The following is a 72,089-nucleotide window of genomic DNA, read 5'->3' on the forward strand; positions in this document are numbered from 1 at the left end:
GTGGAACAACAAAAAACCCAATGTTATATATTTTAAAGTTTTTGGGTATAAGTGTTTTATCTTGAATGAAAAAGATACATTAGGAAAATTTAATGTAAAATCCGATGAAGGGATTTTTCTTGGCTATTCTTTAGCTTCTAAAGCATTTCGTATCTTTAACAAAAGAACTTTGATTATAGAAGAATCTATTCATATTATTTTTAATGAAGTTTTCAAAGTTAAGAAAAATGATTTTGATGATGATGTTAATTTTGATGCTTTGAATTTAAATGAAACCCTTTCTCCATCAAGCAATTTGGATGCATCTTCTTCCGAAATATCCTCACCTAAAGATTGGAAGTATGTAGATGCTAATCCTAAGGAGCTAATCATAGGAGACAAATCAAAAGGGGTTCAAACTCGTTCTTCTCTTAAGAATTTTTGTGTCAGTGTCACTTTTCTCTCCCAAATTGAACCAAAATGCATTGATGAAACCTTGAAAGATGATTCATGGGTTATCTCAATGCAAGAAGATTTGAATCAATTTGAGAGAAATTGGGTGTGGAAGCTTGTTCCTAGACCAAATGACCATTTAGCCACAAATCTAGGATTATAGTACTCCAAATCCGAGAACTTTGAACTAATTACTTAAGCTAATGTAGATTTTACTAGATGTAGATTGGATAGAAAAAGTACATTCGGAATATATCAATTTTTAGGACACGCACTTGTTTCTTGGTCTTCCAAGAAACAAAACTCGGTTGCACTATCTACAACCGAAGCTAAGTACATTACAGCTAGTACATATTGTGCACAAGTTGTGTGGATGAAAAACACTTTAGAGGATTATAAGATTCATCTTAAAAATATTCCCATAAAATGTGATAACACAAGTACAATATGTTTGACAAAAATTTTCATTCAACATTCTAGAACTAAACATATTGATATTAGACATCACTTTATATGAGATCATATCAATAATCATGATGTAATCTTAGAGTTTATTGATACGAAAAATTAATTAGATGACATCTATACAAAATCTTTAAGTGAAGAACAATTTGATTTCATTAGAAGAGAAATAGGCATGTTAAAATGTCTGAATGTATGAGTTGTTATATATTTTTTTTTCGGACTATCTTTATGTACTTCATGTATGGAGCTTTCATGAATTTATTATGTTTATTTGATACCCTTGCTCCATCATGTAATGATGTTTGATACACTTAGTCCATTCACCCATTGAACATATTGACAAATGCATCTCTCATGGGTTTATCTCTTGTGAATTTTTAATGAGAAATAGATTTGACTAATGAATTTCTTTTTCATATGACACTCTTCTTTGATCATCACTTGCAAAAATGGGGATTTGATTGTGTATGATTCTTTTCATGAATATCTTTTCTATAATTAAAGCATGTTTTAACGAAAAAATTTTCAAGTCATTTCATAAATATGGTTCTTGATGGATTCCCTCTTTACTTTCCTTCTTCATATAAAGTTTTGATAACAAAAGGGAAAAGTAGATGGAATCTCGCTTTAATGTTGATAACATTTAACAATGAGAACTTTTGATTGTGAAACTTGTTTGAATTATTTTACCATACTTGCATTGTTGAATTGTTCTCCTTTTTGTTGATGACAAAGGGGGAGAAATAATACCAAAATGTGGTAAATTGATGGCAAATGAATGTAATATATTTCATCATATATACTTGAAATATTTGCTTGATAAATTTTTTTCATTATGATAAGATATCCAAAACTTAACTTGCTATTTTGAAATTGATATCTTGCTATAGAATGGTGAATAGCTATCTTTGTCATCCTTCATATTTGAAATATCAAAACTTCAAAATGGATGTCATGCCTTACATCATTTTGAGAATATTAGATCATGATAGGAATCATGATGTGCATGTTGATAAGTTTAGTGAACTTAACTTATCGGGTTGATACTTGAATTTAAAAATATCTTTTCTCAAGTATGACATATAGATAGGGACAGTTAATGTTAACTCCGTCATCAATTGATTGTCATCATCAAAAAAGGGGAGATTGTTAAATCTCAAATTTTGATGATGAAGTCAATTGTGTATCATTTGATCTAATCTATATGTTGAGAAAAGTGTGCAAGATTAACTACGATAGCAGTAAAACATAAAGCAAGTATTATGCCGGAGTCACGATCAAGATCTTGTTGGGAGTTCAAGAGTTCATTAGAAGTTTGGACGTTCGTCGAAAGTTCTGCCAGAACCAACCGAGAAGTCTAGAAGCTTGCCAAAGAAGCTTGTCAGAACTCACCAAGAAGATCGTCGTAAAGTCCATGAGGTTGCTAGGAGTCCACCGGAACATTACAAAGAGTTCGTCGGATGTTCGTCGGGAGTTCGTCGGAAGCTTGCCGGAAGAGCAATTGAAACACCAGAATAAGAAGTGCTATGATTATGTTTTAGTTATTGTAGTTAGCACATAGTTTAAGTTAGAATTGGGAGGTAATCCCACTAACTTAATTAGGAGCCAATTAGACCCTTAATAGGGTTGAAATGGGTCGGATTGAGTAGCCCGTTCAACACTTGAAAGCCTAGCCGGCAGTGGCATCGCCAGGGAGACTCGATCTCCCAGGTGGTATAGGTGGTGGTACCACCCAGTGCTAGGTGGTTTAGGCGGTGGTACCACCAGTACCCCAAAATCTGGGGATGGGACACTTTTAGGCTCCAATTTTAAATCCATTGGAGCCTATAAAAACCCCACCATTTTCTACATAAAAGGGCATGAAAGTATTAAGATAATCTTGAGTAATTGGGGTGTAAAAGTGTTGTAAACAAAGTGCTAGAGTCCTCCTCCTCCCTTCCTAAGTTTTGAAATCATTCAAGAGAGGTGTGAAACTTGTAAGGGTTCTCTCCTAAACCTGAGAAAAGGAGAAGCGCTATAAAGAGGTGGTTGGATTTCGCTTATTAAAGGAAGGTCTTTAGTAGATGCCGGTGATCTCGTCGGAGGAGGAATCCGAAAGTGGATATAGGTCATATTAATCGAACTACTCTAAAACTCAGTTTGCATTTACTTTGAGTGATTTACTTTTATAGCAAACTGCCTCTCCTCCTTACTGTGCTTTTACTATGCCTATGTCTCACATACGCTTTAAGTAAACACCTTTCAAGATTGGTTTTAATCGTACAAAGATTTTATGAAACTAACACTTTTCATTTTTGCAATTTACATTTCTACAAATCTCCTTAATCTTCTCTTATACTTTTACAAAAAGCTTTCAAGTCCAAATTCTCTCCGAAATGGATAGAATCAAAACCATTTTCATCGAAATTGGTTTTAATCGAAATAAAGACTTTCAAAATCGGAAAGTTTTCCACTGCACTAATTCAGCCCCCCTCTTAGTGCCGCTTTTGATCCTAACATATTGTATTGAATCTCAAATTTTAATGATGAAACCAATTGATAAGCATTTATTATTTGATCTATGTTTTGAGTGACGTATGATGCTTCAATCAGGATGAGACAATTAAAGCTGGAAGAATCATGTTGGGCCGGTGGAACATGTCAGAAGATTGGACGTCGAGTTGGAGGATCGGTCGGCGTATCGATAGAAGGCTTCGGGCTATGGATCCGGGCATCGGTCCAAGAAGAGTGGATATTGCGCCAAGGATATCGGAGTTATAGGGTCAACTGGCCGATTGGGCAATAAGCCGCAAGAGAGGACGATGCACCGAAGAATCGGACGAAGCGTCGATGGACCAATGACATGTTGGATAATATGATTCAAGCTTAGCAATAATTGTCTAGATCAAAGTGTGTTTTTACATATGCAGGATTAACTATAATAGTAAAGCATAAAGCAAAATGAAGTCCTGGAGTCAAGAACGCAATTTCATTGGGAGTTCGAGAGTTCGTCGGAAGTTCTACCAGAACCAATCGAGAAGTCCAGGAGCTTGCCAAAGAAGCTTGTCAGAACTCGCCAAGAAGATCATCGTGAAGTCCAAGAGCATGCCAGGAGTCCACTGGAACATTACCGAGAGATCATCGGAAGTTTGTCGGAAGATCGTCGGAAGCTCACCGGAAGAAACTAGACTTACGGACTTGTTTAACTTAGGAAATGTCTTAGAATTCGTAGTTAGCACATAATTGGGATTGAAAATTGGCCAACCCAATTATGGGCCAATTGGGCCCATGTAAGAATTGTGTTGGGCCCAATAAAAAGACCCAAATAGTGACCCAAGAAGTGGCACCATCGTGGCACAGTCTTCGAGACTATGTCAAGCGATGGTACCGCCCAGTGCAGTATCAGTGTCAAACTGACACAAGTGGTGGTACCGCCCGAATCTAGGTAACATGAAATAAAATATTTTTAGGCTCCAAGTTTGAATCAACTTGAGGCCTATAAATACCCCTCTCATCCCTAGTTAATATACACAAGACTTGAGAGTAAAAATAGAAAGAAACATTGTTGCAATCTTGTATGAACTCCTCTCAAAAGTTCTAAGTGTTAGAATAGTTTGAGAGAGGAGTAAGTGGGGGATGTAAGAGTTATCTCCTAAACCCGGTAAAAGGAGAATCGAGTTGTAAAATGTGGTTAGTCTTCACCTATTGAAGGAAGACCAATAGTGGATGCTGGTGGCCTCGATGGAAGAGGAATCGGCAGAGTGGATGTAGGTCACGACGACCGAACCACTAGAAAATTGGCGTGTCCTCTGGTTTGCATTTCTATTGTTATCATTTACTTTACTGCAAACCATTTACTTGCTTACTACCTTCAATACATTTACGAACATGTGTTTCAATTTAAGTTTTTGAAATCGGTTTTTATTGTATAAAAGAATTTTCCAAAACTAACGTATTTTACCGCTGCACTAATTCACCCCCCCTCTTAGTGCTGGCTCTTTTCCTAACAATTGGTATCAGAGCCTCGTTTTCTTATTTGGTTTAACACCCAACGAGAAATGGCTCTTTTCGGCTTTCAAGAGGATCACTCTCTCATTCGTCCTCCTTTATTCAATGGGACGGACTACACTTATTGGAAAACTTGAATGAGAGTTTTCTTGCTTTCATTGGATTTAAATTTATAGAATATTATTGAAAACAGTTTTGAAAGGTCTTCTCTTCCAATGAACCATTGGAATGATTTAGAGAAGAAGACTTTTTCCTTAAATGCTAGAGCTATGAATGCTCTATTTTGCGCTTTAGATAAAAATGAGTTTAATCTAATTTCTATGTGCGAAATGGCTTTTGACATATGGCACACTCTCAAAATCACACATGAAGGCACTAATAGAGTTAAAGATTCAAAAATTAATTTTTTAATGCATGATTTCAAGCTATTTCAAATAAAGTCGAGCGAAACTATTGTTGATATGTACACCCATTTTATGGATGTCGTCAATAGTTTAAAAGCTTTTGGCAAATGTTTTTTGAATCTTGAACTTATGAATAAAGTTTTACACTCACTTTCTAAAACTTGGGATTCGAAAATAACAACTATTCAAGAATCAAAAAATATGAATACTTTTTTTATCGAAGAACTTATCAGGTCTCTAATGACCTATGAAATGACGTGCAATACACGTGAAGAACTTGAGAACCACCTTCCAAAGAACAAGAAGAATTTCGGACTTAGAATACATGAAGACTACTCGAGCATAAGCTCAAGTGATGGTGAACTTGAACTACTCATGAAATTTAAAAAGTTAATGAAATAAAAATTAAAGAACAAAAAGAACACAACTGCATAACTATGAACGTAAGAAGAAGGAAGCAATCTTAGACGAATCAAGCTCATCCGAAGATGAGGAGAAAATCAACAAAGGCAAGGTGGCAAACTATGCCTTAATGGCTTTCGACGATGAGGTAATTAAAATACCTTTAATTTATTTCGAAATTACATGATGCTTTTCATTAGTTACTTTTAATTTAGTTTAGAATAATCATTTTTCTTAAAAATTACATGTTTAAAAATAAAAAAAAATTATGATCATGCCAATAATTTTGAAAATGATAATGAAAATTACATGTTTTATAATAAAGAAATAAAATATTAAATTTAAATCTAATGATAATCCTATGTATATTTTTAAGAAGCATTAATGTGTATCATGTTGATTTCCGTATTGTTTCTTGATTTTGATTAAAGATGCTCAATGATTAATAATATCATACCCAAAGTAATGATGCATAATGATCATGCTTAATAAGTTTATATTTCAAAACTATGCTTAATGATTTTTATGATTTATGGCTTACCGGTTTGTACCGTAATGAAAGTTACTTTTTCTGTTTTAAAAATGATGCATGTTTTGATTTGACATAAATGAAAAAGTGATGCTCATATGAAATAGTGTAAGTGTTGACAATTGTATATTTAATGATTCATAATGATGTAATAAAATATTAAATGTTTTGATACCATGATGATTTTATGTATGAGATTTTAAAAGTTATACATGATGATTTTTGTGATTTATTGATCTTGATGATTTTTATGATAAATCTTGTACATTCATTTTAAAAGATGATATATATTTTGATTTGGCATAAAAAAGACAAAGGCATGTTTGTATGAAACAAACTGAAAAGAGGAAAGCTTTCTCCTTGAAAAATTTCTTTACTTTATCAACTTTTCAAAAAGAAGAGACTAATGAACCTATTTTTATGAATCTCATAGACCATGAAAATGATTTTGATGAGTTAAATTTGAATGACTTTTTATCCAAATTTTTCACATATTCTTGAGATTTATGAATCAAAATTTTATATCTTCTATGCTTCTTTTTGTCATTTACAAAAGAGAAAAATTATCCAAATGAATCATGAATGTTCTTTCAGTATTCATGAATTGATTATAACTTGAAAGATTTATTATGAATCAAGATTTTTTATTAATCGTTCTCCTATGATTCTACTTGTTATCTTTTTAAGAGGAGATTTTCTAAATGAATCTTGATTTTTCTTGTGAGTTCTTGGATTTATTACTTGAGATTTTTTTTTTTCAAGATCTCTTCTTTGTACACCTATGATTTTTATTTTTGGTATTTTATTTAAAGATGAGATTTACTATATGAATCATGTATTTTAGTATTCAAGTTGTATTATCTTTCATGACATGATTTCTTTGTATTTATAGCTTGTATGCCTTGAAATGATTTGGGATGATGCATGCAACACTATGACTTTTCCCTTAGATAAAAATGCATGCAGCACTATGATTTTTCCCATAGATAAAAATGCATGCAACACTATGATTTTTTTTTAATGATGTCAAAATTAATATTTATCATTTTCTGAAATGATACTCTAGAATGATGATTTGGAATCATGCATGTAATGATGATTTTATATTTTATATACATGATGATTTGGTATTATGTATGTAATACTTCAACTTATGATAATGATGTATGCAATGATGAAATATTCATGATGAAAAATTGTTTTGATATTCATGACTTGATTTTTCATCTTTGCTATTTATCTTTGTCATGATTTGAAAATTATTGTAAAGAGAAAAAGAGATACAAAATTGTATTCTTTCCTTCTTTTTGATAATGACAAAAGGGGAGATAGCTAACTTGCTAACTAGCTTACACAAGTCAAGAAGAAGCAAGAAGATTGCTCATCTCAAAATATGCAAAAATCTTGCCAACTTTCATGTGTGTAAAATTTGCTAGCTCACAAATTGTAAGGAGAAAAAAAACTTGCTAGTTTGCTTGCACATCTAAAGAGAAGCAAAAATTACAAACATATATATCACAAAGAGAGGCAAAACTTATTAGTTTTCTCATCTCAAAAGCAAGAAATGCTATCTTGCAACATCAAGCAAAAGTGCTATCTTGCCTATCTCAAGAAGCAAAACTTGCAACTTGCACATTGCAAAAGGAAGCAAAAATAGCTAACTTGCATATTCTAAAATTTTGTAAAATTTTTGCTAGCTTACATGATGATAAAACTGGAGATTTATGATGTAATGTATTGAACTTGTATCTCAAACAAATGAAAGTTACACTTCTCCTTTTTGTTGATGACAAAGGGGGAGAAGTATGATCATGTTATGCATGATGACGTGTTGCAAATATTCATGATGAAATTTGCAATGACTTGAATTCAGCTTGAATTCAAGGTTCTATCAATATGGCATATTGATAGGGGGAGTTAAGGTTAACTCCGTCATCAATTGGTTATCATCATCAAAAAGGGGGAGATTGTTGAATCTCAGATTTTGATGATGAAACCAATTGATAAGTGTTTATTATTTGATCTGTGTTTTGAGTGATGCAGGATGCTTCAATCAGGATGAGACAATCAAAGCAGGAAGAATCATGTTGGGCCGGTGGAACATGTCAGAAGATTGGATGTCGAGCCGGAGGATTGGTCAACGTATCGACAGAAGGCTTCGGGCCATGGATTCGAGCATCGGGCCAAGAAAAGCGGATATTGCGCCAAAGATATGAGAGTTACGGAGTCAACTGGTTGATTGGGCAATAGGACGCAAGAGAGGACGATGCGCCGAAGAATCGGACGAAGCATCGACGGACCAATGACATGCTGGACAACATGATTCAAGCTTAGTAATAATTGTCTAGATCAAAGTGTGTTTTTACATGTGCAGGATTTGTTGAATCTCGGATTTTGATGATGAAGTCAATTGTCATTTGTTATCTAATCTATGTGTTGAGATAAGTGTGCAGGATTAACTACGATGAGAGTAAGACAAGCAGTAGGAGTTGCGCCGGAGTCAAGATCATGATCACGTTGGGAGTTCGAGAGTTCGACGGAAGTTCGGACGGTCGTCGGAGGTTCAGAGAGAACAGATCCGAGAAGTCCAGAAGCTTGCCAAGCGAAGCTCGTCGGAACTCGCCAAGTGGATCGTCGCAAAGTCCAAGAGTATGCCGGATGTCCGCAGAAGGATCACCGAGGGTCATCGGTTGATCGACGGAAGTTGGCCGGAAACTCGCCGGAAGAAGCGATTGACGCATCGGAGCAAAGCTGCAGAAGTTGTCTTAGAGTTAATCGTAGTTAGCATGATGATTAAGCATGAAAATGGGAGGTGATCCCATTAGCTTAATCTTGGGGCAATTGGGCCCCTGAAAAGATTCAAAGTGGGTCGAATGGAGTGAACCATTCGGACCCTGATTGCACCAGGAGGTGCAACCGCCCCAGCCAGGAGGTGCAACCGCCTGGGCTGTGGGGTTGAGAGGTGCAACCGCCCCAGCCAGGAGGTGCAACCGCCTGGGCTGTGGGGTTGAGAGGTGCAACCGCCCCAGCCAGGAGGTGCAACCGCCTGGGCTGCGAGGCTGGGAGGTGCAACCGCCCCAGCCAAGAGGTTGCACCGCCAGAGCTCAAGTTCCGAGCTCTGCCAGGCGATGCAACCACCGAGCTCAGTCTTCGAGCTCTAGCAGAGAGGTGCATCAGCCTGAGCTCAGTCTCGAGCTCTGCCAGGTGATGCATTCACCAAGCTCAGTCTTCGAGCTTTGGCAGAGAGGTGGATCAGCCTGAGCTCAGCTTGGAGCTCTGCCAGGTGATGCAACCACCGAGCTCAGTTTCGAGCTCTGCCAGGTGATGCATTCACCAAGCTCAGTCTTCGAGCTCTGCCAGGTGATGCAACCATCGAGCTCAGTCTTCGAGCTCTGGCAGAGAGAAGCAATCGGCAGAGCTCAGTCTTCGAGCTCTGCCAGGCGGTGCCACCTCTCCAGTCGAGAGGTGCAACCGCCTGATCCCAGAATTCTGGGATTTGATCGATTTGATCGTTTTGAGCTCGAATTTTGAATTGGTTTGGGGCCTATAAATACCCCACCCATTCAGCACTGAAAAGATACAGACCCATACCGAAATTGTGATCTTTTCTGTGATTCTAAAGAGCTCAAAAGTGTTGTAAAGCCTTTAAGTCTCCTCCTTCTGTTCTTCAAGTTTTCAATTGTAAAGTGAGGAGAGAAAGGTCTGTAAAGGTTGTCTCCTAAGCCTGCCAAAAGGAGAGAAATTGTAAGAGGGAAGTTTGGCCTTCGCCCATTGAAGGAAGGCACCTAGTTGACGTCGGCAACCTCATCGGTGGAGGAAGCCAAAAGTGGAGTAGGTCAAGGCTGACCGAACCACTCTAAATCTCTGGTTTGCGTTTATTTTCGAGCACTTTATCATTACTGCAAACCTCCCTCATCACTACTGCTCTCTGCGCTTTCACGAACAAGATCTAAGTGCTGTTCTTCCAAATCTGCATTCAGACGTAAACTCGTATTTTCATACATTACAGTTTACGTTTACGTTTGATTCTGCAGAACTGTTTTCCGTGCTTTTACGAACGAGCTTCCTTGCAGTTTACGCTTACATTTTAATCCTATTAATAACTGCAATCTGTCCTCTACGATTTTACGAACGAGTTTCAACATTTAGACGTAAAACTGCATTCAGACGTAAATCGGCTTTCTTCGCTCAATCATCAGATTTCAGTTCACGTTTACGTCTTAGTTTCAACTGCATACTGCCTTCTGCGAGTATACAAACGAGTTTCAAAGTTTAGACGTAAATCTGCGTCTAACTGCGTTTAGACGTAAATCTACGTTTAGACGTAAAACTGCGTTTAGACGTAAAACTACGTTTAGACGTAAATCTGCGTTTAGACGTAAAACTACGTTTAGACGTAAAACTGCGTTTAGACGTAAATCTGCGTTTAGATGTAAATCTGCATTTAGACGTAAATCTGAGTTTAGACGCAAAACTGCGCTTAGACGCAAAACTGCGCTTAAACGCAATCTGCGCTTAGACGAAAACTGCACTTAGATACAAACTGAGAATTTGCTTTTGCATCATAATAGTTTTTGAACAAACGCAGCTTTTGGTTTTTAAATCGTTATAAGATTTCCGCTGCACTAATTCACCCCCCCCTCTTAGTGCTCTTGATCCTAACAGGATTAACTATGATAGCAAGGCATAAAGCAAAATAAAGTCCCAGAGTCAAGAACATAATTTCATTGGGAGTTCGAAAGTTCGTCGAAAGTCTAGATGTTTGTCGGAAGTTATGCCGGAACCAACCGAGAAGTCTAGGAGCTTGCCAAAGAAGCTTGTCGGAACTCACCAAGAAGATCGTCGTGAAGTCCAGGAGCTTGTCGGAAGTCCGCCAGAACATTGCCGAGAGATCGTCAGAAGTTCACCGGAAGATCGTTAGAAGCTTGCCGGAAGAAACTAGACTTACGGACTTGTTTAGCTTAGGAAATATCTTAGAATTCGTAGTTAGCACATAATTGGGATTGGAATTGGGCCAACCCAATTAGGGGCCCATGTAAGAACTATGTTGGGCCCAATGAAAAGGACCAAACAGTGACACAAGAAGTGGCACCGTCATGGCACAATCTTCGAGATTATGTCAAGCGGTGGTACCACCAGTCTGGGCAGTGGTATTGCCCCTAGCATGGTGCCAGGCGGTGGTACCGCCCAATGGCCCAGTGTCGGGTGGTGGTACCACTAGACTAGGCGGTGGTACCGCCCGGTGCAGTGTCAGTGTCATACTGATACTAGCGGTGGTACCGCACGAACTCAGGAAACCTGAGATGAGATATTTTTAGGCTCTAAGTTTGAATTAACTTGTGACCTATAAATACCTCTCTTATCCCTGGTTAATATACATAATACTTCATAGTAAAAATAAAAAGAAACGCTACTGCAATCTTATGTTGACTCCTCTCAAAAGTTCTAAGTGCTAGAATAGTTTGAGAGAGGAGTGAGTGGGGAATGTAAGGGTTATCTACTAAACCCGGTAAAAGGAGAATCGAGTTATAAAAGGTGGTTGGTCTTCACCTATTGAAGAAAGACCGATAGTGGATATCGGTGGCCTATAAATACCCCTCTCATCCCTGGTTAACACACACAAGCACAGAGAATTTAAAAAGGGAAAAATGATGTAGAAATCTCTTGTGAGAATCCTTCTCTAGTCTAAGTGTTAGAATTCTGTTTAGAGAGGAGTGTGTGTGCTTGTAAGGGTTGTCTCCTAAACCCGGTAAAAAGAGAAGAGGAGTGTAAGAAGGAGGTTGATCTTCGCCTATTAAAGGAAGATCGACAGTGGATGCCGGTGGCCTCGACGGAAGAGGAATCGACGGAGTGGATGTAGGTCACAACGGCCGAACCACTATAAAATTGGTGTGTTCTCTGGTTTGCATTTCTATTGTTGTCATTTACTTTACTGCAAACTATTTTACTTGCTTACTACCTTCAATACATTTACGAACATGTATTTTAAGTTAAGTTTCTGAAATCGATTTTTATCGTACGAAAGAATTTTTTGAAACCAACGTATTTTATCGCTACGCTAGTTCACCCCCCCTCTTAGTACTGACTCTTTTCCTAACATATTAAACATTAATCAGCAAAAGAAATAACTCATATGATAATCATGATAATATATAAATCATGGTTTCATGTGAAAGATAAACATTATTTCATAATTTCAAATATATACATGTGAATAACTAAATGAATATTCAAGAACAATAATTGGATTTTATTTACCACATGTTAAAATATAATTAATAAGTCATATGATAAAACTATAAAAGTAAACCATAATTTATAGTTTTTTAATTAAAATTAAATCTAATCAAATAATCAAAATATAATCATGATTAAATTCAATCATAATTATAATAAATCATATTTATTAATTTTATAATTGATAATATAAATTAGAAATTCTCAATTTCATAAGGGTAAAACTATAAATATTTGATAGGATATAAACTGGAATTATGAGATTTGTAAAGGGTATAACTATAAAAAAAATAAAAGATATTAATAAAATATAAAAGGGCAAAGTTATAATTTGACTAAAGGGCAACCCTGGGGCAAAACTATAATTTTTGCCAAAACCTTACTACTTGCGTCGCCGCTGCTTGTGCGTGTGGCGTTGCCACAGCCAGCTACCTCTGCCCGCGTGCGGCCACTATGGCGGTTCCTGCCCGCGCATGACCGCTACCGTCGCGGGGCTGCCTTTGCCCACACGCGGCCACTACGACGGTTCTTACCCATGCATGTGGTTGTTGCTTGTGTGCCTGCCATCGCCTACGCACGACTAGTCGCGGTTACTGCCAGCACGCGACCACCGCTTGGGCACGACCTACCCATGCACGATCACCGTCGATGTTGTATGCCTTCGTGCGGTCGTCGCATGGACGCGAGCTATGCTCGCGTGCGGCCGTCGCATGTGCACGGTGATGCCCACATACGTGTGCCGCCTATTGCGCTGCGACGCGCATGCTGCCCAGTGCAGCCTCTGCCGCTAGCAGATTCGCTAGCTATATGTAGCAAGGTCGTCGACGACCATTGCTGCTCCACGATCATTAGAAAATATGGATCATTCATGCATCGTAAATAAAAATAACAGATTTAATATATTTGATCTCAAGAAAATAGGCTCTCTTACCAATTGTTAGCATAAAATATATAATCATGCTATCTGTAATACGAAAAAACTCTTATGCCAGGATTGAAATCAAATAAAATTAGATCTAACAATATTACGATGCCTACCTTTGTTGTTGTTCATAAGAATAAACATTATCTGATCTACAAGCGCACCATCGTTGGATCTGAGATATCAATCTGCAAAGAGAACTAGACATTTCATTTCCTCTCTTCCTATCTTTTCATAGGACCACTTAGATTGATGGATTAGGGAGATTGAGAGAAAAATTTTAATCTCTCAATTGAGATGAGATGTGTCTTATTTAACCCCTAGATATCCTGTTTATTTATAGGCGAGAGTAGAGGGTCTAGGATAAATTATTAGGAGAGCTCCTCCCATCGAAGGACATCCCCTAAGTAATTCTATTATAACATAAACTTATTTTCTAGTGATCAATAACCATAATTAGAATCTAATCATATCGATAATATATCTTATCTAATTAAATAGATCATATGATCTAATAAACTATTCGGGACAATGATAAACACTCCCACATCGAAGAACTACATCACCGACTACAGTAGCCCTGAAGAGTTGTGCGAATACCCACCTCTGCGCATTCATCAATCTGCTACAAACGAACAGCTATGGAAACCCTAAAATCTGGTCTTTATGTTTGTGATATATGTAGACCTCAAACCACATTTTAGCAACAACAGCATTTCCAAGTTCATGAATGCAGAAAGATCTTTATCAGCTAGACAAGACTAATTGGCACCCATTCGAATTTTTCTTATTTTCTTTCGCAGTCAACCTATTTGAATTTTGAATTTTTTTTATCTTTTAGTCATCAAAATTCATGCATAACAAAACAACATTTCATAATTATATCTTTCATATTTTTTAGATATATGTTTTATAAAAATATTTTTTTATCTCTTTTTATATCGACCAGCGCGACCGAGAAACCAGTCAACCGAGATTTGACCGGATCAATAGTAATTCCTAGATATTACTAAACCACAAATATATGTAGTTTTGTAGGTATATAAATCTTATTACAACGGAACCTCAAATGATCGATGACCCCCACCCATACTCTAAACATTAATCGTCAGTCACAGTGGAGCCCAAGGAGTCATACCGGGGGCCGTGCCCAAAACGTAAGCTCCGAGAGGAGTCCGCGGGCCACAGCATCGGTTTACCGTCGGCCCACCATCCGACGGTCGAGAATAATCAGTACCTTAACATGTTCGCTTTCGGTGTTGCATCAGGTGGGGTCTCGATCTGTATACGAAGAAAAAGAAGCGATCTTTCGCACCCGTCACTGTCGGTAAAAACACGAATCTTCCTTGCTCCCCCCTTTCGGTGTACCGTCTGCTTCCTCTCCGTTCTTTTTCTGTCCACCTCCTCAGTTTCTCTTCTGTAATCCCTACAAAGGGAAGAGAAAGGAGTCGCATGTGAGCCGATCCCTCGTCTGTCCAAATGGCCTTTCTCCGATCCTACGTGAGTTCTTCTTCTCTTCATTTTCTGTTCTCGATCAAGATTTTCTCTTTGCTTTTGTATTTTATTGGCAGATTGAGGAGATCGGATTTTTTTATCTCTTGTAATTTCATTTTGAGGCCCGATCGATGTGCAGTCTTCGATTTTTTTCGGAATTTTCTATTTTTCTTGTTCAATTTTGGGGTTTTCAGGGAATTTGGATTTGATCGGTTCAGTTTGTGGCGCTTTTTGATGTTGATGTCTTTCTATTTAGATTTCAGTTGACTGCTCCGTCGATCGAGTGAGTTGTTGGTCGATCGGGTTTACTATTTGTGGTGTGTTGAAGGCAACGAAATTATGTTTCCGTCTACACTGTTTTAGGCGTTTTGGTTGTTCATGGAATTTCTTTTTTTTATATGCGTTAGGGGTTTATGTTCATATCAACTCTGAATTGAGATTCAGATGTGTAGTCATTTATGTGAAAATATCGATTTTGATGCCCAAGTCTGTGGTCTGCGTTTTGTTGTTTTCGTTTTCTTGCTGTTCCAAGCTTTGGAATCGTTGAAAAGTAGTGTGAAGACCATCACTGGACGGTATAGCTGCATCATCAGGGATTCATTCTCCTACAACTAAGACTTCAGAATGCTTGTGTTAATTGTTCATAATTTTTCCTGAGCATATTTACCTGGCATTGACGTTGGAGCGATGTATATATCGTACAGCAGCTGTGTAGTTTGCACCTTGTAATCTTGGATATTATGATCTTGTACATATCACTTGATGTAGAAGGAGATGTGGTCACTGGTTCTTCTCTTATTGTGTCGTTGAATGTTGTAAGTTCTAGTCGAGGCCCAAGCACTAGAGGACTTTAGAACCTAGGCTCGAAACTGAAGGCTAATGCCTTAACAAAGCTATTCATGCTTCATGATACTTGTTTGAATGATAATTTTCTAGATGAAAGAGATTAACAATCAAGATGCACTCTTGCCCAAAAATATCCAAATTGTGTCAATCCTTTGTTCTTTGAGGACCATAAATATTCTTCCTTTTCTTTCATATTACCTCTTCCTCCATTTTAGTGATGCTCTCTTTATCTTCCTATGCTTTTCTCCTTCAATATCAAATTATTTCTTGAGCCACAAGGCTTTTAACTTTTTCTTTAAATTGACCATCTTTCTTTTCAATTTGATAATCCTTTCGTTCTGTAGGAGTTCATTTATCAATGCTTTTATTTCTCTCTGAGTTCAGTAGAGCCTTAGTTCATTTAACCAATTCCTTGACCAACAAACTCTTGCAACCTTCTACTGAGGAATTTTCTTGTTTTACAGCTTACTTTTGATGTTTCAGCCTCATGAATCTTCTTTTCTTGTTATGTAGGTTGGCACCCTTAGGTACAATTTTCTTCTATGAGGTGCATTTTTTTATTTTAAAACTAAAGCTTGAAAATACGCATTATTTGCACCACATTATTCAGATGCACAATTAGTTTCTTTATGCTTTTTTGCCTCCTAAACAATGTGGTTTATCACCTCTGGTTACCCATCTGTTTTAGCATTAAATTAATGCCATCTTGTTGAAGCGATGATTCATCACTTAAATGGAACTTATCTCATCTGGCTTATCCTATATCATCACGACAAAGCTTTAAAATCGATCAACTGCATAGTAATTCATTGTAGCACCATAAATCTTGGGCAATTCAACTATATATATGTCAACCTTAACACATTTTGCATTTTCCTTTATTTTTTAGCTGACTCTGATTTTAAAGTTATTTTTTATTATTTTGAAGCTGTTGAATTAGATGGTTTTTTTATTAGTCTAAGGTCCCTAATAATCGTTTTCCACTTTATCTTGACTGCAGATGTGTATGAAACTTATAGAGTATAGGCTTCTTCTTAAGCCTTGTCTCAGATTTTTTATTTTTTTAATCAAATAAAGTTATTATTTCATGTCTTTCTTCTTTATGTGTATTACTGTTACATCTACATTTTAAATCAAAAGTGCATTTGTAAAACTACCAATACAGTATGGGCAGTGTTGGCTTTGGTCCATGATGGTCATAAAACTGTTAAGCTCTTCAGCAGGCAATTATGCACATTAAAAAATTCATAAAATTAAAAACACTTCTAAGACAAGATATGGTCTTAGCTTTGATAGATCTGTTTTGTAACTGTTTGTTGTGGTTGCTTCATGGATTACTAGTGTCATAAGAAGTCACTTCTGTGTTCATATGTTTATAAAACATGTACCCTGCTGGACCAGCTTGATAACCCACTCTCTCATCTGGCTGCCATGAGCCAGGGCCTTGTAATGCTTCTTCTAAAAACAGTGTATTCAGATATATTGATTTTCTTGCCTGTCAATGTAAAGGACCATCATCTCTTGTTTGGGTGATTCACTATTTTCTTTATTGCTGAATGAATTGTGTTTTTAAAATTTATATTTTCTTTAATAATTCATTGAATTTTAAATGTCGCAATCCTAAGAACAATCATTAATGACGTCTGAATTTTATCTTCAAATGTTTTCAGTCGAATGCATCCTCTGGAATGGGTGTTGCTGAGGATTGCAGAGACACCTTCGTAGAGCTTCAAAGGAAGAAGACCCATCGATATGTGATATTCAAAATTGATGAGAAACGAAAGCAGGTTATTGTGGAGAAGACTGGAGATGCAACTGAAAGCTATGATGATTTCATGGCATCTCTGCCTGAGAATGATTGTCGTTATGCTGTCTATGATTTTGACTTTGTCACTGAAGAGAATTGTCAAAAAAGCAAGATCTTTTTCATTGCCTGGTGAGACTTTTGATGCTAGAATTTTCTCCTCTTAGTGGCTATTCTGGTGTTAATATTAGTGAGATTTGGTTAGGTAATATACTGATACAAGTGGTATATATCAGTATATCAGTATGCCTACCGTACCATGTGTTGGTACGTTGGCATAGCTTGGTATGTACCATACCGATGGCCGGTCAGTACACCGGTATGAATTGGAAAGGCGAATCATGCAAAATAGATTCATACTACTAGGATTCTTTTGCTAACAGCTGCAGAATGCATGCTCTCATACTTCTTTAACCTCTATTTAAAATTTATGAACTTATTGTCGGAAGAAATTAGCTTAACTAACAACAAAATCTTTACCCTTGACACCGTGAATGTTACAAAACCCAACAATGGAATATAAGGATCACTAAGAGGTGAGGACTTGGTAGACTTAAAAATTGTGAAGCCAAGCAATTTCAATTGAATATGTATAAAATGTATATATTGTTATTATAATTGTCACTGCCCTCTGATAAATTAGCTTAAACCTTGCAATTTATTTTGCTTTGGGTATAGTACAATCAAAAGTTGATTGAGGTCCTTGAAGGAGATATATGCATCTTTTATCTGTCCTAGAGTGGGGATGTGGCAAATGGTTGTCTCTGGACTTTTTGACTTTGTTGCTTTAGGTTGACACTCTTTATAATTCGAGTATCTTTCATTGACCAGTAATCGAAGACCATGATACAAGAAAACATCTCTCTCGAGTTTAATTAAGATACATCATTTGGTAAAATTTTAATAAAGCTAACCTTGTATCACTGCACATAGTTGTTTTTACAGATCTTAATAGTAAAAGCAGAAATCACTAGTTATATAGCTGATTACTTAATTTACAATAGATAATTATCCCATCATATAAGTTTCAGTTATAATGATGTCTTTCTAAGATATATTTAGTCTTGAGATTCCCTATTGATTAATCACCCATGCAATGAGAGGATTGAACTGAAATATCTTCATCATTTGGATTAAATTCAAATGAGAACCATGAAGCTATTGTTGCCATTAATCTATTGTGATATTTATTTTTGCATTTCCCAGAATTGGACTTTTCTTGTTAACATGATTACCAGTTGCCAGAAAAACTGATTGTGAGTCTGTACCACTGTTAGAAGTATAATTATTGTTCTTGCTTTATGCATCTTTGCAGGCATATGAAGTATCATTATTGTGCCTAGGAAATTGCACTATGCTAACTTGATTCTTTTAATGTTATGATGTTGCTTCCTTATCATATCTTCTTCTGCTGCTGAAGCAGTTGCTTCATTTATCTGAAATTTTAGTACTTCTATCTTGTGTTACATTTGCTATTGTTATTTTCCATTCCTGTACATCTTCTTGCACTTCAATTAAAGGGTATAATTGTTGTCTTTTCTCTTGTTATTCCTGCCATCAGGTCCCCTTCTGTGTCCCGAATCCGAGCTAAAATGTTGTATGCAACTTCTAAAGATCGGTTCAGGAGGGAGATGGATGGAGTTCACTATGAGATTCAGGCTACTGATCCTTCAGAGCTGGACCTTGAAATTCTCAGAGATCGAGCACATTAATACCAGAGACTTTCTATGTCATGAAACTTCTGCAGACATATGAATTAGCTATTTATGCCTTCTGGATAATCGGGTTGGAGATCTTCAGACTCTAATGCTCGACGTGATTGGGTTATGCTGCTTGAATATATTTATCAAGTGTTGTTCGAAAATGTTGTTAAATGGTTGAATCACTGTTGTTGGTTGGTGTTGCTGTTTATATTCTTGATTCTGTGTCACAGGCTTGTCAAATTTACTACTTCAGATTGTGAGATTAATTGGTCCTCACGAAGTGCATGTTTTCTAGTTTCTAAAACAAAGCTTACCTCTTCCTACATGCACAATGGAGAGTGCCATTGATCAGGAAAACCCTAAAAGATGCTTTATGTAGGATTGTACTGGAAATCAGAGTGCAAGAGAGCCAGATCATTATCATATTCCTCCCCACCAAATCTTCATCACATTGGTCAACTACTAGTGTTTCATCAAATTGATGTGCCTCTGGATCAGCTGCCTGCCAGGTCTTTGATCATCTTGAGGGTTAATCCAAAACCTCATGCTTCCTTTATTTAAATTCTTGATCTTTGTTTCAATCTCATTGACCTTAATATTAATAGAAGCAACCAAGGTATCTGCTTTCCTAAAAAATACATCTTCGAGATCAAACACCACATCTGTGATTGATTGGCCTATGGCTCATCTTGATCTTTAATCATTGCAGTCTTCTTCTGGCTTTCAAGATCAGTTGGTGGATAGAGCTATCAATGAAAGGTCCACTGCTCTGGAAGGAAATGCTCAAAAGATTCAAGCCGACACTTGCCAAATTGTTAAATGGCTATAATCATATTGTAATATTCACCACTATAATTTTATATATATATATATATATATAATGGATTGACTTGACTCCATTTCACAATAAATGAGAAAATAAAGGCTATCAAATCGTCAGACACTTTGACCATTCAACTACACGTACGGATTACACAGATCCGAATTGTTCTTTCCTTTCTCAACCATGTTGGAGATTAGAAACTTGATGAATGGCCCTTTTTCTTATTTTTATTTTTCCTCTTAAGAAACTTGGTCAACAAGTAATTTGGAACGTAGACAGTGTTCCTCACTCATGCAGTACAGAGTTTATGTCATCATCTTTAGCATTATAATTCCGTAATCCTTCGAAAGGAAACTAAAAGATATGTTCTTTCAGCATGCTAATCCAAAATAAAATTCTTTTAGCCTAATGGGGTGCCAAATAATTAAATGTTGCATGTTACTTAAACAAATAAATACTTTTGCCACGATAAAAGAAAGTCAAAGTTTGAGGCTTCACTCAGATTGGCTTCAAATCGATAATGGAGGCAAAATATTTAGAAATTATATTAACTGATATTATTAGATAAATGAATGTACAAATTTCCAATTTATGTATACAAATTTTTATCTGCAATTGGTGTTCTTCATCATGGCATCTTGAAAAAAATAAGGCTTCATCACTGTTACTCACCATCACCTTTGAGAACTCATGCCCACCAGATTTCCACTTCATACTCTGCTAAAAATCATCCAAAAGTATTTATTTAGGAAAGTGCTACGCATTTGGTCTGAGCAATACAGGAAGATGAACTGCATCTTCAACAGACAAAAGATTGCTTCTTTCATGCAAATCTCGGATAATATTTGAGCACATCCACAAGCAATTAACAATTCCAAGCATGTTGCTGGGTAGTCAAGCAGATTGCTTTCCGAGGAATTGATGCAGCTTCCATGAATAATGATGCAAGCTCCATTGCTGTCAAAGGATGCTTGGTGATGCTTTAGATCTCCAAATGTCAAAGCATGTTAAGAATTAAAGATGAGCAGGTATCTGCCACCTACATCATCAGACCTTCTTCCTGGTGTTTGATAGACCCTTGTAATTCTCAATATCTTCCTATTTGTAGAGATAAGGCTGTGAATATTGATTATTGTGAATTGGATTATCTTTTTGTGTGTGTGTGTATGTGTTTCTAGGTTAATTTATAAATGTTTTAATACTGTGAATCATATATGTCACTTCATAATCTCGACTCTTGTATAAGATAAAAGTAGTAGGTACTTAGAAAATACATAGACACTAACGTTAATTTGTTTCTTTGAGTCCAGTTGCTGTCATTGCATGCATCAGAGATAGCTGTTGAAGCATAGATCTACGCCAAATTCCACAGTCCAAGAACAAATGAATCACCATTTAATTTATTATTATTATTTTTTGTGTTTCAGTGATGAGGTCTGGAAGTCATTGGTTGAATTCACCAGGACTGGCAGACACAAATGTCTATAAAACAATACAACCCTCTTGAAGTAGGTCTTGAGAGAAAAGTCAAGCAAGCTTCTCCCACAGAGAAATTTTTCTAAGCTTGTCACTTTTATTTTCACATCATATAGTCCTGGTAGGAAATGTCCATGTTTATTTGATTTGATGTGTTACCTGCAATGACAAAATTATTCAAAGTGGACAATATGGAGAAGTAAAATAAATAGTATAAAAAAAAGAGGCCCATGGATGGAGTTGGATTGAAAATGAAAAAGGATCAACCTTGGAGATTAAGCATCAGACTTGATTTGAATGATTCTGACTGGTAAAATTTTCTCAGCAAACACTTAATTTGCAGTAAAAGGATTTTTATGAGAGGAAGAAGTGCGCGCTTGAAGTTTAGGAGCATAAACAATCTCCACACTAGGTGGAGTAGCCAATTGTGAACAGAGCATGCGAAAAGTCTACAAAGAACAGCCACGTTTTAGTTTTTCCTGTCAAACATGTCCCATGCGATCCCACCTCCACACCTTTAAATTGTGGGGAAAGCCACCGCCATTGTTACAGACCACTCCGGAGCTTCAGAAATCTTGAAACCCTTGCGCCATATCAGAGATGTTGCAGCCAAAGAATCCATCCAAGTTTGATTCGGTAGCTCTTGTGATCTGCTTCCTACCATGCCTGTTCCTCGCTTTCGGAAGATCCGGAGCTCAAGCTACTACTCCTCTATCTGAAGGCATGCCGTTGTCTCACTATAATCTTTTTTTCTTCTGCTTGCTCCATATCTTCTCCTCTTTTTCTTTGATAAGGCACTCAAACCTTATCTTTTATCTTCTGCAAGTTTCCATGGTTTTTGTTCTTCTTCTCCTCCTCCTCTCCTCCTAGTATTCATATCTTTCTTCGACAAACACACACAATTCAGTATAACCTTTTTTTGTCTCATGATTGTTTCCATGCTTTGTTCTTCTTTCTTCGATATAGTTCTCAAATTTGTTTCTTTCCATATTTGTTTCTTCTCCCGAGTTTTTGCAAGTTCTTTTATTTATTTGATAAAAAAGCACTCAAACAGTTCACTGAAGCCATCAAAGTCCATAAAATCCACTTAAAACCATAAGAAAAAACACCAACACAACCTATAAAATAGTTAGAAAGAGCTCATATAGATATGATGGTGATTTGAGGTCCTCATATCATATATCCTGGTTACACTGTTTGGATGTAGGTACCAAAAAAAAAAAAAAGAAGAAGATTTTCTGCTACTTGAGACTCGTTTTTATTTAATTATTGTAGAAATATTTCTTATTACTTGACTTTTCATAGTTATCAAAGAGGTTTTGAATTCATACAAGTTTAGATGATATAGGACTTTTAGAACATCATTAGATGATATAGGTTTTGAATTCACACCGGATTGCATCTTAGGCCACAATTTTCCTAAGTTGTTTGTGGCAATCCGTGAATCTATTGTTCATCATTTTTACTCATCAAATCAGCTATGGATTATTTCAATCTTTTATTTTCTTATTTATGTCATTTTCCCAATACATCCGTTCTATGTTTGCCTTACTTTTTAATTTCGAACAACATGTCCATCTTAAACAATTTTCGAGATCCTTTTTTCTCAATTGATGGGAAATTTTAATTTTTTTCACATTAAAAATCAAATAGAAATATCTTTTGGTAAAAATAAAAAGAGACTTTTATTTTAATATCTAAATTATACCTTATCAATTATTTGAATTACTAATTTAAAAGAGAATATATAATATTTTTTTTAAGGATATTAATGCTACTCGAATTTTCACTATTGCTATACTTGGCGACGATCGATGGTATAGAGATTAACGACGATGATATATGTGTGTTATTGAATTTTGTAAGGGATACGACTAATCTTATAGGACATTCAATTTTGTCAAGTCAAAGACTAAATCATTCAAAGATGCTGACTTGCCGGTTTCTCACGGTCAAACCACACGAACTCATTCATACATGCATGCATTAGGTTGGTAGCGTGTGATATGATGATGGTGATAACATGGTAGCATTTGATCGAGGAGTTCGTTGTTGACGTGAACACCATGTGCTGTTTCTGGCGTTGCAGTGGCGGCACTGAACGTGATCCTGGGGCGGTGGGGGAGGACGGCTTCGGCGACGTCGTCGCCGGCGTGGAACATCAGCGGCGAGCCCTGCAGCGGCGCCGCCATCGACTCCACCAGTTTCGATAGCACCGCCTTCAATCCTGCCGTCAAATGCGATTGCTCCTACGACAACGCCACAACCTGCCACATCACTCAGTTGTGCGCTCTCTCTCTCTCTCTCTCTCTAAATACACACTCACTCTCATACTATGCAGTTGGGTTCTTCTCCTACATCATCATCTTTTTCTTACTTTTCTTGGAGTTCATAAATAATTTAGAACACACAGACTCTCTCTCTCTCTCTCTCTCTCTCTCTCTCTCTCTCACTTTCTCTAAATACGCACTCTCAAACTATGCAGTTGAGTTCTCCTCATCATCATTTTCTTGCTTTCTTGGAGTTCATAATCATTTAGGGCACAGACTCTCTCTCAAATGCACACACTCACTCTCATGCTATGCAGTTGGGTTCTTCTCCTTCATCATCATCTTTTTCTTGCTTTTCTTGGAGTTCATGTCTATTCAAACACACAGACTTTCTCTCTCTTTCTCTCTCTCTCTCTCTCTCTCTCTCTCTCTCTCTCTCTCTCTCTCTCTCTCTCTCTATATATATATATATATATGTATATATATATATATATGTATATATACATGTATATATGTATATCTTGGTATGAAGTTTTGGCTTGCTCATATATATGCAGGAAAGTGTACGCCCTCGATGTGGTGGGCAGAATCCCGGCCGAGCTGCAAAATTTGACGTACCTCACCAACTTGTATGCCCTCTTCCATCTCCGTCTCATCTCTACCTCCATCTATTTCCTACTACTTCTAAAGCATGCATGCAAGACAAGCATGAGATAAGAACTCACCATATCAAAAAGCACCTCCAAATGCAGATAACGAACATATAGACAACCAAATAAGTAAGAGCACTAATTATCGATCCTATGGTCCCTAATATGCACAATACTTACATCATTTTACAATATATTAGTGACTTAATTTCCTATCAACATCATTGTGAGCAATTGAAGTTACTATGTCAAGCAAGCTTTACATCAACAGGCATTTGGCTCAAAACTATTTGACGGGTCCCTTTCCTGCATTCATTGGGAACTTGACCGGCCTACAATACTTGTAAGTCCACTTACATTCTAACCTAACCTATGATGTCAACAAGTTTGTTCTTGATTGGATGCAACTTTGCAGGTCAGTGGGTACTAATGCACTATCAGGAGGCATACCAAAGGAACTCGGCAAGCTCACCAACCTTCTCTCCCTGTAAGAAATCATTCTTTTTGATGCCCCATTTCTCAGCCAAAAATCCTCCACATGATTTCATGAACTGCAAGAAGTAATTATAAAAGTATCATGAATTTTCTTGATAGCTATCCGATCAAGGTTGTGGAAGATACAGATCAGCCTCAAGCCAATGTGGATTTGGATTTGACTCAATGCCACCAAATTGAAACACATATATCTAATATTTTTGTATTTGTCCTTCTAATTGTAAATTTAGAGAATATATATATATATATCAATAATTTTTAAAAATAATTATGTTGCTAAAAGGTTTTGGGATGATATATAAATATGATATGAAGTGGTAATTATGTTATTTCTGAACTTTTTAAGGCTATATATGTAAAATGATCTAACAAAACGAATCGGGCGTCATATCGGATTCGGATCTTTCTTGATGAACCGACTCCTTTTCTTTCACTTCCCCCGGCCCCTCAGGCATTTGCTTCGTCACGGCGCCAACGACGGCCATCTACAGACAGTCTGGCTGTCGCGTGCCGCCATGTGTTCTCCTTACTCACGGCCACGCATCCGCCGGAAGACAACCCCCGAGGAGGGAGAGAGAGGTGGAGGCGAATGATCGCCTGATAAGATCTTTACAGGCTCTGCTTTTTCGCATGGCCAATGGTTGGTCGGCCGGGGTAGTCGACCAATTTGGTGCATTGCTGTGTCCATAGTTTCCTAATGGCATCAACCAAAAGATGCCAAAGCGATGGGTATGCATTTCGTGCATCCTTTCGAGTCAAAAGGCTGCTGTGAAGGTACATTACATCCCGCCCTCCTTCAAATTGGCGCCCTCCCTTTGAAGGTCGTCGATTCAATCAAAATCAAAAGTATTACATAATATGCAAAATTCTTTGGCTTATCAGTCTTACATTTAATTTGAGGTAGAAAATTCTTGCTTCTTAACGATGAACTTGATTTCTTGAAGTGGATTTTTTGTTGTTATTAAGCTGTCTTTGGAAAGGAAAAGAACAAGGGGAAAAAAGTTTGTGAGCGATCTTTGTTTTATGTATAATGAACACTTACATTTTGTTGATTCACATGTACTGCAATTCCTCCCTTATTGACATGTATTGCAATCCCATGGCATAATTTTCTTCAGATGATGTGAAAGAAACATGAATAATTCGATTGGTTTTATTTTGCAGGAGTATTGCTACAAATAACTTCAGTGGCCCGCTCCCTCTTGAGCTTGGCAACCTGACTAAATTGCAGCAATTGTTAGATAACTTTGACAGCCTTATTTGTGTTTTAGTGCTTCTAAACACTAGAAGTTTTTTAGTTGGTATTTTGTGCTTACATACAATAATTATTTGGTAGGTATGTGAGTAGCTGTGGGGCAAGTGGTGAGTTCCCATCAACTATATCAGGACTAAAAAATTTGAAGACCTTGTAAGTCATCTTTTTCATTTATTTATTTTTGCATATCAATTGCGCAGACATAGATGTTGCTCACCACTTTTTTTTCTGTATCAGGTGGCTAATTAACAATAATTTCACTGGCAAAATACCAGACTTCAGCAGGACTAATATAACCTCATTGTAAGTATTGAGAGGAATAACTTTTATGTAATATCTGATATCTAGAATTTTATTTTAGTTATGTATCATATTTTCCTGCAATCTGTGTATCTATCACAGCAAAATGTTCGAGCAGCAGTTAAATTTGTTTATGTGTTAAAGCAAAAGGATACCTAGCAGATTTCTGGTCAACTTTCCATCAAATCTGGGCCAAGAGTTTCTTTATTTTGTAACGTAGCCTTTATGAAACATAAGCACATGCTTTATTTTGTTAATTTACAAGGTTATATTATCCACAATTTCATATGTTCATGAGCAACTGGAGTTTTTTGAATCTCTTTATTGCCATCCATATGATTTTAGTTTCCAGTAGCCAATTCTTACACAATTTTTTTTAAATTATAAATACTATTAGAAAATTAAGTGCAGCAGCAAATACAAAGAGATCTAGGCCATCCTTATGGTTTTGATGCTCATAGATTTCTTTTGTGTAATTTTTTGGAAGGATATTTTTAATAGAGTGTGGTATGACTCACATTAAAGCAATAGTCTTTGTTAGAAACACTAACAACAATATCCTTAATCTGCTTTTAGTAATGGACATCACACAATACATTCTGAACTAGAATTTTTATCTTAGTATTATGCCACTATGGTTATAGAACTCTATGGTTAAATGCAGTTGATGGCATGTCATGTGCTTCTTTAAAGTATTTAAAAACAAGGTATCATCTTACGGATAAGGCAGTTCTGTTCACTTTAATTCTCAGTTTAATAGTTTGTGCAATCAGCACTTTGTAGGTGCCTCTAGCTTCTGTTATCTATTTGAAAATTATCTTAATTGCCTCCTGAAGCAGTTGCTCAGCTATCTGATTGCTGAATGCTAGTAGTTTTATGTCTTATCATGACTATCAACTTGCCCAATGACCACCATGGTGCAGATGTACGGATGTCACCAAAAGGCTCAATAGTTGTGCATGACAAAAGAATCTATAGGTGGGAATATTTGTGCAAGGTTGCTTCCTTAAAAACTCAATCTCACATTGTCAGTCCTGTGGTCAAAATAATTATTACTGCTACTAGCTTGTCATGCACAATTGAACTTATTTTGTTGAGTCAAGATTGTTGAAATGACTTGAAATCAATGAAAAGTTTTCTGCAGGGGTATTCTTTTTCTATTCGTACTTTTTCATTGTTCCAAGCTCCAGCCTCATGAAGTTGTATCAACTTTTGCTTTTAAACATGCCCATATAAGAATATTGATCTTCTTTTAGTTATACTAATTTTTAGATTGCTTCGCCAGGAGAATGCAAGGAAACTCTTTCGAGGGGCCAATCCCATCAGGTCTTTCCAGGATGACCAATATGGTAGACTTGTAAGGCTCATCTGTTCCTAGTTATCTTAATTGTATGTGTGTTACACACTATTTAATTGTCTCACGGTGTATCTGCTGGTCTACTGTCCTTGTAATACATTACTGTAGTCTTTGTTTTGATTTATACTTACCAACGCATCACCATATACCATTTCTTAATATCATTATATGCATAATGAATGCCTTTAATCATTACAGTTCAATTCATTTAAGTCTCTTTTTGCTTTTTTTTTTGTCATGCAGAAGGATAAGTGACATACAAAAGGGGAGCTCATCGTTAGCTTTTATTAGTAATCTGACATCATTAAGCACCTTGTGAGAAAAAGACTCAACAATCTATTTTGTCTCATGCCTCTTATCCTGCAGTAACAGTTAAATAAGTCATGTATCATCTATTCCTTACAGGATCTTAAGGAATTGCAAGATATCAGATATTATTCCCTCAAACTTTTCAAAATACACCAGTTTGCAGAAACTGTAAGCCTGATTCAGATGAATGTTATTGATGATGTTGCTTGTCATGAATGACAATTTTCTGGCACCACTATTTTGATTTTTACCACCCTTTAGTCTGTAAGAAATTGGTATTCTAATTTAGTGAGAGATGCTATTGTCTCACAGGGATTTGAGCTTCAACAATCTTACGGGACAACTTCCTCAGTCTCTCTTCAATTTGAACTTGCTTAGTCACTTGTAAGAAAAATCCTTATAAAAGAGTTATTTGTAAGATAAGTTTGTGGTGTGAATTCATTTTGTAAGCATCCTAATAGGATGTTAGTTAAATTTGGTTACTATCATACTTATTTTGAATTTTATTTTCCTCCTATTGCAGATTCCTTGGAAATAATAATCTATCTGGTAGCTTGCCCGCTAACAAGAGCGTGACACTTCTTAACATGTATGTTCTTCAGATTCAGTTTCTTGGAAGCTAATTTGTGGTGTAGTCTTTCAATTTTTTGTTAACTGCTTTTTATTTGGAATTAGGAGAACTTTATCTGTCTATCTCATTCAGGGTTTTAACACTTACACTGTTGCCTGTGTTTTGGTCAACAGACATTAGTAAAATCTTCTCAGCAAGTGATAATTATTGTGTCATTTTTTTTTAATAGCTATTCTCTAATACTGCTCTGATGGACCTGCTTCTTGTTTATACAATATTTGAGTGTTTGATTCTGGTTTATGTCTTTCCTGCAGAGATCTATCTTATAATCAACTGGCAGGAAGTTTTCCTTCTTGGGCTAGCCAACAAAATCTGAAACTGTATGTTTATTTAAAGAGAGATTCTTCATTGTACTATATTAGCCATGTCAAATACTTGGTAGTTCAAATGTTTCTCATCACTCTTTAACTACATCATTAAAGCAGATATTTAGAAGATACGGGAACACTGTAGTATAACTTATTACTATATCTAATGAATTCCTTCAAAAACGTATGGTTGCATTTTGGAACCATCTTGCATAAAAATTGGTCGACTTCCCCATTAAGTCAATTTTACTTCATTTAAAGAAAACAGGAACCTTATTTTGCTCCATGAACAAGAGATGGCCTATGGTGATTAAACAAGACATACCAAGCTGATTCATAACTTTGTGATGACACATGTAATTTTTTTGGCATTACAACTAAAGTTTTGTTCCCTTGTATTGTTTATACACTATGTAATACTTAGGCCCCCTTGCCTTCCATTCTCCAGTGATTCATATTTGGTAGACCATAAGAACTACCAATTGTGACACTCATTGCTGTAATTATTACAGGAACTTGGTGGCCAACAACTTTGTAATTGGAAGTTCTAACAGCAGGTGCTTCTGATCTATAACAATGATTTTACATCGTTAATATTTTTTTCATCTGGAGTGACATAACTAAAGTGTTATGTACAGTGTTTTGCCTTCAGGATTGAATTGTCTCCAACGAGATATACCGTGCAATCGTGGGGCACCAATTTGTATGTCGTAATTTCGGTTATTTATCATTGTCTTTCCAATGTTAATATATGAATGATTTAGTTTTTGATGCTTGCAGATTCTTCATTTGCAGTAAAGTGTGGTGGTAATAAAACTATAACAGCTTCCGATGGAACTTTGTATGAAATTGACAACCAGATTCTAACTACTGCTTCTTATTATGTGACTGAGACAAACAAGTGGGCAGTTAGTACTGTTGGAAGCTTTTCAGATGCCTCAAATGCTGACTATATTCTATACAGTTCATCCCAATTCACAAATACTCTAGAATCAGAGTTATATCAGACTGCAAGGATATCTCCCTCATCACTGAGATACTATGGGCTCGGGCTTCAGAATGGAAATTATACTGTTAAGTTGCATTTTGCTGAGACACAGATACTTGATCCACCTACTTGGAAAAGTAATGGAAGAAGAATTTTTGATATTTATATTCAGGTAAGCAAATGAAGATGTGTGTTTTGGTTTTATCAGAAAAAAAAAGTGGGATGTGTTTTGGAGTGTTTGCTAAGAGTATTGTAGAAGAGAAAAATCATACAAGTAGTGTAACACCCAAATTAGTTCCACATCGAAAGTGAGCAAGATTAAGATTGACTTATAAAGGTCTGATGAGTGTATTATTTTAAACTTCAACCTAAGTATTACTAGTGATCTGGGTCAAATGAAGTTGATAAGATAGTTAGCCCATCAAACTCGAGTTCTGACAAGTAGGCTTTAATATATATAAGAAACGTAAAAAATGATATATGCTTTTAGTTAACATGGTAAAAATGTAAAATGAATCATTGACTTCGAAAATTCATAGGAATAACAATCATTTTCTAAAAGAGAATCATGAATATATCTCTTTTGATTTTTTTAACTTACATCTTTAACGAACTATTGTGGAAAATTGACCATAACTTTTTATCTCTTGGTTCTTTTCTTTGAAGCGTGACTGATAGTACAAGAGAATTTTTAGTCTAGCTGAAACATTGTTGGAAAGAGCAAAATTATTACTTTGAATAATAAGTTAGATATTTGTAACAGAAATAGCTTGACTATCAATGGTCTATTCTAAAATAAGAATAAATCTAGAAGTGTTTAAGCTGAGAAATGGTACAAATCAATATATGGTATCTTCACCTCTGATTCTTTCTGAATTAATGAACCATTGTGGTAAACTCTTGTGGAAAAATGACCGTAACTTTTATCTCTTGTTTCTTTTCTTTGAAGCTTGACTGATTGTACAGGAGAATTTTTAGTCAAGCTGAAACATTGTTGGAAAGAGCAAAATTATTACTTTGAATAATAAGTTAGATATTTGCAACAGAAATAGCTTTACTATCAACAGTAAACACCAATATTTTAATATTTATAAATATCTATTCTAAAATAAGAATAAATCTAGAAGTGTTTAAGCTGAGCAATGGTACAAATCAATATTTGGTATCTTCACCTCTGATTCTTTCTGAATTATTTTTACTTCGTTGAAATTTGCCAAGCTTATCTATTTTTTTTCAGGGAAATCTTAGAGAGAAGGATTTTGATATAAGAAAGGAAGCCGGAGAGAAATCCCTTACAGCTGTCATCAAGGAGTATGTAGCTCCAGTAACAGAGAACTTCCTTGAAATTCATTTCTTTTGGGCTGGAAAGGGTACTTGCTGTGTGCCTACTCAAGGTTATTATGGAGGATCCATTTCAGCCATTAGTGTAGATCCTTATGGTAAAGCAACACTAAGTGAATATCTTGCTTTTTGTTTAGCATGTTATTGTACCAGCATCTTATTTTCTTTTCTATTCTTCAGATTTCACTCCAACTGTTAGTAATAAGCCACCATCTACTACGTCAACAAGTAAGAAGAAGACAAGTATTATTGCAGGCACAACAGCTGGTGTTGTAGCTTTAGGTCTACTCTTAATATTTGGGATTTTGATATATTGGCACAAGAAAAGACTCAACAAGGAGGATGATGATGGTACACCTTTCCACTAAACATCTTTAAAAATCTACAGTCCATCAGAAGTTAACAAGTGTTTCTGTTCTTTTTTACATGTTCAAATCATTTAATGCAGAATTGATAGAAATGAGTGCTAGGCCAGACACTTTCATGTACTCTGAACTGAAAACTGCCACTGAAGACTTTAACTCTGCCAATAAGCTAGGAGAGGGAGGATTTGGTCCTGTATATAAGGTGAGAATCTGTGCAAGTTCCTAGATGTATGTAAACAGAATTATCATGTGACTTACCAAATAAGTTTGTCTACAATGCTTGCAGACTACTTAAATATGTTTTACCTGGTGCCAATTTGCATATTAGCCACCTTAAAGACAGAGTTTATGTTAAATAATCTGCTGTTCATCTTTCATTATCTGGTTTGTTAGGATCAAAATCCATCAGTTTGAAATGTTTGTTTTGTAGCCATTAATTATTGGTGTTCTATGGATTATCCGGATAAAAATATTTTCCTCAATAGATGTGTCTTTTATTTGTTCTTTAATTATCTTCTAGTGGGTTCTTTGTAATGATAATAAATTCAATCCCCAATCTATTAATCCATGTGGCATAGACAGTTCATTGAATATAGAATATTGATGCATGCTCCTCATGCATTTTTTACCTTTTTGTGCAAAGAAAGCAACATTTTATTCAAATAAAATAAAGTGTTGTACATAAAAATGGTTTAAAAAACTCGCTCTCCTGCCAATGCGGAATCTGGAAAGAATCTTTTACGTACTCTTACCCTACAAATAGAGAAATTATTTCCATATCTTGAACCTTAGTGACCCAAATCATAAATGAGCAACTGTACCGATGTATCAGGCCTCATCCTCTTCTATTTTAATTAATTAAATCTATTTATTTTTTAAATACAATTCTTCGTTGGACTAAGCTAATAAGAATTTTCTGTTCTTTTCTTAATTTTACAACTTGCTTGCCATCAGTTTGTTTTGCCTTTGCTGGAAGAATTGATGCATCTTGTTTCACTTATCGTCTTTCATTTTTTGGAAAAAGAAAAATAGGCAATTCACCTATTCCATCATGTAAACTTAAAACAAGAAGAAACCATTAAGAAACTGGTTATAAGTTTGCAAACAAAACCAACTGAATACTGACCTAGAAAATAATAAATATCCAGAGAGAAACATACTGACATTGCAAACCAACCTACCAAGTATCCCAGAATGACCAATGCTTACCACCCATCCTCACCTGGAACACATGTCAAACTCAAACAAAGCATATGGATGCTGAAGCTAGCCACAGTGCCACACTGAGAACTAATCAAAATCCGCTGATCTTATTTGTCACATTAACCTGCAAAGGATGCAATAATGCAATGAAGCTTTTTCTAGGTTTCCAGTGGGCATATTTTACTTTGTTATGTAAGGTGTATATTAATATTAACATCAATTTTGTGTTTTGTTATTTTTATACATAGGGTAAACTTTTTGATGGAAGGACTGTGGCCGTGAAGCAACTTTCAGTAGCATCCAATCAGGGAAAGCGTCAGTTCATGACAGAAATTGCAATTATATCTGCTGTTCAGCATAAAAATCTGGTGAAACTATATGGTTGTTGTGTTGAGGGAGGGAAGCGACTTGTGGTCTACGAGTACCTGGAAAACAAGAGCCTCGATCAGGCAATCTTTGGTATCATTTAATACCATCTCAAAAAAGAAAGAAAACATCAATAGGAGCTTTCATTTTTTTAATTATGTATCCTACATGTTTTGCAAATTTTATGAACAGCATCTTTAAACTTAATTGTGCATATGACTATGTATAATTCATTGCAGGCAAGAACAATTTGCACCTTGATTGGCCCATTCGCTTTGAGATATGTTTGGGGATTGCAAGAGCTCTAGCGTATCTTCATGAGGAATCAAGAGTGCGAATCGTACACAGAGATGTCAAAGCTAGCAACATTCTCCTTGATGCCAATTTAAACCCTAAAATATCAGATTTCGGGCTGGCGAAGCTTTATGATGATAATAAAACACACATCAGCACTAGAGTTGCTGGTACAATGTAAGAAGGGCCAACACCATTTTTCCTTGCATTCTTTATTCTATCAGGCTTTACCCATGATATCAGTTTGTTGCTTTCTTCAATTGCACCAATAGGGTTTGTTGGTTTGTGTACTTTATTGGGATATAACAATAATTTTACTGTACTTTCCCAGAGGATATCTTGCACCGGAATATGCCATGAGAGGGCATCTCACAGAAAAAGCTGATGTTTTTGCATTTGGAGTTGTAGCTCTGGAGGTTCTTTCTGGAAGGTCCAATGCAGATCAGACCCTTAAAAATGAGAAAGTTTATCTTCTTGAATGGGTAGGTTCTCTAGTTTATCAGATATTGGCTTAGAAAACATGTCAGTTTTGTAGGGTTTAATAACATCCATTTGAAGGCAATTTCTTGCTTGGCCCTTTCACAATGTAAATACCATGATACGCTGATGAATATATCAGATAATGGTAAGTTGATGATATGTCGATTAACTCTGTATGCATCCATGAAATAATTTACAAGACCATGAGAAATTGCCTCTCACACTCACTTTGTCAAACACCTAGTCAAATGCCTATCATTTGTGTGATTGAATACACTCTCTATTTCAATTCATTCCCTTTGATGTAATTATATTGTATTCCCATCACAATCCCATCAATTATGTCTGAAAAAATATATCACTCTATGACCACATTTTTTGTTGAATGTACTGGAACTTGACAAAGTGGATGTGGATCCACTGTTCAATGGAAAGATTAGGACAATCATTGAATCCATCTTTCTTTGTCAAATAAAAAGGTAAAACATTCCCATTATCAATTGGCACTATAATGTTACATATTCTGATTCGTTTTGGTGTTCATTTTCTGTAGGCCTGGAATCTACGCGAGAAACAGTGTGAACTGGAATTGGTGGACCCAAAATTATTAACATTTGATGAAGCACAAGCAATCCGCGTTATCAATGTAGCTTTGTTGTGCACTCAAGCCTCACCAATGTTACGCCCATCGATGTCGAGAATTGTGGCCATGTTAACGGGGGATATTGAGGTAAGTGAAGTGAAGTCAAGACCTGGTTACCTGACGGATTGGCAATACAACGACTTGAGCAGCAACTTCGCCAGTTGTGGACCTTCTGAACCCATCATCTCAGGATCTGAGAATGAGAGGTTCAGCACAGTATCAAGCACAAGCATGGTGCATAACATAGGAAGCTCAGCTTCACCCACACTACCGATGCTAGAAGTTATTGGTGATGGAAGGTAGCCATTGCTTCACATCACTTTTCACTTTGCTGCCTAATTGCTATGGGCAATTTAGACCTTTTCAACAGTTAAAGCACGAGTTATTATGCAAGCAACAAGAGTTTGCCATTTTGAATTGATTCAACACCATGCTGAAATATCTCTGGTATGAAAAATGGTTTTGTGATTAAAGGAATTTTGAAGGTGTGAATATTTGGTCCTACAGATAATCAGTGAAATTGAAAATGTTCTAAATTTGAAACTTAGCACTCTTCTAGTTTGCAAGAATAAATAAAATGTGTTTCTGGTTGTTTGTATAATACAGAATTATCTTATCAAGATGGAACTTGTGGAAAATTGTTGTTGACTGTCAAAAGATTATGTAAGCATATACTGATGTTATGGAAACAAATGTAAAGATTTATCATACTTCTAGCAAGAAGAAAAGAGAAATTGGAAAATTATGAAAAGACCTGACTCCTACCATAATGTTGAACTTTTGGTTGTCAAAGATTAGAATTAGCTGAACCTAAATTTGGATGGAAACTCTAAGTCTAGGCACCCTTTTTTTCCTCTAATTTTCAGCCGTATAACTGATATGCAAGGAGCAAACATTTTGTAGGATACCTAACATCATTGATATGGAATGCATTGATAAATTGAACAAGGAATAATGCTTACTATCTTTGGCCCAAAATTCCTTACTCTCGACAAGGGAGATAATTAATATACATTTAGAAGCTGAAGTGTGTGAAACAAAATTGTCATGTTCTGGCTACATGTTTTATTGTTTAAGCCGATCATTATTTAAGTCTACTTCATTTCTGAATCAAAACAACTTAAGAACACTCTGAGCTTAGTCTTTTACTTAAGTTTTAATAGCCCAACTAAAAAACAGATCTGCAGCAACGAATTAACTACCACCCGGTGGTAATGCGTTATAAGATTGTGATTAGATGAATATTAATTCAAATGGAAATGGAAATATGCGAGGACTCTTGAATCGCTTAAAATGCAAAGATTTCAAGAGGCTTATCCCTTGATTCATATCAGTGAAGCATGGACTGATCCATCCAAACCAATGCATGAACAGAAAAAGGAAAAATTGAATTATTCTACTAGATGGTTGATTATTAGGAAAAAAATAAAAATCGTCTAAAAGTAAAGATTTCAAAAGGCTGCTCCGTTGATTATCAGGATTTTAAAAAATTGAAAATCCTAAATCTTTTAAGATTCTTAAGAAAAAAACACCACCAAAAGTCCCAAATGTAAAGATTTCAAGATGCTGGTTGTTAGAGGAAAGTATTATTATCATTTTGGTTAGCCCAATGTGATCCAGACTTTATATAGAAGAATGTTTGAGGTATTTCCGAGGTAAAAATATTGTGCTCTTGAGGTAGAAGTATTGTGCTCCCAAGGTGGAATGATGTGCTCTTGAGGTGGAACATCGTGCTCCTAAGGTGCCACCTGTATGAAGATTGAAATTGGAAGAGGTTTTCCAACCTGATCTCTTTGATACTCAAGTTACTAATATGAGATCTACAAATGTGGATTTGGGTAGTTCAAAAAAAATCTCTTGTATTAGGTTTAAGAAGTCTTTTTATATCCTAGAGGATGAGAAGAAAGTTTATTATTATCTTCCTCATCATAATGGATAAGAAGAAAGCATATGGTTGTCCTTCTTGACGTAATTACTTTACTTTTTTGAGAAGGAAGCTTATGTTTTCCTACTTTGAATCTTCATCCATATAGGCAAATGAGTGAAGGGTGACTTGGATCTCACATGGCAACAACGTGTCAGCTGATAATAGATTCCGTATCATTTGCCCCCCCCCCAAGGCATGCTTTAGGTCTCTTGTGAGAGGGGTTCGAAGCTCATTATTTAGTTTGTCCGACTTAGGGATGTTCAAAATCTCATCTTACGAGTCGCGTTCTCTTGGCACGAGTTGGGTTTTCGTAGCTCATACATCTTGGGTACATTTGACCTTGCACCTCTACTGTAGTGGATCTCTTCACATGGGTTAGGTTTTCTAGACTCATGCATCTCGAGCGCATTTGACCTTGTGCCTCCACCATAGCGGATTTATCTTAGTGTCAATCGGATTTTTCTGACTCATGTGTCTCGGGCATATTTGGCTTTGCGCCATCATCATTACAGATTTTTCTTCATGCAGGCAAGGTTTTGCTGACTTACGCATCATGAGCACATTTTGCCTTGCGCTTCCACCATAGCGGACTCATCTTGGCATTAGTCAAGTTTTTCGGATTCACACATCTCGGGTGCATTTGCCTTGTGCCTCTACCGTAGTGGATTTTGCTAGTTAGAGGTGCCCTACAAACCAATTACATGAGTGATGACACATGTGATATTCTGCGTAATCATTTTGCTTATTATTATTTATTGATATTTTCTCATTTTATGTTGTATGTTGTATATATTGTGATGTCCATGGATCTGTGCAATGAGAATCGGATTATGATAAAATCACGATAATGAGATAGATTCACCTTTAAACACAGACCCTAAATAATCCTGGTCATAAGTTGCTTGAGAGAGACATCGAGATAACCGGGCATACTAGTGCGTTGTATACCCATTCATATGATGGAAGCGACTGGTTTTATAACTGCTCATACGGGGACACAAGAGATACAATGCAGGTGCTCATTGGAGAATGAGTTTATTGATTAATCTGCTCATTAAATGTTGAATGGTTAATGATATCTCATTGTAAGATAATGATTCTATGGTCTCAGTTGTGTATCTAGTCCTTAGACTTGAGATACCAAGGATGTAATGTATGAGTACTCCGCTCTTTGATGCCAGACTTATAGGTTTGGAGGTTCCAGATCTAGCACAATCGATTATCAGGAGTAGTAGTCAATCTTACCAGAGCAATTGAGTGTCGATAGAGAATCATCTGATCTTGATGTCATGAGAAAAATATCCTATGTATTCTTGTTTAGGCAAATCCTTGGCCAAAGTCATTCGGATTGAGAGAGAAAGAGTTCTTTGGGAGAATTCGATTAGAGCGAGACTCGAGTAGATTCTGTATGGGTTTGATAACACCATGTTCGATATATGGTCTTTGAGATATTATATGGATAAGAGACTATATATACACAATAATTAAGGACAAACATGTCCAATGGATTGGATTCCCCTATATTATTTAGGGACTACAGCGCGGTGGCCTAGTACATTCGTAATCAATGAGTTGAGTGAATTATTATAAGAGATGATAATTCACTGAGTTAGAAAGAGTTCTGATAGGTATGACTCATGGCCAGCTCGATATTGGGCCTAGAGAGGCACACATATATGGTAAGTGTTGCGACGAGTAGAGGTTCAAATATAAAAGATCTACTATAGCTCTTAACTTATTGGATATCAAATAAATTCTTGAATTATTGGATCTTATGGATAAAATCTAATAAGAGCTAATGAGATATTATTGGGTAGAGATCCATTAATCCAAGAGACTTAAGTAGTTCGATTAAGATCTAGTACCTAATAGGGTAGGATCCATTAGGGTTAAGTTGATAGAGACCTATATAAATAGGAGGGAACCGAAGGAGTATAAGCTAGACCCTTTTTGGCTGCTACATCATATTCTCCTTCCTCCCTCTCCTTCTTAACTAATAGCCCTAGTTTGAGGCATGTGGATTGCAAGAAGGGTTGGCCCCTTCTTGATCACGTGGTGCGCATGGAGAGGAAGATTGTGTAGCGATTTGAGGAGCGTCTTCGTCGTATCTACCGTGTAGATCACCGCTAGAGAGGATGAAACTCTTTCCACTACTACATCACCATGGGCCACGATATCTCTAATAAAATGGAACCTTCTCAATGCTAATCAAAGGTGCCCTGCAAGCCATAGGTGCCCTGCAAGCCAATCACATGAGTGATGGCATATGTGACACAATACTGTTAGAACCCTTGCAGATTCTAAACTTAGGGTTGATCTCTTTAGGGGAGCGGCCTCCTTGGAACTCTATAGGGGTTCCTCCCTCCAAGTTGCTGCTCAAAGGCTGCGGAAAAGATTTATCTTTTGCTTGTCAAAAGAGGAGGAATACATGGCTATTTATAGGGTTTCTAAACCATAACTCCTAATAGGACTCCTACTCAAGACTCCTACTTCTAACCAACTCCTAATAGGACTTCTACTCAAGACTCATATTCCTTTACAACTCCTAATTCTTCTCTAAGAAACAACCTCTTAACCCTAGCCGGCCTCTTCACCTCTTTAATAGGGGTTGGCTTAGGTAGGTTTTACATGAATGTCCCTCTCAGTTAGGACTCTCCTAGCTAGAGTCCTAACAGACCCGCCCTCTTCAAATTAGCCTTGTCCTCGAGGCTGACAATTCATGAATTTTAAGAATTTGATCTTCAAGTCATCATAGTTCTCCCAAGTGGCATCTTCTGTTGGTAGGTTCACTCACTGTATTAGTACTTTAGTAGTGGGTCGTCATAATCGAGTCACGATCAGTCGATCAATAATGACACTTGGTTGGGTCTGGAGTTCTCCTTGGATAGTCATATTTGGTGAGTGGCTTTAGGCTGTCTCCAAGCAACTATTTACAACTTTTGTTTGGTCATTGATTTGTGGGTGATATACCATACATCTTTTCAATTTAGTACATTGCATATGGAATAACTTTATCCAAAATCTGCTCGTGAAGATGCAAGTAGAATTTATCATAAGCACAATGCGTCCCTTATAGTATAATTCTTTTGAGTCCCAATTGTAATGAGCCACGGAGCTTGGTGCTTCCTCCAATTTTTTTTAAATCTTACTAGTCTCTGAATCTTCCTGCCATTCCATCTTAATATCCTCAAGGAAGTCGCTGGTCGGAAGTGAAACGATCGAAACTTCAGCTTGCTCGGGTAGCATCTGCAAGAACATTCTCTTTCCCCTTTTTGTAGGTTATTTCATAATTAAATCTAAGAAGCTTTGTTACCCATTTTTTCTGCTCAGGGGATGTTATCTTTCGCTTCAAAAAGTACTTGAGGCTTTTATGGTCGGTTTTAATTTGAAATCGTCGACCAATCAAGTAGGGTCTCCACCTCGTTGTTGCACGCATAATGGCGAGCATCTCCTTATCATATGTTGACTTATTTTGATGGGAGGGAGATAATGCCTTGCTAGTGTATGCGAGTGGTCGACCATCTTGCATGAGAATGGCTCTAATTCCGACTCCAGATGCGTCAGCCTCAATAATGAAGGGTCGGTTGAAATCTAGTAGTGTTAGCATCGGCGTCGTCGTCATGGCTGCCTTAAGTTTGTCGAAGGCAACGGAGGCTCTGTCCAACCATTGGGAGACATATTTTTCTAGTAAAGAAGTAAGTGGTGCACTGATCTTTCCATAGTTTTTCACGAACTTAAGGTAGTAGCCTGTTAAACCCAGAAAGCCATGTAGCAATTTTATGTTCCTCGGGGTAGGCCAGTTTTACATTGCTCCAATTTTAAAGGGGTCCACCATCACACCTTCCTCTGATATGATATGCCCAAGATATTCCACCTTTTGTTGAAGAAAGCAAAAATTCGTAGTGGCCGTTGTGTATTTGAAAGGCGATTTTCGGTATGACTTCCTCGTACACTCGTATTTGATGATACCCGGATCAAAGGTCCAACTTTGTGAAGATTTATGCTCCCTTTCATCTAGCAATTCATCTACTAATGGAGTAGGGTATTTATCCTTGATGGTTATGCCTTTGAGAGCTCGGTAATCAACGCATATTCGCCATGTTCTGTCCTTCTTGCGTACAAGTAGCACTGGTGAAGAGTAGAGGTTGCAACTTGGTCGAATAACTCTTATTTCGAGCATCTCTTTTATAATCCTTTCTATTTCATCCTTCTGGAGATGTAGATACTGATATGGCCAAGTATTTGCTGGAGGTTTGCCTGAAAGAATTGTTCTATAATAATCACGTCGACGGGTAAGATGTAGGTTGTGTTGGTTCGTCAAATATATCTGAAAATTCAGCAAGCAAAGGAAGTAGGTTTGGATCTTCAAATTCTATTGGCTCTCTCTTAGTTTGCTGCTCAAGTTGTACCAAAAATCTGCTACATGCTTTATGCAAAACCTTCTCCATTTGTTGTGTGCAAATCGTCGTTACGTTGCCCCCACGTTTCCCGTTCAGTATCACCCGTTTCTCCTTACTGTAAAATTTCATAATTAGTTGCATAAAATTTTAAGAAATATCACCTAATGTCTTCAACCATTTAATTATGAGCATGGCCTCATGATTATCAAGAGGGAGAAGGAAGAAATATGCAATTATCTCTTGGTAAGGCCTCATGATCAGCAACAATTTCACTTGCGGGCGCCTACGATCATAGTTCAAAATCCATCCATTAGCGACCTTAACGTCAAACCTGTTGCAATTCTCGATAGGTAAGGCCATCTGGATAGTAACCTTACTATTTAGAAAGTTATTAGTACTGCCTGTGTCGATGAGAACAGTGATCGGTTATTGTTTGAGAAGGCCTCCAACTTTCATCGTTTGCGGGTTTGAGTAGCCGGCTAGTGTATGTACCGTAACTTCGGTTGGTTGTGGCTCTTCTTCTGCATCTTCTTCTTCATATTCAAGGCTCTCTTCTGGATGTTCAATGACCTCTTCTTCTATTGGTTCAATCATAAGAAGTATCCCTTTACTACAACGATGCTCACGGCTCCACGGCTCGTCACAATGCCAACATAACCCCTTCGCATATCGCTCCCGAAGCTCTTCTCTTATTAACCTTTTTGGTGTAGGGACTTGGTCGATAGTAGGGGGGGCTGAGGGCTTCAATATTGCTGGTTGAGGAGTGACCCTAGTCCTCTGAGCTTTATGGTTCAATTGCTCCTCTTGATGTCGTGCGAAAGAGATGGCTGCCATAAGTGTATATGGTTGTCGCGCTTTAACTTCTCCTCGGATCTCCGGCTTCAAGCCCTCAATGAAGGTCCTCAATAACTATTTTTGAGACCAATCACGAGTTTGATTAGATAATCTTTCAAACCTGGTTTGGTACTCCTGAATGGTAGAGGTTTGTCGGATCTTTGCTAGTTGTCCGTCAATATTCTCGTAATCGGTTGGTTTGAAGCGGATCAACAGTCCTTCTTTGAATTGTCACCATGAAAAGACTCCATAAGTATGTTTAAACTAGTCAAACCACTGTATAGCATCCCCTTCAAGATGTATAACTGTAATTTTTACCATAGATGCATCCGCGATTTTATGGTACCGAAAATATCGCTCCGCGTGCGAGATCCATCCAATCGGGTCTCCTTCTTCCCATCTAGGGAAATCCACTCTCATGCAAGGATAGTTGGGGTTGGTCATAGAGCTTCCCCTCTTCTGGAAGTCATATCTTTGGGCTTGGTGCGATTGGGCAAAGCTCTCTCCTTGATGTGATTTCTTCGGGCTTAGTGGTCGGCCCAATCTGAGTTCGGTAAAGAGTGTCCGAATCTTATCCTCCATTCGTGCCTCAAAGACTTCGAATTTAGCATTGATTACCTCCTCAGATGCCATAGTATATGTCGTCAAATCTGTGATGTTAAGATCTCTCTTTTGTTGTCGGATTAAAGGCATGTATTGGTTGAGAGAGGTGATGGTCGAAAGGGTTGGTAGATCGGTGGATGTAGGCTACGGTTTAGGCTTGTTTTGTGGCTATTTTGGGTACAGTTTGAGGGTGTGGTTTAGTGGAGTTTTAGGGCTGTAGATGAAAGTTTTGGATCTGTGGTAGATGGTAGCAAAGGTTTGATAGAAATAAGTGAAAGTTGCAGCAAGTATGTGCTGTCTTGTAAGAGTAGAATTGTCGTCGAAGAAATAACAGTTTCTCGACGTAATTTTCACCAAAAACTTGAGAGAATTAAGAAGGGAATTGATAGAAAAATCATAGTTTATATGATAGCAAGGATATCTAATTTAATCAAGAAAATTTTGGCAGTATAACAGCAAGGAAATTGGTGCAAGTTGTGATTGCAGAATTCTCGTCGAGAAATTTCAGTGGGTTACGATGAAAATTTGCAGCAAGACAAAATCGTTTTTAGAGATGAATTTCTTAATAGATCAATCATAAATGGAAGCCAAGATGATCTATGAAGTGTATAAGAAATTTCATTCAAAAAAGATTGCAAATAGATGGGTTATGGCAACAATATGCGGCTGAAATTTTCTACAGCAAAGATTTTTAAGTATAGCAGATTGGACGTAAAAGATCAGTAGTTTATATTGAAAATTTTTTGATGAAACCAAAGGGAATTCTACTGTTAGGAAGTTTTAAAGCTATCATAAAAATTTTGTAGAGATTTGGATAGAAACAATATAGTATCAAGATCAAACAAACAGTGCTCTGCGGCTGAAATTTTACAGTGCAGATTTTCAAGTATAGCAGATTAGACGTAAAATATCAATGGTTTATATTGAGAATTTTTTAACAAAACCAAAGGAAATCTGTTATTAGGAAATGTCAAAGATGTCATAAAAATTTTGTAGAGATTTGGATAGAAAAAACACAGTAGCAAGATCAAACAGATGGTGCTATACGGTTGGAATTCTTCAATGTATCTTTTGTCATAGAGATGAAAACTTTATAACGAAAAGTTTATGAAGCAATATAGGAATAATTTTTTTAGGATTTTCAAATATGGATAACTAAATTGCAGCAGTAGTAAGGTAGAAAACCAGAACCTGTTGCAATTCACGGGGAGATCAAAGGATGATCCTTGGTGGTGGAGATGACGGCGGAATTTGGCAACGATCTCTTAAGCAATTGTGGGAATTGCTTTGGGCGGTTGTGGAGGGTTGATGGATGGCTGTGGAAGGACAGCGAGATGCCAAGAACATTGCTCTGATACCAGGTGTTAGAATCCTTGCAGATTCTAAACTTGGGGTTGATCTCTTTAGGGGGTCGGCCTCCTTGGAACTCTATAGGGGTTCCTCCCTCCAAGTTGCTGCTCAAAGGCTGCAGAAAAGATTCATCTATTGCTTGTCAAAAGAGGAGGAATACATGGCTATTTATAGGGTTTCTAAACCCTAACTCCTAATAGGACTCCTACTCAAGACTCCTACTTCTAACCAACTCCTAATAGGACTTCTACTCAAGACTCCTATTCCTTTACAACTCCTAATTATTCTCTAAGAAACAACCTCCTAACCCTAGTCGACCTCTTCACCTCTTTAATAGGGGTCGGCTTAGGTAGGTTTTACATGAATGTCCCTCTCAGTTAGGACTCTCCTAGCTAGAGTCCTAACACATACATACTCTTTTTTCTTATTATTATTAGTATTTTTCTCACTTTATGTTGCTTGTTGCATATATTATGATGTCCATAGATTTGTGTAATGAGAATCGGACCGTGATGAGATCATAATAATGAGACTAATTCATCTTTAAATGCATACCTTAAGTAATCCCAATCGTAGGTTACTCGAGATAACCAGATATACTGGTGTGTTTATGCCCGTCCATATGATAGAAGCGGTTGGTCTTATAGCTACTCGTGTGGGGATACTAGGGATACAATGCATGTGCTCATTAGAGAATGAGTTCACTGATTGATCCACTTATAAAATACTGGATGGTTGATGATACCTCATTATTAGATAATGATTCTATCGTCCCAATTTTATATCTAGTCTTTAGACTTAAGATACTAAATATGTCATATATAAGTACTCTACTCTTTGATACCGGACTTATATGTTAGGAAGTTCTAAATCTAGCGCAATCAGTCATTGGGAGTGACAACCAAACTTACGAGGGCAATTGAGTGTCGATAAAGAATTATTCACTCTCGGTGTTATGAGAGGAATATTCTATGTGTTCTTGCTTAAGCAAATCCCTAACTAGGGTCATTCAGATTGAAAGAGAAAGAGTTCTACAAAAGAATCTTATTAGAGTGAGACTCGAGTAAAAACTGTATGCGTTTGATAATACCATACTCAGTATATGGTCTCTTGGATATTAGATGGATGAGGAACTATAGATACATGGTAACTGAGGACAAACATATCTAATGGATTGGATTGCCCTATATTATCTAGAGACTATGACGTAGTAGCCTAGTACGTCTATAGTCGATGAGTCGAGTGAATTATTATGGAGATAATAATTTACTAAATCAGAAGGAGTTTTACAAGTATGACTCACGGCTAACTTGATATTGGGCTCAGAGGGTCACACACATATAGTAGGTGTTGCGACGAGTAGAGGTTCGGATATGAGATATCCGCTAGAGTCTCTATTTTATTGGATATCCAATAAGTCGTTGAATTATTGGATCTTGTGGAAAAGAGTCAATGAGAGATTATTGGATAGAAATTCACTAATATAAGAGGCTTGGGTAGTTGGATAGAGATCCAGTACTCAATAGGGCAAGATCCATTACGGTTAAGTTGACAAGGATCTCTATAAATAGGAGGGAATTAAAGGGGCCATAGGCTAGACCATTTTTGGCTGCCACCTACTATACTCCTCTCTCCCTCTCCTCCTCAACCGATAGCCTTAGTTTGGGGCATATAGACAGTAACAAGGGTCGGCCCCTTCTTGATCACGTGGTGTGCATGGAAAGAAGGATTGTGTAGCGATTTGAGGAGCGTCTTCATCACATCTACAGTGTGGATCACCGTTAGAGAGGACAGTTGACCTCCTTTATCCTCTCCTACAGATCTGTTGGTTTACAAGGATGTACAATCTCCCTAAGTAACACATCTTTTATATACGTATAGTTTTTTGGTTTTACGGGATTTTGCATACTAATCTTCGCACAACGATAAGAAACTTTTTTTTATAGAAAATATGAAATTTTTATTTTCTGTTCTTCCACTATACATGTGATCCTTAGGTTTCCCTATACTATCATGTATGTTGTGCTATGTACCAGGCCTGACATAGCACATGCTTTAAGTGTTACAAGCAGATATCAAGCGGATCCATGTTTAAAACACTAGAAGGCAGTAAAGTGTATCCTTAAGTATTTAAGGACTAAGGATTTTTTACTAGTATATGGAGAAAGTAGCCTCATGATAGAGGGCTACACAGACTTGAGTTTCCAATCTAATATTGATGATAGCAAGTATAACTCAAGGTACGCGTTCATCCTGAATAGAGGAGCAGTATGCTGGAAGAGTTCCAAGTAAGATACTACTATTGACTCGACCACAAAGACGGAATATATTGCTACGGTAGAACTAGCAAAGGAGAGAATTTGGAGGAAGAAGTTCATCACAGATCTAGGAGTCGTGTCAAGCAACGAGGAGCTGGTTTCTTTATATTATGACAATAATAAGGTGATTGCTTAAGTGAAGGAACCTAATTCTTATCAAAAGTCAAAGCACGTTCTAAGGAGATTCCACTTGATTAGAGATGTCATGGCCCGTGGTAATGTAGTAGTGGAAAGAGTTTCATATGAAGATAACATCACAGATCCACTAACAAAGCCATTGTCTCAGATTATTTTGAACGTCACAGGGGTCTGATAGGGATCAGACACATAGGTAATTGGCTTTTGGTCAAGTGGGCAATTATTAGTCATAGGTGCCTTATAAGCCAATCACGTGAGTGATGACATATGTGACATACTACGTAGTCTTTTTTCTTATTATTATTTATTGGTATTTTCTCACTTTATATTGCATGTTGTATATATTATGATATCTATGGATTTGTGTAACAGAAATCGGATCATGATGAAATCACAATAATAAGACTGATTTGCCTTTAAACATAAATCCTAAATAATCTCGGTCATAGGTTACTCGAGAGGGATATCGAGATAACCGAACAGACTAGTGTGCTGTATACCTGTCTATATGATGAAGGTGGTTGGTCTCATATCTGCTCATGTGGGGACACTAGAGATATAGTATAGGTGCTCATTAGAGAATGAGTTTATTGCTGGATGTTTAATGATATCTCTATTAGGATTGAGTCGGCACTAAGAGAGGGGTAGGGGGGGTGAATTAGTGCAGCGATAAAATTCATGTCGACTAGAAAATCTTCGTATGAGAAAATCGTTTCGACAATGTTTAACTTGAAAGCATACAGAAGCGTAGTGAAAGTAATAAGCAAGTAAATCAGTTTGTAATATAAAGATGAAAAGCTTAAAGTAAATGTAAACCAGATTTATAGTGGCTCGGTCGTCGTGACCTACATCCACTCTTGATTCCTCTTCATTCGAGGTTACTGGTTTCCACTACTAATCTTCTTTCAATGGGCGAAGATCAACTGCCCTTACAACTCGATTCTCCTTTTGATAGGTTCAAGAGAGAACCTCTACACCCCTACTACCTCCTCTCTTAAACTTTACCAACACTTAGAGCTTGAGAGGAGTTATCACAAGATTACAACAGAGTTTTTCTTTCTTTTTGCTCTTAGTTGTTGTATATTCTAAGCAGGGATGAAAGGGGTATTAATAGGTCCCAAATGGATTCAAACTTAGACCCTAAAAGTGTCTCATCCTTGATTTTTGGGGTATTGGTGGAACCATTGCTAGTGCTGGGTGGTACCACCGCCTACAGCAATGACACTAGGCGATACCACCGCCTGACAGTATTTATGGCAGGTGATACCACCGCCTAGATCACTTGGGAGGCCGAGCCTCAAGTGGTTCCACTGCCCACCTTGTGCAGTGCCACCGCTTGGCATGGCTCCAAGTGGCTGAGTAGGCCTTCCATTCAGCCCAATTCAACCCTAACTTAGGTCCAATTGGTCCCTAATTGAGTTGGCCTAATTACATTCTAAACCAACCCAATTATGACCTAAAACCTACTTCGATCTAGACAATTATTACAAAGCTAAATCAAATATTGTCTGACATGTCATTGGTTCATCGATGCCTCATCTAATTCTTCAGCACATCATCCTCTTTTGTGGCCTATTGCCCAATTGGCCAATTGACCTCCATAACTCCGATTTCCTTAGTGCAATTTTTGCTCTTCTTAGCCCGATGCCCGAACCCATGGCCCGAAGCCTTTTGCCGATACGTTGAGCGATCCTTTGGCTCAATGTCCAATCTTCTGACATGTTCCACTCTGGCCCAACATTATTCTTCCCACTTTAATTGTCTCTCCTTGATCAAAGCTTCCTATGTCACTCAAAATGCAGATCAAATCACAAACACATCAGTTGATTTCATCATCAAAATCCGAGATTCAACAATCTCCCCCTTTTTTATGATGACAACCAATCGATGATGGAGTTTAAACTAAACTCCCCCGATCAATATGCCATATTGATAGAACTCTTGAATTCAAAAATTCAAGTAATATGTTATCATAAAATCATGCATAATATTTTATTATCGTCATTATACTTCTCCCCCTTTGTCATCAACAACAAGGAGAAGTGCAACTATCAATTTTTGGAACATTATTTCATATAGTTAGCAAAATTTTTGCATGTTTTTGAAATATACAAGCTAGCAAACTTAGTAAGTTTTATAACATTTTCGAACATGCAAGCTAGCAAATTTAGCAAGTTTTACATTATTTTCAAATATGCAAGCTAGCAAATTTAGCAAGTTTTACTATTGTTTTAGAGAATACAAGCTAGCAAATTTTTGAGATGTTCATGCATCATGAGTATTGACTCTCTTGAGATGTGTAAGATAGTACTTCTTGCTTCTCTTTTGAGGTGAGCATCTTTTGAGGTGAGTTTTGCCTCTCTTTGCAATATGCAAGTTAGCAATTTTTCTCCCCCTTTGTCATTGTCAAAAAGAAGGGAAGAATACAATGTTGTAATTTTTTTCCCTTTACATCAATTTTCAAATCATTACAAAGATAAAGTATCATTCTTATTTCAGTATAACATATTGAAATAAGGTATCATTTCAGAAAATGATAATTGTTGACTTTCACATCATTTCATCAAAAAAATCATAAGTATTGCATGAATCATTTCAAATCATAAATATTTCTAATCATGATGGTATCAAAATGTTAAATTATATTACATTCTACCATTTATGATAATAACTTCTCATTTGTATGCATTAACATAATATCATGAGTATTCAGTTGACAAGTAGTAGTAACTAAGGTATTAATTCTCCGAGGATAAGAGCTAGCAAGGGTGTCAAAGGATATCAATTCTCCGATGCTCTAGTAGTAGCTTGTCCACTTGCCTACTTGTCTAGTAGTGGCTTGGCTCTGTTCCTATTCTAAAGTCTGGTTAAGGCGTGGGAAAGGAAAGGTTCGGAAATGGTAAGTCCAGGGAGTTCTATAGTACTGAGCCTCATTGTGTTCTTCTTGCCTTCATCTAATCTAACGTTGTTTGTCCATTAGTAGTAGCTTGTTTCTATCTGTGATTATTATAATATTACATTTACAATAGCTCTTATAGTAAGTTGTAACGCAAAGCAAGTAATAGACTCATAGAAATACGTTCTATAATGAGTTCAGACAAGTTATTGTGTGAGCCTAGCCTGGCCTCTATAACTCTATTAATTAGTATAAAGTAACTTCTTGTCTTCCCTGACCTAGACTTTGCAAAACTAAATTGACCTCTCTAGACCCTAATTTAGATACTATCAAATTAGTTATTTCAAATCCTTAGATGCTTTTAATGTAATTTCCAATAAAGCATAAGAACCAAGCTACGTATAAACAAGAAACTCCCTTAAGTATACAAAAGCAAACAATCGGAAAGGGTAAGTCTATAAATACAGTCTTGGAGCCAAGCCAAAGTGAAAAAAGACGGAATTGAGTATTTCTTGGCTTTACGATGGTCCAAGCATTAAGGTGAAGGTAAGGCGTTTCATTCAAGACTCGCTCTACTAATTGTCTAGGAAAGTAGTGAGGGTTGTCAGTTCATAAAGTTCTAGTATAGATTGCTGGCCAAATCACTAAGCTAAGGTATTAATTCTCCACTTCTAGGGTACTAGATAAGAATTCCACTATTGGTATTAATTCCCCGATGTCTATAGTATAAGATCTAGTATAAGACCTAACACTCAGGTATTAATTCTCCGCATCTAGGGCAACTCTGTAGTGCAAGTCAGAATCAAACTCATTAGTCATTAGTCAGAATCAAACTCTGTAATAAGTAAGCAAAAGGTCAGCAGTTCAGTAAGAAGGAGGAAGGTACTAGAAATAAAGTAGTATAACTCATATGCAAATAAGGAAGAAATACAACTAGTAAGAAGGAGGAAGGTATATAAAAACCACTGATCTAATGTAAGGTGTTGGCAGTTCTTAAATCGAAGTAAAGTCTAGGCCCTTATAGTAAGTTGTTCGAGGAAGAATAAGGTCCAGCTCGCTAACGAATTACTGTTGCGCTAAGGGAGTTGATAGTTCTAGTTATCAAGTAAGAATTGAACTAATAAGTCAAGGAAGAAACCCGGAACTACGTTATCAGAAAACAAGTAGTATAACAACCCATGTGTTAAGCAATGAGTAAATAGAGAAAGAGGAAATAAGAAACTAGGAAAGAGGAGTTTACTTATTAGGAGTTACAGAGGAAAGAGATAGTTGACTTATTATAGTATAAGTATAAGAGTTGTGGTAAGTGAGTTAAGTAAACAATAGCTGAGTAGCGGTAAGTCCAGTAATTGCTTGCCTATTTGAGGAAGAATAAAGTAAAGGTGAGGAAGCAATTCTAAAAGTAGATAGTAAGGAAGGAGGTAAGTAAATGAATAGTAAGTATTTGTAAGTATAAGACTAAGAAGGTATTAGAAGAGGGAGAGATCTAGCGCATGAAAGTAAGTATTAGAGTGTTGAGCCGAGCAGGAGGGCAATCCGAAGCTTTAGAAGGAAAGTAGCTCGACCCCAAACATGAAAGGCGAGTCTGCAAGATCAGTTGAGTTACTTGCTTCTGAGTCTAAGTTAGTTAAGAGAGTAGGGAGTTTTAGGGAAAGAAAAGAAAGGGGATATAGAGTTTAGTGTAGATACCATACCATACCATACCATATCGGTAATCTGAATCACTTATATGCGGACGCAAGAGAGTCTACAAGATCGAAAGCCTAAGTTTGATCTAACGCTAGATCATAAGATAGAGAAGATTGGTGATAGTTTTGGTTGCTTCTAATGATTAGAATTGCCTGTTGGAGAGGGTTAAGGTGAAACAACATATGTCTTTACAAAGAGATCTCTACTGGTGAGGTGGGGGTTAAAGACGAGAATTGCCTTATTGTGACGATGTCGCTCTTCGCTCAAAGTTTCAAGTGTAGTTCCACGGTTCTAAAGTCAGCAGCAAGCGGGCTAGTTCCAGTTTAATCCCGAGTGTCATCTGTGTTAGTTGTCGAGACCAGAGAAAGAGCAAATTATTGATCTGTAGCGTTAACGGGAGTTGGGTATATCAGAGGGTAGGGTCAGATTACGTCTATTATAAGTGGTGTAGGTCAAGAATAAGGGGAAACATTTGATGCTCTATCCGGAGTAGGAGATCAGTTGGAGAGTCCGGAGTAATCCATTAGATTAATCAATCACATAAGAGTTACGGTTATTATTAAATATCTTATTTAATAATAACGTAACCGTTCTTGTTAAGATTCATAATTCATTATCATGAATTTCTTCATTTATTATGGTTTAAATGATTTCAGTTTCTTATTCTTTATGCATGAAACCGTTATTATTAAATTAAATATTTAAAATCATTAAGTTCTTCATTATGGTCCAAACGTTACAAATTTGAATTAATTCTTGAACGTTATGAGTTGGTGATGATAAATGTTCTTGATGGGAGAACATCTATATATACATGAGGATTTTGGTCCCTTGGCTCAATCATCTCTTTGAAGCGAAAGGCTTTCCTACACCATCTAAAGCGAGAGTTCTGAGCCGAGAAGAACCAAAGTTCAAGAAGAAATCTCTGTAGAAATTCTTGGCGACAATGGTTGGAGGTATGCTATTTCGTTTCCGCATTAGTTTTATTGTGTTTCTATTACAATGATTTAGAAACACAAGTTGGCTTCATTAAAATTTCTTACATTTGGTATCAGAGCCAAATGACCTCTGCCTTGATATGAAAAAGTTTTCATTTTTATGTCATGAAAATGATTTGATTTTGGTTTCTTCTTGGAAACTTCTTGATATATTTTATTGAAAATCACAAGGAAATATCATTTTCAACATTTTAATTGGTAAAATGCTCATATTATGTATGCATATTTAGTTATATTAATTATGTTTATGAGCAAATTTTTTATGTTTAAAATGTCTAGTGATCCATATAATCTTAATTAATTAAGAATTAGCCACAACATCCTTAATTAATTAAAATTATATATAAAGTTAAAATAAGGATCACATAAGTAATTAGACATCATATTGTGATTGATTATATTTTGTATAATAATTGTTATCCTACATGATCTTTTATTATATTTAATATAATTAATCAGGATAAAATATCAGATTATTTTCATAATTTACCCACAGGGATTATGAATTGGAATATAATTTGATAGTTTTATCATAAAGACCATATGAATCTATTTGAATTAAGAATTTAGCCCACAAGCAATTTTTAGTCATGAGATTCATATTTTTGGCATGTTTTACATTGGTAAAACATGTAATTTAGTCTATTAAGCTTCAAATTTTGACATAAGCATGTTTGATTTTATGCAATTTCTTAAACTGTTAATTTCTCTGATATTCGATGTGATATTCCCGAACTTAGTGGTGATAACTATAAGATATGGAAGGAGAGGGTTCTCCTCCATTTAGGGTGGATGGATATTGATTATGCTATTAGAAAAGACGAACCACCTATAGTCACTGATACCAGCACTCTAACTGAGATCGCGTTATATGAGCGATGGGAGCGATCCAATCGGCTCAGCGTGATGTTTATCAAAACTAAGATAACTGCTGGCATACGTGGTTTTGTTGACCAGCATGAAAATGTCCGAGACTTGCTAAAGGCTATCGATGAACAATTCATCACTTCGGATAAGGTACTAGCAAGCACCCTTATAATGAAATTTTCATCCCTTAGACTCACCAACATAAAGGGTGTACGTGAGCACATAATGCAAATGCGAGATATTACGGCTCAACTTAAGAAACTTGAGGTTAATATGTCAGAATCCTTCCTGGTGCACTATATTCTGAACACCCTTCCACCTCAATATAGCCCTTTTAAAATTTCATACAATACACATAAGGACAAATGGTCAATTAATGAATTAATGACCATGTGTGTTCAAGAAGAAGAGAGGCTAGTAATGGAATTGGGTGAGAGTGCATTGATGGTAACCACTCGAGGGAAGAACAAAACTGACAAACATCAAGCCAATCAAAAAGCTTATAAGTAGGGAAAAGGTAAAATACCACCCCAAGCTGATTTCAAGAAAGAAGCAAGGTGTTTCTTTTGTAAAAGAAAGGGACACATGAAGAAGGAATGTACGAAATTCCAACAATGACTTGAAAAGAAAGGTAAACCAACCTCATATGTATGTTATGAATCTAATATGGTCAATGTTAATATTAACACCTGGTGGATTGACTCTGGATCAACAATCCATATTGCAAACTCTTTACAGGGTATGCAAAACCTAAGGAAGCCAATGGGAAGTGAGCAAAGCATCTTATTAGGAAATAAGATGGGCTCACATGTGGAAGCAATTAGAACATGCATTTTAACTTTAAGTAGTGGTTTTGTTTTAAAATTGGAAAGAACATTTTATGTACCAAGTTTCTCATGAAACTTAATTTATGTTTCGAGACTCGTACCATTTGGATATTCCTTTAATTTTAAAGACACATCATTTCATTTATTATATAAATCTGATTGTGTTGGGAATGGTATTTTGTGTGACGGTCTTTACCGTATTTTATTACAAAATGATAATACTCAAGGTTCAATGCATGTTCACGCTGGCATTAAGAGGTGTAATATTAATGAGGACTCCTCTATATTATGGCATCGGAGATTAGGACATATCTCCATAGAGAGAATTAAAAGATTAGTTAAAGATGGGGTACTTAGTACTCTTGATTTTACTAATTTTAAGACTTGTGTGGACTGTATTAAAGGAAAACAGACCAATAAATCCAAAAGGGGTGCTAATAGGAGTTCAGACTCATTAGAAATAATTCATACTGATATATGTTGTCCAGACATGGACATACATGGTCAGAAATACTTCATCTCCTTTATAGATGATTACTCACGATATATGTATATATATTTGCTTTATAATAAAAATGAAGCATTGGATGCCTTCAAAGTCTTTAAGGCTGAAGTTGAGAACCAATGTGGTAAGCAAATTAAAATTGTGAGATCAGATAGGGGTGGAGAATATTATGGTAGATATACTGAAAATGGACAAGCACCTGGTCCTTTTGCTAAGTTTCTTCAAGAACATGGGATTATTGCCCAATACACTATGCCTGGTTCTCCAGACCAGAATGGTGTTGCAGAAAGAAGAAACCGAACATTATTGGACATGGTGCGGAGTATGCTTAGCAACTCCAATCTTCTTAAGTTCTTGTGGACTGAAGCATTAAAAACGGCTGTGTATATATTAAACCGAGTTCCAACCAAGGCTATCCAAAAGACACCATTTGAACTATGGAAAGGTTGGAAACCGAGTTTGCGACATATGCGCGTTTGGGGATGTCCGTCTGAAGTTAGGATATATAATCCACAATGGAAGAAACTGGACCCGAGGACTGTTAGTGGGTATTTTATTGGATATGCCGAAAAGTCCAAAGGTTACAGGTTCTATTGTCCATCTCACACAACTAGGATTGTGGAATCAAGAAACGCTAAATTTCTTGAGGATGATGTGATTAGTGGGAGCGGTCATTTCAGGAACATAGTTTCCACACATAATCATATAGAATCTCAACCTTCCACATCAAATGATAGATTGGTTATAGTTCATAGCACTCCTCAAGTACAAATTAGTGCTGAACAACCAATCATTGAAATTTCACAAGTTATTGATAGTATTCTAATAGATCAAGCAGTTCAGGAATTACAACAAGCTCCTGAACAACTAGTTGAACCACAAGTTCCTCAAGAAACCATTGGTACAACATTAAGAAGATCTACTAGAAATAAAAGATCAGCAATTCCTAGTGATTATGTTGTATATCTACAAGAATCTGACTATAATATTGGAGCCAAAAATGATCCTGAAACATTTTCACAAGCCATGAGTTGCAAAAAGTCAAATTTGTGGCATGATGCTATGAAAGAAGAGATGAATTCCATGATGAGCAATGGAGTCTGGGATCTTGTAGAGTTGCCTAATGAAGCAAAGGCCATTGGTTGCAAATGGGTCTTTAAAACTAAGAAAGATTCGTTAGGCAACATTGAGAGATACAAGGCAAGACTTGTTGCAAAGGGATTTACTCAAAAAGAGGGAATCGATTATACGGAGACATTTTCTCCTGTATCTAAGAAAGATTCTTTGTGTATTATTTTAGCATTAGTTGCTCATTTTGACCTTGAGTTGCAACAAATGGATGTGAAAATAGCATTTCTTAATGGAGATCTAGAGGAAGAGGTTTATATGAAACAACCTGAAGGTTTCTCCTCTAGTGTTGGTGAGCACTTAGTTTACAAGCTTAGGAAGTCTATATACGGCTTAAAACAAGCCTCCTGCCAATGGTATTTTAAATTTCATGAAGTGATTTCTTCATTCGGATTTGTTGAAAATCTCATGGATCAATGCATATACCAGAAGGTTAGTGGGAGTAAAATATGTTTCCTTGTTTTATACGTAGATGATATTTTGCTTGCAACCAATGATAAGGATTTGCTGCATGAGGTGAAACAATTTCTTTCTAAAAATTTTGACATGAAGGATATGGGTGAAGCATCTTATGTCATTGGCATTAAGATCTATAGAGATAGACCTCGAGGCATTTTAGGTCTATCACAAGAAACCTATATTGATAAACTTTTAGAAAGATTTCGGATGAAGGATTGTTCACCAAGTGTTGCTCCTATTATGAAAGGTGATAGGTTCAATTTGAACCAATGCCCAAAGAACAATTTTGAAAGGGAATCAATGAAAAACATCCCATATGCTTCTGTCGTAGGAAGCCTTATGTATGCTCAGGTCTGTACTAGACCTGATATTGCATTTATTGTGGGGATGCTAGGTCGATATCAGAGTAATCCAGGTATAGACCACTGGAGAGCTGCAAAGAAAGTGATGAGGTATCTACAAGGAACCAAAGATTACATGCTTATGTATAGACATACAGACAATCTAGATGTGATTGGTTACTCAGATTCAGACTTCGCCGGTTGTGTTGATTCTCGTAAATCAACATCAGGATATATTTTTATGATGGCCGGTGGAGCTATTTCTTGGAGAAGCGCTAAGCAGACCTTGACTGCTACTTCTACCATGGAAGCTGAGTTTGTCTCCTGCTTTGAGGCTACTTCACATGGTGTATGGCTTAAGAGTTTCATTTCTAGGCTTAGAATCATGGATTCTATTTCTAGGCAATTAAGAATTTTCTGTGACAATTCAGCTGCTGTCTTTATGGCTAAAAATAATAAAAGTAGAAGTTGAAGTAAACACATCGACATTAAGTATTTAGCCATAAGAGAACGCGTAAAAGAAAAGAAAGTGGTCATTGAGCACATTAGCACTGAATTGATGATTGCTGATCATTTGACTAAAGGCATGCCACCTCTAAAATTCAAGGATCATGTAAAGAAAATGGGACTTAGTTCCACTTTGTAATGATATTGAAACTCTTATATATTGTGAATTTTTTTCATTTATGTGCACATTATTTTGAGAAAATATATTGTTGTTGGACCAAGAATAAACATAAGGTTTATTCATAAAGTAATATTACCACATTAAGATTAAGAAACTAAATATATCGTGATACATAGATGATAATACTCGCTCTTAGAGGACTTATCGATATGATTCATGTATTTATTTCTTAAGAAAGTTGTTCGAGAAAGATTAATTCAAATTATTAAGATAAATGTATGGACCAAGTGGGAGAATGTAACGGTTATTATTAAATATCTTATTTAATAATAACGTAACCGTTCTTGTTAAGATTCATAATTCATTATCATGAATTTCTTCATTTATTATGGTTTAAATGATTTCAGTTTCTTATTCTTTATGCATGAAACCGTTATTATTAAATTAAATATTTAATATCATTAAGTTCTTCATTATGGTCCAAACGTTACAAATTTGAATTAATTCTTGAACGTTATGAGTTGGTGATGATAAATGTTCTTGATGGGAGAACATCTATATATACATGAGGATTTTGGTCCCTTGGCTTAATCATCTCTTTGAAGCGAAAGGCTTTCCTACACCATCTAAAGCGAGAGTTCTGAGCCGAGAAGAACCAAAGTTCAAGAAGAAATCTCTGTAGAAATTCTTGGTGACAATAGCTGGAGGTACGCTATTTCGTTTCTGCATTTAGTTTTATTGTGTTTCTATTACAATGATTTAGAAACACAAGTTTTATTATATTTTAGTCCTGTTTTCAGGGAAAGAATAAAAGTACACGCCAGGCCAGGGAAAGTCAGAATCAAATACGTTTCACCGAGTGAATGAGTAGAAAGGGGTTCTTGCGTTAAAGTGAAAGTAGTATACGCTTGGCCCCTAGCACTTATCCCATCCCCGCTCCTCTTACGGCTTTTTAACCAGTATATTTGATTCCCAAGCATATTTACGTGGGCATTCATAAATAGGAGATTCGGCTTCTTTTATAGATGACACTTCTTCTTGTCCCCAAAGGGCTCTTCAATTCTAGTTTTCTCGTCTAATGCTAGTTCGGGCGCTGACAGAGTTTCTGTTACATTCCTATCTGATATGGGATGCGCATTAGTCCGGAATGAATCTTTGGTTCAATCCATTCTTGTTTTGTTAGCGCTACCCGAGTCGAAAGGAAATCAGCAGCCACCAGGTAATCTAAAAGAGGTTCGAGTTGTGTTACCGTAGAGTTCCTATAGCTACCAGTCGGCCAGTTCCAGTTTACGACTTAATATCGAAGATGATAACCTCCTTCTACATTTACTTAACTCTCTACTGATTGACTTAGCATAGAAGAAGGAATTGATTCTTTGTCCCCGGGTGGCTTTCGAGTATCCTTTGACTTCAATCTATACTCTAACACCCTTATCTTATTCTGTTGAGATACCTCCTACTTTACTTGATGCTTTACTTGCTACCCAATTGAAATTGACTGACGACAGACATATGGTATCTAACTAACTAAGTAAAGCGCCAAATTAACTAAATCTGGACTCGCTCTTAAAGCTACCGTTAGCACAACTCAAACAGCTCACGTTAGGAGCCTTATTCTAAAGCGAAAGTTCTCATTTCATCATCTTCTTTGGCTTTTCAAGAGTAGTGGCCTTCCCTTTGCTTGCTTAGCTTGCTTATAGTTAAGAGTGTTGGGAAGAAACATGTTAATGCGGAATAATTCTTTTCCCTGTATCAAAATAGGTTCCTCATCAAAATACCAACTTGATATCAAAATGCTAAATCAATCAGCACAGCATAGACAATAGAGTAATAAATCAATCACACAGTGAGACCAAATCTTTTTAACGTGGAAAACCTAATGTGGGAAAAACCACGGGACCGCAATCCACCTCAAACTTCCACTATCAATAATAATGATAACAGGTTTACAATAGGTCTTCTCTAGAATAACTAGAGGATTATCTTCATCACATAGGATGAATCTCCTCAAAAGAGAATTCTAGATCTCATGGAATGGATATCGTAGGAAAGTACCTTAGAGAGGGTAAACTACAGATCAACACCGTTAGGATTGTAGAGTTTGTTGCAAGGATTCTCCACATAAAATTTGGGTCGAAACTGATAACGTTTGGCCACCGATCGTCAAGCAGAAAAACTCAGAAACCTTACTTTCTCTCTATTTCTCTCTTCTTTTTTTTTTTTTTTTTTTTTTTTTTTTTTTTTTTCAGTACGTCTTCCCACGCACGCTGCAATCAGATTTTTCTCTCCTCACCTTCTCTCTCCTTTTTTAATTTCTTTGATTTGTTGATTTGGGCTCGATAGGCCTAATTGTCCAAGCTCACATATGGGCTGGACCCAACAATTCTCCCCCTCCAGCTCATATGGTGGGCTATACCAAGCCCGCTCTTCACCTACATGCTTCAAGCTTCTCCTTAGGCAAAGACTTTGTCAACATATCTGAACCATTATCATTGGTATGCACCTTTTCCAACTGTAATTCTTTCATCTCAAGCACATCACGCATCTAGTGATATCTCACATCAATATGTTTGGATCTAGAATGGTATGTTGAATTCTTGGAGAGGTGAATAGCGCTTTGTCTGTCACAGTAAACAGTATATCCTTCCTGTTTCAAGCCCAATTCCTATAGAAACTTTTTCATCCATAAAGCTTCCTTGCAGGCTTCAGTAACTGCTATGTATTCTACTTCTGTGGTTGATAGAGCAACACACTTCTGTAACTTAGACTGCCAAGAGACTGCTCCTCCTGCAAATGTCATCAAGAATCTCGAAGTGGACTTCCTGGAATCAGTATCACCTGCCATGTCTGCATCTGTGTACCCTTCTAACACAGGTTCATCATCACCAAAACATAAACACAACCTGGAAGTACCTCTTAGATATCTTAATATCCATTTCACTACTGCCCAATGTTCCTTTCCAGGATTTCAGAGAAATCGGCTAACAACTCCAACTGTATGAGCTATATTTGGCATAGTACAAACCATAGCATACATCAAACTGCCTACTGCAGATGAGTAAGGCACTCTGGATATTTCTTCTTTTTCTTTCTCACTTGTAGGACATTGTTTTGAACTCAGCTTGAAATGACCTACAAGTGGAGAACAAACTGCTTTGGCTTTACTCATGTTGAATCTTTCAATAACCTTTTCAATGTAAGTCTCCTGAGATAGCCAAATCTTCCTTTTCTTCCTATCACGAAGAATCTTCATGCCAAGTATTTGTCTCACCGATCCTAAGTCTTTCATGGCAAAAGACTTACTTAGCTCTCTTTTAAGCTTTTCAATTTTTCCAACATCATGGCCAACAATCAACATATCATCAACATATAGCAGTAATATAATAAAATCATCATCTGAAAATTTCTTCATAAACACACAATGATCAGATGTGGTTCTATCATACCCTTGGCTCATCATAAAGGAATCAAATTTCTTGTACCACTGTCTAGGTGCCTGTTTGAGTCAATATAAGCTTTTCGTAAGCTTACATACCAGATTTTCTTTTCCCTTGACTTTGAAACCTTCTGGTTGCTTCATGTAAATTTCTTCTTCTAAGTCACCATGAAGAAATGCTATTTTTACATCAAGTTGCTCAACTTCTAAATTCAAGCGGGCAGCCAAACCAAGAACAACTCTGATAGAGGACATTTTCACAATCGGAGAAAATATTTCTTCAAAGTCAATACCTTTCTTCTGACTGAATCCTTTCACAACTAGTCGTGCCTTGTATTTTTGTTGTAAGCTATTATTTTCAGTCTTTAATTTATAAACTCACTTATTCTTGAGAGCTTTCTTCTCTTTCGGCAGCTTTACCAAGTCATAGGTGTGATTCTCAAGCAAGGATCTCATCTCTTCTTGTATGGCTTTAACCCGCTCACTCTTATTCTCATGTAGAATAGCTTCTTGGTAAGTTTCTGGCTCTCCCCCGTCAGTAAGTATAACATACTCATGTGGAGGATATCTGGTAGAGGGTTGTCGCTCTCTAGTGGATCTTCTCAATGGAATCTCAACTGGTGGTGGAGGTGCCTGTTCAGTTGGTTCAGCATCATCAACTGTAGGTGTATCATCACTAGTATTCTCACCACAATCTTCATGTTCATCTCCCCCATGATCATCATGAACTACAGGTGAAGGAACTAGACCCAAACTCCAAGGAATATAAACAGAGGTTTTTGGCTTCTCAACATTATCACCATCATCAAACAATTGGTCTTCAAGAAACACAACATCTCTACTTCTAATAATCTTCTTATTCACTGGATCCCATAATCTGTACCCAAACTCTTCATGACCATATCCCAAGAAGATACATGCTTTTGCCTTATTATCAAGCTTGGACCTCTCATCTTTGGGAATATGAACAAATGCTTTACACCCAAAGACTCTTAAATGATTATAAGATATATCTTTTCCTCTCCATACTCTCTCTGGAACATCACCTTGCAAAGGAACTGATGGAGAAAGATTTATCAAGTCAACTGTAGTTCTCATAGCCTCCCCCCAAAATGACTTCGGTAACTTGGCGTGAGAAAGCATACACCTAATCCTTTCTTCAATGGTTTTGTTCATCCTTTCTGCCACACCGTTCTGCTGAGGAGTTTTAGGAATTGTTTTCTCAAGCCTAATACCATGAAACCTGCAATAATTCTCAAAAGGACCCCTGTACTCGCCACCATTATCTGATCGAATACACTTTAGTTTTCTGCCAGTTTCTCTTTCAACATTGACATGAAACTCCTTGAAAGCATCGAGTACCTGGTCTTTAGATTTCAAACCAAAAGCCCAAACTTTTCTAGAATGGTCATCAATAAAAGTAACAAAATAAAGAGCACCTCCTAGAGTTCTAGTTTGCATAGTACAGACATCAGTATGAACTAAATCAATAACATCTGATCTTCTAGATGATGGGTATGTCTGAAATGCAACTCTATGTGTTTTTCCAACTAAGCAATGATCACAAGATTTAAGAGATGTACCTTGCAACTCTGGTAAGAATTGCTTTCTAGCAAGAGTTTGAAGTCCCTTCTCGTTGATATGTCCAAGCCTCTTATGCTAAAGATCTATACTTTCATCTTTTCAAATTGCATTAATCTCTCCTTTGTGTAGCTTAGCTTCCATGACATAAAAAGAGTTAATCTTCTTTCCTTTTGCCACAATTAGAGAACCTTTAGTGAGTTTCCATTTACTTTCACCAAAATAATGTGCAAAGCCCTCATCATCAAGTCTACCTGTAGATATCAAGTTAAGACGAATATCTGGAACATGCCTTACATCTTTGAGTATTAATTTGCTCCCAATACTGGTCTCCAAGCAAATATCTCCAATACCCATAATCTTAGATGTACCATTGTTTCCCATTCTAAGATTACCAAAATCACCAACAGTGTAAGATCTAAAGAAATCACCATGAGAAGTAACATGAAATGAAGCACCAGAGTCAATTACTCAGTTACTGTCCTGAGCTACAAGACTGACACAACCTTCATCACAAACAATAGTGATATTACCTTCAACAGCAACTATATTGGTCTCTTTTTCATTTTTCTTCATTTCATTATGTTCTCACTTCCAAAACCTACACTCTTTCTTCATTTGACCTAGCCTATTACAGTGAAAATATTTGATATCTCTTCTAGACTTGGATCTTCCTCTATAACCATATGGATTTCTGCTATGACTTCTTCCACGTCTTTCTTGTTTTTCAGTAACAAATGCACCAGAAGAAGATTCACCATGTTCTTTCCTTCTTGCATCTTCATTTAGCAAACTGTCTTTAACCATATCTATGGTTAGAGTCCCCTCTGGCGTGGAGTTACAAATAGTCACCACATACGTTTCCCAACTTTCTGGTAAAGAGCTGAGAAGTAATAATCCCTGCATCTCATCATCTATATTCATTTTCATAGCAACCAACTTGTTTGCAAGACTCTGAAATAGGCTTATGTGCTCAACAATATTACCACCATCTTTATACTTCAAATTTACAAGCCTTCTAACGAGAGAAATTCTATTTCTCACTGTCTTTTTCGCAAAGAGATTTTCTAACCTTTGCCAAACAACATCAGCTCTGGTTTCATCTGAAATATGCTCATGCAAGTTTATATCCATCCATCTTCTAATATAGGCAATAGCTTTTCTATGTTGAACTTCTCATTCTTCATCGTCCACAGTAGAAGGTTTATCTTTAACCTTGATGGGCTTATACAAATCTTTGCAATAGAGCAAATCTTCCATCAGACGCCTCCAAGTGGAATAATTTGATGAGTTCAATTTAATCATACCATCTGACTCCATTTCAATCACACAAGAAAACTAGCACCAAACAACCTTGCTCTGATACCACTTGTTGGGAAGAAACCTGTTAATGCGGAATAATTCTTTTCCCTCTTTGTGTATCAAAATAGGTTCCTCATCAAAATACCAACTTGATATCAAAATGCTAAATCAATCAGCACAGCATAGACAATAGAGCAATAAATCAAGCACACAGTGAGACCAAATCTTTTTAACGTGAAAAACCCAATGTGGGAAAAACCACGGGACCACAGTCCACCTCAAACATCCACTATCAATAATAATGATAACAGGTTTACAATAGGTCTTTTCTAGAATAACTAGAGGATCAGAATAACATTAAGATCATAGATCTTGACTCAAGAATAGCATATCTTCATCACGGAGTGGATATCGTAGGAAAGTATCTTAGAGAGGGTAAACTGCAGATCAACACCGTTAGGATTGTAGAGTTTACTACAAGGATTCTCCACATAAAATTTGGGCCGAAACTGATAACGTTTGGCCACCGATCGTCAAGCAGAAAAACTCAGAAACCTTATTTTCTCTCTTTTTTTTTTTTTTTTTTTTTTTTTTTATTTATTCAGCACGCCATCGCACCTACGCTGCAATCGGATCTTTCTCTCCTCGCCTCTCCTTTTTTTAGTTTCTTTGATTTATTGATTTGGACTGAATAGACCCAATTGTCCAAGCCCACATAACAAAGGGTAGTGGTCGACCTCCGAAACTTATTAATACACAAAACTTCTTGCCCCGCTCTAGCTCAAATAAACTCCAATGGGCGTTATCGGTGCAAGTGTAATCGTGTGGTTCAAAACAGAAATAAAGTTGAGTTCAGGGTTCTAGCATTGCTTAGCCTTGGTTCAACTGATTGTCCCGTTGTAGCTCAAACAAAGTAGTTGAGTGGAGTATCTTACGGTGCCAGTGTTGCTTTAAGAATGGAATTTGGAACCTATAGTATAGAAATGGGGAGGATTCTTCACCCCTGTTCACTTATTTCTTCTGTTGAAATAGCTTACTCACTTGATCCTACAGAAATACAATCAGGGAACTATGACAGGCCATTCTCCACGACCGATGTAAACAACAGAACTCTATGACTTGACTCACCTAGCTTCCTTAATAGATGAAACTCGGGATTAAACTCATGAACTTAGCTGAGAGAGGCATCAAAGCCAGAATACTAGATTATTCCTCGAACTTCCACAAACAAGAACAGCACTTGAAGTTCCTTCCCCATATCTGGATGCATCTTATCCTGATTCCTCGAACTAAACTTTGAGAACCACACGATTCAACTCATGAACTTTTGAAGAACCGACTAAGATATAAGGGCACCGGAACCTCTCTCTACTACAAAGACAGGAACAGGCAATTCATAAGCGTATGATCCAGATTGACAAAGACAAAAAAAGAAAGAAAATCAGAAGATCAATCAGGAACACAATAACCTCTTCTTTATACTGAACTACTTAGCGATGTAAACCCTTCTTTATATAAGGTTAACCTCACTCGAATAGCTTATTTACTTAGCGCTGAAGAAGCCAATAATCCGTAAGGGCAAGAAGTGTAGTTACCAACCGCTTTCTATCTTAAGTCATCCTATAATAAGATAATATATAATATATATTGGTTTCTTATACAGTGTGTGTAGTAGTGGTCTAAGGTCTAAGCCGTCCATGTGAGAGGGTGCAGGCGCTAATGGAGTGTCAATTTCTATCTTCTATAGGATAACTTCTTCCTAGTGGTTGAGGCATTTACATAGACTTGATTCACCCATAAAGATGTTAGCCTTTTGGAACTTGAGCTTAGATTCAATGCTTGGTTTGCTAGAGTGGAGTGGGGAATTACCTGCCCTCGTTCTTGTTGTTGGTGATGAAGCGCTAGGTGAATGAGTTTCATCAATTCTCTGGAATCCGTTCTCCTATAAGAAGAGAATGAATCGGTGTCGATGCTATAGTTGATGAACACAGGACTCGTAATCACTCGAAAACATGCTCATACATATCAGTTGCTGCCTTCGTGGCGTCAGGAGTGAAAATGAAAGTGACGTTTCAGTTAAAGCAGAAGTAACATCAGGATCAAGTACGAGTTTCAAGTAACGTTTGAGTTGAAAGAGAAGTGCTTTGCCCTTACCTTAATTAATGGGCGTTGAAGCGGGCAATTAACGAGTTGCCCCTGTTAATAATAAATAATATATATATATATCCATGGTTCGTTTGAGGATCGGCTTTTCTGCTTAGCTAATTGAACTGCCTCTGCTCCGACCTCTAAAGCACCCTCGCACCAACACAAGTAAACCTTTCTTAGACGCCCAACCACTACTACCAACAACTACAAAAGCAAAGACCCAAGCAACCGCTACAAATGCCCTTTACCCTGAAGATTCGGGTTCAAAATGAACTATAACACAACTTTAGTGATTTTTGGGGAAATACTTCTCTAAAAACAGCACAGATGAGCGGCCCTGCCGTTCCTATAGCTCGCTACCGCGCCTAACTAGGCTTGTAATTACTCAAGGGCACATCTTCAGTAATAGCTCATCATAAATATACTTTATTAAGTTGATTATTGTAGCAAAAACAACTGCTGCTCTAGATTAGGACTTATTCATAACGAGTTATAATACATTTATTTGCTGCTATGTGTTTGTAGTAGTTACTTAGCTACGTGTCTTGGCAATTAGAAAGAATTGAGAACTTAAAAACTACTTGAATTTTCCCTATACACACTTGTAGACGAGCGCATCAGGTATCAGAATTAGGCTCCTATTAACTTAACCCTGCTGGCTCATCTCTGCTAACGACACCCTCATTAGTACACCTCGCATCAAAGCAACTACTGTCTACTTAACTGCCACTAACACCAATTTTCGGGATTCTATTTCCATTCTATAATTCCGACTTTGACAACTTACTATAGGGCTGGCAATTCGACAAGTCCAGTGTCCTTATAATTAATGCCATCAAGAAGGGAACCAACAAGCGAAGCGGGAAGGGAATATAATTTCTGTGCGAAGAAAAGCTACTCTGGGAAGAGTAGATCCCTCGATGCTATTATCTATGACCCGAAGTGAATGAGGAATGTTTGTTGTAGTTGCTTGGCCTATTCTAGTTTCATCCCGAGTTGATAGAGGAGGTGCACTGGTATCAGACTTTCGCCCAAGATACCCGCGAGAGTTACGCACGTGAAGTAAAGGAAAAGTAGCGTGCTGTCACGGACAAACTTCTAAACAAGGTGTTTGATGTAATGCTTATGTATGTCCGTGTCTTTTGGCATGTTTATGCCTTATACAGCATGTAAAGGGGCGGTCGAAGGCTTAATAGTCCTATTTTAGTTGGGTTGGTGGCCTCTTTAGGCTTGTAAATAAAGGTTGTGTCATGTGGACACGTGCGAGAGATTTTCGGTCTGTAATTGACCATTTTACCCTTTGTTGTGCCACTGTTCAGAGCTTGTAAAGTCTGTTTGTAATTTGCATTGTCTATGAAGTGTTTTTCGGAGATGTTTTCTTGTGGATCCCGATTGAGGCGTTCTCTCTAGCTCGTTCTCTCTTTTGTTGGTCCTAAGGGACAATGGGAGACTTCGGGGAGGCTGACCTTTGCGGACGGACACACAAGGGTGCCGCACGACTTAGGCAAAACCAGCTAAGTCTGTGATAGATGGTATCAGAGCGGGACAAGTACTCATAGAAATACTTAGCATGCAAACGTGGGGGACCTAGTGGGGCTGCGTTGAGGGCTGTCAGCACACGCGCGACCGTTTGGGTGAAAACGAGCATGGAGATGTAGGGAAAATGAGTCGCTCGGTGGAGCGGGCATCTGAGATTGGCATTCAGAGGAATGGCCAACCCGTCGCGCAAGAGGCACCACGATAACAGACAAGCTTGGAAGAATGTGGAGCGCACAAAGGTTGGGATGGCTGAGTTTGAGCTGCGGCTCAACGTTGACAACTATACTTGATGGTGCTCAAGCCAAGCGAGGCGCTTGGTAAAGGATGAGACCATGCAAGGTGGAATGAGTTGCTCAACGACCAAAAGAGTTATGCAAAGCTCAGAGAGGTGAGGGGAATTGCTAGCTCGAAGACTCATGCATGGGCTTGTATGCGGACGATGGAATGTTCGTGGCCATCCCAAGGCGACCGAAACTCGGCGCCATGGAGCATTGAAACTTTCTCTTCGGCATGTGAAGGATACGTTCGTAGGAGGCTGAAGTGTGCAACGAGTTCAGCATGTTGCTAGGCCTGGAGTGGTGCAGCGGGGGCTGTATTGACGTGGAGTCGCAATCTAGCAAGTGCGTTTGCAGGAGGCAGAACAATGCACAATTTGTTCAGCAGATCGGAGTAGTCCAAGGGGATGGTGGTCTCCGTAACGAAGAGAGATGTTGCTCCAATGGGACAATTATCCAAGAGGGATAAGTCTCGGCTCTCCAGAGGGAGAATCATGTGAGACGGACCTCACATGTTGAGGAGGAGTACCTCAACAAACAACAACTCCACGAAGCTCGATGGACTGAGCAAGCGGCGAGGAGTCATCGCAGGATCTCGCTTGAGAGAATGCATTGGTAGATGCATTGCGAGATCAAGTGGGGGAGCGACCTAAAAGCAACTTAAATGAAGGCAGACTTGGAGTCGAAATGGAGATTGAACTCAAGGGAGGGCTGACTCGTGGAATGATGGGCGCGAGGGCCACCATCGACTCAATGCAAAAACGAGGAGCGGAGCAACTTGGGTGTAACTTGGCGAAGAACCCAAGCCGCATGAAGGGAGCCAGCATAGAAGTTGGAACATGGAGCAGAGGCACAATGCTTTCCTTAGACAGAGGTCAAGGACATGAACTCTTGCAGAGGCAAGAGTAAGATCATGTTGTTCCATGGGTCCTTCATTCTGACGGAGCGGATTCATCTTGCATGGTGCCAAAGACGAAGGGAGCTTCGGGGCACATGCTGTTGGGAAATCATGGGGGCGACATCATATGCGCAGCGGAAGAACAAGAAAACAAAAATCCCCGATTCCCAAAAAGATGTTCGTCGTCGTGCGAAGATTGGTGCGCAAAAAATCCGCAAAACACAAAACTGCGTATAGAGATTGTGTTACCTAGGGAGATCGTATATCCCTGTTTCCTTGCAGATCCTTAGGAGAGGGTGAAGGAGGTCAAGCGTCCTCCTCTCTAGCGGTGATCCACACAGCAGGGTTGCGATGACGCTCCTCAAAACTCCAGGCCTACTCTGAGGTGGAGAGGGAGAGGAGAATAGGAAGGGCAAGTAAAGACTCTAGCATATGAGGCTGTGAATCCCTCCTATTTATAGAGATCCCGTGTCAAACCCTAATGAGTCCTTCCCTAGTGGGTATTGGATCTGCATCCAATAAGACAAGGGCTCCGTCGGATATCTCATATCCGAACCTCTACTCATCGCAATGCCTACCATATATGTGTGACCCTCTAGGGCCAATATCGAGCTGGCCGTGAGTCATACCTGTCAGAACTCCTTCTAACTTAGTAAATTATTATCTCTGTAATAATTCACTCGACTTATCGACTACGGACGTACTAGGCCACTACGCCGTAGTCCACAGACGATACAGGGGAATCCAATCCATTGGACCTGTCTGTCCTCAGTTACCATGTACATATAGTCCCTCATCCATCTAATATCCCAGAGACCGTATATCGAGCATGGTGCTGTCAGACCCATACGGTTTCTACTCAAGTCTCGCTCTAATCAGATTCTCCCGGAGAACTCTTTCTCTCTCAACCCGAATGACCCTGGCCAGGGATTTGTCTGAGCAAGAACACATGAGATATTCCTCTCATGACACCGAGAGTGGATGATCCTCTGTCGACACTCAATAGCCCTCGTAAGATCGACTACCACTCCCAATGACCAACTGTACTAGATCTGGGACAGCCAAACCTATGAGTCTGGTATCAAAGAGTGGAGCACTCATACAGGACATCCTTGGTGTCTCAAGTCTAAGGACCAGATACACCACTAGGACTACGGAATCGCTGTCTGACAATAAGGCATCATTAACCATCCAGCATTCCGTAAGCGGATCAATCAGTGAACTCATTCTCCAATGAGCACCTGTACTGTATCCCTAGTGTCCCTACACGAGCAGCTATGAGACCAACTGCATCCATCATATGGACGGGTATACAGCACACTAGTCTATCCGGTTATCACGATGTCCCTCTCGAGTAACCTATGACCGGGATTATTTAGGATATGTGTTTAAAGGTGAATCGATCTCATTATTGTGATCTCATCACGATCCGATTCCCATTGCACAAATCCAAGGACATCACAATATATATATGCATTTATGCAATAGTTATAAAGTGATATACACCAAAATATAATAAGCAAAAAGATTCTGTATCAAGTCACACGTGCCATCACTCACGTGATTGGCTTGCTGGGCACCTATGACTAGCAATCTCACACTTGACCTAAAGCCAATCACCTATGCGTCTGATCTCCATCAGACTCCTATGACGCTCAAAGACAATCTGAGACAACGGCTTTGTCAGTGGATCTGCAATGTTATCTTCGGATGGAACTCTTTCCATTGCTACATCTCCTCGGGTTACGATCTCTCTGATAAGCTGGAACCTCCTCAGAACACTTCTGATGAGACTCGGGTTCCCTTATTTGAGTAATCGCCCCATAGTTGTCGCAATATAAGGAAGTCGACTTCTCACTATTCGGAACAACTCCCAAATCTGTGATGAACATCTTCACCCAGACTCCCTCCTTTGCTGCATCTGATGCAGCAATGTACTCCGCCTCTATGGTCGAGTCAGCAGTAGTATCTTGCTTGGAACTCTTCCAGCACACTGCTCCTCCATTAAAGGTGTACACATACCCTGAATTCGACTTGCTATCATCGACATCAGAATGAAAACTTGAGTCAGTGTAGCCTTCAACCTTAAGGCTATTACCTCCATATACTAGTAAAAGATCCTTAGTCCTTCTCAAGTACTTAAGGATATACTTTACTGCTTTCCAGTGCTCCAAGCCTGGATCCGCCTGATACCTGCTCGTGACACTCAGAGCATGCGCTATATCAGGCCTAGTACATAGCATGGCATACATGATAGACCCTATTGCTGAGGCATAAGGTATCATATCCATGTTCGCCATTTCTTCTGGAGTCTTTGGAGACATACTCGTAGAAAGCGATATCTCATGTCTCATCGGTATGAGACCTCTCTTGGAATTTTCCATGCCAAACCTTTTGATAATAGTTTCTATGTACCTGGATTGGGACAAGCCAAGCATCCTCTTGGATCTATTTCTATAGATTCTAATCCCCAAGATATAAGATGCTTCCCCTAAGTCCTTCATGGAGAAGTGTCTAGATAACCAAGTCTTTACTGTGGATAACATTCCTATGTCATTCCCAATGATGAGGATGTCATCCACATATAACACCAAAAATGTGATAGTGCTCCCACTTACCTTTCTGTATACACAAGGCTCATCTTCGTTCTTAACGAAGTCATAAGATCTGATTGCCTCATCAAATCTTATGTTCCAACTTCGGGAAGCTTGCTTTAGTCCATAAATGGATCTAAGCAACCTACACACCTTATCTGGGCAGTTCTTGGACACGAATCCCTCATGTTGCATCATATACACCTCCTCCTCGAGGTTCCCATTGAGGAATGCGGTTTTCACATCCATCTGCCAGATCTCATAATCATAGTGTGCTGCAATAGCCAATAGAATTCTGATGGATTTTAGCATTGCTACGAGTAAGAAAGTTTCGTCGTAGTCAACACCTTGCCTTTGACGATACCCCTTAGCCACTAGCCTTGCTTTATAGGTCTCTACCTTTCCATCTACTCCGATCTTTTTCTTAAAGATCCACTTGCAACCGATGGGTACAATACCTTCGGGCGCATCAACTAGGTTCCAAACCTTATTGGAGTACATATAATCCATCTCAGAATTCATGGCTTCTTTCCACTTCCCGGAGTCTATACTCATAATAGCCTCCTCGTAGGTCTGAGGATCAATATCCTCTACATCCTCTGCTCTAATATGTCCCACATATCTCTCAGGAGGATGGGATACTCTATCAGACCTGCGTAAAGTTGATACTTGTGTATTAGGTACATGAACAGACTCGGGCTGTAGAGTGGTGCTTGAGCTTGGTTCTCCAACCTCGCTCAATTCTATCATTCTCCCACTGTCTCCTTCAAGAATGTGTTCCTACTCAAGGAACACTGCTCTCTTAGCTACAAAGACCTTTTGGTCCTCGAGATGATAGAAATAATACCCACAAGTTTCCTTGGGGTATCCCACAAATTTGCATCGCTCTTTCCTTAATTCTAACTTATCGGGGTTGTGTTTTCTAACATGGGCAGGACAGCCCCAAATCTTAACAACCTTAAGATCAGGCTTCTTCCCTTTCCATATCTCATATGGTGTAGACACTACCGACTTAGTTGGAACTCTGTTCAGAAGGTAAGCTGCGGTTTCTAGGGCATATCCCTAGAATGAGATGAGTAGGTCAGCAAAACTCATCATGGACCGTACCATATCTAATAATGTACGATTTCTCCTTTCAGAGACACCATTGAGCTGAGGTGTATAAGGAGGTGTCCATTGGGATAATATCCCATGGTTCTTGAGGAACTAAGTAAACTCTGTACTTAAGTATTCACCTCCTCGATCTGATCGAAGAGTTTTGATACTCTTTCCAGTCTGGTTCTCCACCTTATTCTTATACTCTCTGAATTTCTCAAAGGCCTCGGACTTGTACTTCATTAAGTACATATATCCATACCTTGAGAAATCATCAGTAAATGTAATGAAGTAGGAGTAACCTCCAATGGCATTAGTTGACATGGGTCCACATACATCACTATGTATGAGTTCCAACAACTCATTGGCTCTCTCTCCAGTTCTACTAAATGGAGATTTGGTCAGTTTTCCACGAATGCAAGGCTCACAAGTTGCATATGACATATAGTCGAATGGATCTAGATATCCATCATTTAGCAACTTTTGAATCCTTCTTTCATGGATGTGACCTAGCCTACAATGCCACAGGTATGC

At 37.6% G+C, this 72,089-nt stretch overlaps 2 protein-coding genes across 4 annotated transcripts; both read left to right on the plus strand.

Moving 5' to 3' along the window:
• The first annotated feature begins 14,693 nt into the window (after positions 1–14,693).
• Positions 14,694–19,452, plus strand: LOC135643193 (actin-depolymerizing factor 11). Its single transcript, XM_065159886.1, has 3 exons — positions 14,694–14,878; positions 17,389–17,654; positions 19,084–19,452. Exons 1-3 carry the CDS (start codon positions 14,858–14,860, stop codon positions 19,232–19,234), a joined length of 438 nt encoding a protein of 145 aa, XP_065015958.1. The 5' UTR covers positions 14,694–14,857; the 3' UTR covers positions 19,235–19,452.
• A 2,612-nt stretch (positions 19,453–22,064) lies between these two features.
• LOC103974544 (probable LRR receptor-like serine/threonine-protein kinase At1g56140) lies at positions 22,065–35,205 on the plus strand. 3 transcript variants are annotated; one of them, XM_065159883.1, is made up of 24 exons: positions 22,065–22,245; positions 23,614–23,809; positions 24,352–24,423; positions 24,716–24,787; positions 24,860–24,931; positions 26,104–26,175; positions 26,276–26,347; positions 26,432–26,497; positions 27,780–27,851; positions 28,095–28,166; positions 28,257–28,328; positions 28,473–28,544; positions 28,684–28,749; positions 29,046–29,111; positions 29,612–29,656; positions 29,738–29,802; positions 29,880–30,259; positions 31,325–31,526; positions 31,609–31,779; positions 31,877–31,995; positions 33,245–33,455; positions 33,602–33,833; positions 33,988–34,138; positions 34,690–35,205. In XM_065159883.1, the coding sequence occupies exons 1-24, from the start codon at positions 22,125–22,127 to the stop codon at positions 35,080–35,082; spliced, it is 3,132 nt and encodes a 1,043-aa protein (XP_065015955.1). In that variant the 5' UTR covers positions 22,065–22,124; the 3' UTR covers positions 35,083–35,205. The 3 variants fall into 3 exon arrangements, with proteins under 3 accessions (XP_065015955.1, XP_065015957.1, XP_065015956.1); XM_065159885.1 differs by having other exon boundaries at positions 31,684–31,779; XM_065159884.1 differs by having other exon boundaries at positions 29,895–30,259.
• The last annotated feature ends 36,884 nt before the right edge of the window (positions 35,206–72,089 follow it).

Source organism: Musa acuminata, chromosome BXJ3-7 (assembly GCF_036884655.1).
Source record: "Musa acuminata AAA Group cultivar baxijiao chromosome BXJ3-7, Cavendish_Baxijiao_AAA, whole genome shotgun sequence".
Lineage (NCBI taxonomy): Eukaryota > Viridiplantae > Streptophyta > Magnoliopsida > Zingiberales > Musaceae > Musa > Musa acuminata.

Excerpts from the sequence above, each read along its gene's own strand:
- LOC135643193 (XM_065159886.1), top strand. The coding sequence starts at position 14,858 with ATGGCCTTTCTCCGATCCTAC. Across the intron at positions 14,879-17,388 it reads TGGCCTTTCTCCGATCCTAC|TCGAATGCATCCTCTGGAAT; the intron begins GTGAGTTCTTCT and ends AAATGTTTTCAG. Across the intron at positions 17,655-19,083 it reads AAGATCTTTTTCATTGCCTG|GTCCCCTTCTGTGTCCCGAA; the intron begins GTGAGACTTTTG and ends TCCTGCCATCAG.
- LOC103974544 (XM_065159883.1), top strand. The coding sequence starts at position 22,125 with ATGTTGCAGCCAAAGAATCCATCCAAGTTTGATTCGGTAGCTCTTGTG. Across the intron at positions 29,657-29,737 it reads ATTGGAAGTTCTAACAGCAG|TGTTTTGCCTTCAGGATTGA; the intron begins GTGCTTCTGATC and ends TGTTATGTACAG. Across the intron at positions 34,139-34,689 it reads AAGTTTATCTTCTTGAATGG|GCCTGGAATCTACGCGAGAA; the intron begins GTAGGTTCTCTA and ends CATTTTCTGTAG.